The following is a 72,089-nucleotide window of genomic DNA, read 5'->3' as shown; positions in this document are numbered from 1 at the left end:
TTCAGGAGCTTAGCTTTTAGGAACAGCTGGTTGATTTCCCCCCCACAACTACCTCGGCTAAGAGAAATCAAAGAGTCTCACAGGTGGAAAAGATATATATCATTTTTGACTCTCTGTCTATAGAATATTGAGGGATATTGAAATAGGATTGGACAGACTTCTGAACTAATCTGTAAAAGAAACTGTGTGCGGTTCGTTTAATGAAGCAAATCAAGCTTTCTCTCAAACTCTGTGTCTAGAGTGGGGCTGGGGGGTGGAATACAGGCAGCGTGACTTCCAAAAAAGGGGGATTAGCCCCAAACACATGGCAGGCTTTTAGGAGCTCGGGGAAAAAGTCTTCCTGAAATAGCTCTTCCATTTGCTCTCAGATGCCTGAAATTCTTTATCACCAAAAGGAAATCCTTTCATCCAATGTTTGTAGTAAAGGATTAAAATGCACATACATACACTGGGAAAGGTGACTCCTTGCTTAAAGTGATACTACACGAATACTAGATTTCTGTTTTAACCTGGTAGTAGGGTATAACTTTATGCAGAAGAAGGAAAAGGGGTCATAATGCTTTTATTAAGATAATGATCACTAACCTAATCCAGGTTGGCACGTAGATTTTATCTTGCATGCAAACTCTACTTAATTGTCAGTGGCTTCTTACAGGGCTGTCCATGAAGAATTTGGGGGCACATCTGGGTTTTGTAAAATAGTTCTGCTGACAGCTAGCCATGGCTGCCAAAAGTATCGAGGGAGAGCTGACACCCATGCTGGATATTTGGTGTCTCTGACCACATTCTTAGCTGCAAATGGCGTTCTGCAAGTGCGTGCGTGCATTGAGGATATACCAACATCTAGCGTCCAGGAACTGACTGTTAAACATTCATGGGACGTTTTTGCTTGTTCCTTTTCAAGTCCCCTTTTCACAGCACATGCGCATGGTTCTTGCTTCTGAGTTTAATATCCAGGTTCCAGCTGAGCCAGGAGGTCATAGATAACGGTGACTGATAAACTCTGGTGCATCAAATAAGCCAGCAAGCATCTACCAGTGACTGTTTAAGCTGGCTAGCTCTACTGCTGTTAGAAACATTTTGCCACAAGTGAAAGAAACTCAGCTTTAGGCAGCTTAAGCCAAAAGAGGAAATTAATAGCTCTTGTTACCAAACTACAGGACGGGCAGGGTGTGGCCTCAAAAATTGCTAGGACCATGGATTTGAATACCATCAGGATGCATTTGGTTTCCTGCTGCTGCCAGTTTGTGCTTCTCTGCTTAATTTTCATACACAAACATTCTCTATGATGCTGGCACCAAGGAAAGCAGCAGCTTTTGGATTAATTTAACTTTCTGGTTTTATCATCAAACAGAAAGGGGATCTCTTTTCTTAGTCCCAAATAGAGAAGGAAAAAAAAAAAAAAAGGAAGTGACAAAGGACTGAAGACTTTGGACAATGTCATAGTTGCTATGATTGACTTTACTTGGCTCAAGGTTGTCCCCAGATATACCTGTGGCCAAGAAGGTGTGTCTGTAAGATTATGTCAGTTCTCTCTTGAACCACAAAGTTAAAAGAAATTTTTCCCAGAAAGTGGAATTCTACTCTTCCTAATATCTTTTTAATTCCAAGATTTCATAGATATTTTGATCAGAGGTGGAAATCTTATCTGAAAGAATTGGGTTTTATTTCTATGTAACAAGCATTTAATTTCCTTAAAAAATACTTTAATAACAGCGTTCTGCCATCTACAAACTAATATATCCTTTTTTAGCATGGTCAAAGAGTTTTAACCAGTCTTGTCTTCTACCTGTCTTTTTAGTCTAGTTTTCTGACATTCTCTATCACTTCAAATACCTTTCCTTCCATAAGTCTACCTGCTTCCCACTACTCAATCATTCATTAAATGAACTGTGGTCCTCCCTGTGTTCATGCTTTTGCTCCTCTGTCTAACATGATAAATGTTCTCAACATAGAGTTTCTGCTTACTCTTCAAGATCTAACTCAAAAGTTTCTTCAGCTAGGAAATCCGAACGGTCTGTTTCCTCCCTTGCTTTACCACATGAGGAATTGTTCATTCTCTTTCCCATCCTTCTGGAGGACTTTACTTCGTATTTTTATTTTATAACATATCGCCTTGCATTTTAAAAGCTTTATTGATACATGGTCAATATACCATAATACTTACCTATTTAAATGTACAATTGAATCATTTTGTTATATTCACAGAATTGTACAACCATGTCATCTAGTTTTAGGACATTTTTATTTCTTCAAAACCCTTGTGCTCATTATCAGTGACCCTCCATCCTCTCTTCCACCTCCACCTACTTCTTCCTCCTTAGCTCTATACAGCCACTAATCTACTTTTTTTCTCTATCGATTTGCGTATTCTGGCCATTTTATGTAAATAGATAAATATGTGTGGTCTTTTGTTACTGGCTTCTTTCACTTAGAATGTTTTTGAGGTTTATCTATGTTGTAGTATGTCTGAGTAATTCATTCTTTTTTCTTGCTGAGTAATATTCCATTGTAGGAATATAACACATTTAATTAAATCATTTATCTGTGGATGAACATTTGGATTATTCCCATTTTCAGCTATTATGAATAAAGATGCTATGAATATTTGTATGCAAGTTTTTGAGTGGATATATGTTTGTTATTTCTGTTGGTTGATACCTAGGAGTGGAATTGCTGGGTAGTGTGGCAATTCTATGTTTAACATTTTGAGGAACTGCCAAAATCTTTTCTAATCTGGCTGCATCATTTTATATTCCCACCAGCAATGTATGAGGGCTACAATTTCTACACATCATAGCTTGTATCTTAATTTTTAGTCACCTCTCTCTCTCCCAATAGACTGAAAAATGAACTCTATTGTGAGACGGGTTTCATTCATCTTTGTATCATTAGGATTCTCTAAAAATATGTAAAAAATAGAGGAGAGAAGAAAGGTTGAGTTTGGATATAACTTGATAATTAAAAATTAATCCAATATTTTTTGTTGTTTTCCATCAAATAATCCTGACATTCTTATCAGGGTAGGTTTAAAGTGCTGTTTAGGCAGATGGCCACATGTATTATGCCCGGTACTTACTATCTTACAATCATAACTTTGTTAATATTTTCTTAGGATTATGACCAAGCTGCCATGAGAATGTGATGTTGCAATAGCACAGGTATGTTGGAATTTCAGAATCAATTTTTCTTGGAAGTCTGACTTGGAAGATATTACATTATAGAAAGAAAATCAATTATCATTACAGAGAAAAATAGACCCTAGTTTAGCAAATCCACATTTCCCCACACATGTTAACCTTTTATTGTAAAATAAACCCTGGCTCTGAAATTTCCTTATTATATTTTTATCTAGTTTTCAGTTTCTGAGTCCAGGTAGTGAAATGAATCACATAGGTCTTCATCATTGGGGTTTAACGTAAAACAAAAATTTTCTCAGTGGCAAGACCAAGGAAAGGTCAAAGCAAACATAAATTTTGTGTGCTGTTTTTCTATTAATACAATATAGAATGAATTCAGATGGTTTTATTTTATCCAAAACATATAAGAATGCCTGCCTATTGTGAATCTGCTACTGAATTTTTCTAATTTGCACCTGTTACCTAAAGTTCTTTCTTATAGCAGATCTGACACTTAAAAATAGGGAGAAAAATAAAGTGCTGTAGGCAAGTACTTTTGAAACATAGTTTGATCAAAATGCTTTCAGTCATTTTTCTTTAATTATATGATGGTTTTCAGTCATATAATAATTTATCATATTTTTAATAACAAAGAAGATAAGCCATAAAAAGTAATTTGAGTCATGCAACTCAGATTTTGATTTTATGACTAAGAAAATACCATTCGTCTTTTAAGGTAAGAATTCAGAATCAAATTGTGCAATGACAGCATTTAGCACAATTAGAACATAGATGGAAATGAGTAATTCCTGTTGTTTTGTACCAGAGTGCTTAATTGGTTGTTCATAGGCGACCTGTCTAGGAGGGAACTGGGTTATGAATTTTATTGCTACCGTCTACTTTCATTAACTTATAATTGCTATGTTTCATGAGTTTATAACGTAGATAGAGCTGATGTGTCTCAATCTGCAAGTTCGTTTAAAAAAAGATAATGATTCTAATCCAATTACTTAGGAATTCAACTTTGAGCCAGTTGTCACATGGAGGAGACCAGGTTTGTTGATTTTACTTCACTGTAATACTTCCCGTTTGCCATGGTTATTTGTGCATCCTTTTTGCATATTCGCCACACAAATTTAAGATGGCGATTATATGTAAAATTTCAGGAAGATTAGTACACTGAGGTTTAAAAATTCAAGTGTGCAGTAAGTACTGTCTGGCGAACTATGAGTACCTCCATGTGAAATTAGTCTTGGGCTTGGTTTGCAACTGGTCACCCTTTTATTTCTATATAATCATTGCCTTTGCATCAGGAAAACGAGCACTTCATTTGTTCATGCATTCACTGATCAGATATTCTTGAGAGACTTCCATATGCCAGCATGATTCTAGGCACTGGAAATAGTGTGTGAATCAGGGAGGCAAGTTCTCAGCTCTCAGGGAGTTTACAGGCTAATGGGAGACACAGCCAGCAGATTAACAAAAGAACAATAGATAAAGGTCAAAGTGCTGTAAAAACTAGACAAGGAAATGTGGAAAAGGGAGTTTAGGGTGCTTCATGAGATGGGATTGTTAAGAACGGCCATTCTCAGTAGAGGGCATTTGACCAGAACCCTCAATAATGAGAAGCAAGAAACGTGACAAAGATCTTAGAAAATTTCCTTCTAGGCAGAGGGAACAACCAGGCAAAAATTCTGTGCCTGTGATTTAGCATCATTTGCATTTACTTACTAAAGTTCTTTACATAAGCATTTCACTCATGCTGATAGAGCCTAATTGTATCTGTTCTCACTAAATATTAGTCAGAGGATTGTGTAGTTTGGAGGAAAGATTCATTAACGATCTTCATCTGTATTTATCTGCAAGGATAACATCCTGTGTTTTGCTGGTGCAAGTAGCAGTTAGGGTTGAACTTTCCTGAGTTTTCAAACTAGATTCCCCTCTTGGGATCTGTGGTCCTGAGAGCTGTCATACAGAGAGCAGCAGTGGGTGGAGGGGGATGTGGAACAGCTTTCCTGGATGAGAAGAGAAACCCAGAAGAAATGCTAGCCTCTGGTCTAAAACACCACCACCAACAACAAAACCCTGTCATGTTTCAGTTTTTGTTTTGTAAGAAAGATCGATGAGTTTATTTTATTTTCTGATGTTATCACCATTACCATGCTGAATTGTCATGTTCATTTCTGTCCTTAGAGGCACACAGATTCGTGAATGAATACTTAAAAAACAGATTTCTAACTGTTGTTCCAAGGATTCTCAAATTAGCCTTTGTACTTGATCAAAGCACAATAAACAATATACTTATTATAAAACTACCTTTTATAAAGCTACACATACATTATAATATATACACACTCACACATATACACCCATAGTACATATATGGAGATACATATGTATTTATATCAGAATTACTGAAATCATCTAACATCATCATATAAAACAAAACACACAAAATTAAAGCGATACACCCCCCCAAAAGTCAAATCTGTCAGGTATCTGATTAGACACACCCAGATGCTTGCACATGCGTACTCAAGCACAAGCAATCAGCAAAAGCCGTCTTCCCTCTGAAGGAAGAGCAGAAGGCTGGTGAGATCAAAGAGCTTGGCTGAGGTCACACGGCATCATAGTGGTAGGGCTGAGAACAGAACCTAAGACTTCAGGCTGTTAATTCAGTTCACAGCTCCCTCCTAGGGAAAATGACTGGCCAGCCTGGAAGGTACCTGCACAGACAGTGGCCTTATTCTTCCTTTACTTGCCTAATTTGATGGTCTTTTTCTTTTTCTTTTCTTTTCTTTTCTTTTTTTTTTCTTTTTTTTTTGCCATAGTAGTTAAGTAGGATATTTTGTCAGGCACTTAAAAAGAGGGGTGCCAGCTAATAATGAGTGAGCCAGTGGGTGATTCTGCTGCAGGACTGAGGAGGAATTAGGTATTGACCGTGTATAGAGGCAGAAAGGGACATGACATGGCTTCATACGCGTCCAGTGTTGCTGATAACTCTGACCTTCTTGTTTCTCTGCTGGAAAAAAATTATAGGGCCGAATTGCTCTTTAACCGTTTTCTAAAGGGGGAAAAAAGGATAGTGTTTGAAGCATTGTACTTTTTTTTGCTTTTATTTTATTTAAAAAATCCTTCTTATTGTTACAGCTTTTTACATCATGGTTGTGAAAATTGTTCCATAATGTCAGCCTTCTCTGTATGTTTTCTTATCTTGAAAAATAGGAGTGAATAATGACAATTTTTCCCAGTTTCTTATCACTTTACTATAGCCAATTATACCTAATCATAAGCCACTATTTTTACTGCATAATGCTTTTGAATAGTGTTGGTCTTAAACTGGGTATCTTGTTCCATAGCTGGAGCTGTAGGAATTGTTTTTGAATATTCTCTGAAACGTTTCTTATAATTCCAATGAGGCTAGCCAGTGCCATTGCTCCAGCAAATTTTCCTTATATTGAGATCTCTTTGTCAGCTTCCTGAACTTCAATACGGCTAGTAACTGGCTAATTCTAAAAGGTATAAAAGTATATGTGTGCTTTGTATGAAGGACCTGGGAGGACTATGCATGCATTTTCAGATTTTATATCCTGCAGAATATTTTTTTTTGTCATAGAATTCCTTACTCTAGGTGATTACTTATTAACCTGAAGCAGTTTAAACTTAGCCTTGAACTGTAAACCCTTGGAGAAAGGGGCTGTGGATTATTCATCTTTCATTGCCCAGTGGATAGCCCAGATCCTGGCCCAAGGGCAGAATCTTAATAAATGTTTATTTGATTCATAGCCATACATGTTTGATTCTTATGGAACAACTTTCATCAACCAAAGTATATATATCATGGTAGGTAAAGTATCTCATAAAATCAATTAGCTGATGCACAATTTTGTGTGTGTATTCCTTTTTCTATAGCTGAATTAATGCAGCTGATAAACACTAAGGTTACTGAAATGACATTAAGTAATGATTTTCTCAATGTTTCAGTTATATAGTTTCCAATACATGCAGCTTTATTTATGACACCATTCATAGGTCCTTAACAATAATTGGTAAAAGACCACAAATATGGTTCCCATTACCCTGAATATCTTCCAGAACTCACCTTGGGAGTGCTTCTTATACTCAGATCCTCCTTTGCCTTTTCCCCACCAGCCAGAGCCTTCTCAGTTTCACCCAGACTAATTCTACCAAAAAAAAAACAAACAAAAAAAAAACACCAAAAAAAAAACCAGACTCAGTTGGCAAGTGATTACAAGTCACTTAGCTTCTTGTTGGGTTAATTAGAAGTCATTAACTTTAAGAGTTAAGACACACAGAATACCCGTGCCTTGGGTTTCTGAACTCAATTTGAAGCTACACATGAAAGAGAACATTGTAAATATCCTTACAAAAATATATTTAAAAAGTAATAAGAGACAAAACCCCCAGTGGAGTTCCAAAATAAATAAATAAACACAGGAAGCTAAAAAGTTAATTTTGAAAAATGTGACCTCCTATGGAGTTGGATGCTAGCCAAAAAGCCTGTTCCTGTAATCCAAGGTGGTTTTCCCTGGGGCAGCCAGGTACTGAAGTTACAGTCCCCTTGCCCTAGAGATGTCTTGGCTACTGGAGCGCTCGTAATATTGTCCAGCATGACCTGCAGAACGAGCACGCGCACACTCCCTCACACGCATTCACATGCACAAATACGCACTGCACGCCTTCTTTCTTTACTTGATAACGTGAAAATAAAAGGAAGAGTAGAACTAAAAAGGAAAGACAAGCCTTGGAAAGTAGTTGCCTCATTCAAAGTATTTAGGTCTGTACTTCGCATCTGATAACTTATATGCTCATTCCTGGTATAGTTAAGCTAATCTTGTTAGGCATTCATTGGGCATTTAAATTATTATTAATAATCCTGTAATAGTATTCATGTCTGTATGCTAAGAGGTTTATTCATTCAAAGGAATAGTTTATATAAAAATTTGATAAAGAGATTTGAAACTGTAGTGATTTCTAACATTGAAACCATGTTATGAAAATTTACAATTTTGGTTCAAAGCTTACCTACACTTAGAATTTTGAATTTCCCTCTCACTCAAGGTATGTATCTGTCTCAAAAAATTTATGTATTGAACACATGCTATGTTCTCATTAATTTAAAATAAAGATATTATAGATTATTGACGAAAATTATAAACAGGGGAATTGGACAACCCGGGTTTTGAAAAATCTCTCAGTCAAGCATTGGAGTTTCTACATATTCAATCCTGAGATGATTGAAGTTCACTTTCTTTCCAGTCTTCACAACTTTCATTGATTTTTCTTAAGTGAACTGGATGACACATCTGGTACGATGCTGACTGGTAGGGGTGTTAGTGAGCACCTTTGTCTTATTCTCAAACTCATGGAGAAAGCCTTCAGATTTTCTCCGGTAAATATGATGTTAGTTACAGTTTTTTTGTAGATGTCTTTTTCAGGTTGAGGAAGTACAATAAAAAAGGAGCCAGGATGCAGCAAGCTCCGGGGTATGTTGCTGTTGGTGTGTACTGTTTTGTTAAAGTTCTGTTTCTTTTTCTATATATGCCTAAGTAAGTATAAACACACACACACACACACTCTCTCTCTCTCTCACTGTGGGCTTTTGGCTTCAGAAAAGCTATTGCCCTAGAAAAGCCTCAATTCAAAACATTCTCTTTGTGATCTTGCTGTTGTTGGTCTTTCCTGCCAATTCATCGTTGTGCCTCTGCCCCCTGCTCTGCCAAACTGCATGTTTTGTAAGCTGCTTCTTGGGTCAAAGCACAAGATGCGTACAGAGAGGCACACAGACCATAGCGGGGCTCAAAGAATGTTCATATTAAACACTCCTGTAACCTTCATTCGGGTCAGAAATATGAGAACCTTAGACGTGTCCTTTACGCTCCTTCCAGTCTCTGATCCTCTTCCCAAATACCCACCATCCTGACCTCTGACATCATTGATTACTTTTGCCTGTTTTGATCTTCATATAAATTTATATGAACAAATGCTCTAATATTCTGTCATCTTTTGCTTAATATTGTTTATGAGATCTGTTCATCTTAGAGTAGGTAGCCTGACTTTGTTCATCTTCATTGTGAGGTGATATTCTTTTGTATGACTGTATGTAAATCCATTTACTAATGACGTGCATCCGGGTTGATTACATTTGGTTATTACAAATAATATTGCTAGAAATATTCTTGTACATATCTTTTAGTAAATAAGTATACCTTTTTCTTAGGCATATATTAGGAGTGGAATTTTTGATCTTTAGATGTTTCACTAATATTAGCTTTAATAGATCCTGCCAAATGATTCCTCAACGTGGTGTCACCAGTTTTCCCTCCTGTCAAAAAATATGTGAGAGTCCTTGTTGCTACATAACCTTGACAACACTTACTACTGTAATTTTTACCATAAATTTAAATACATTTTATTTATTCTGATAGGTGTTTAGTGCTGTCTTTATCCGTAACTGGCAAAACCAAACCCAAACAAAACAAAACACAAACACAATTTCCACTCTGTAGTTTTCTTAGTGTTGTTTGATTTATTGGTGCTGAACAGAATACTGTAATTTTAATGTAGTTTAATTTTTAAATATTTTTCTTTATCTTTAGTGCTTTTTTGTGTTCTGTTTAAGTAGTCTCTGCCTAGACCAAGATCATTAAAATAGTCTTCTGTGTTTACTTCAAGAAGCTTTATTATTTTATAATTAACATTTAGATCTACAATTCATCTGAAATTGATTCTTGCCTATAATGTAAATTAGGTCTAAAGATTGTTTCTATAAATATGTATATTTCCAGTTTCCCCGGTGTCAGTTTTGAAATGTCTATACCACTTCCTCTGAGATGCAGTGCCGTCCTTGTCATAAATTTAGTTCCATCTGTGTTTGTCTGTTCTGGGCTCTCTTACGTTTTGTTTGCATATTTTTTTTTCTCCTTACGTCAAGCCATATTGTTTTAATTGCTATAACTTCATAATGTTTTGAAATATAGAACTAAGTTCTTTAGCTTTGATTTTATCCTTCAAGATTGCTTGGCTAATTTATTGTTTCAGCCACTATTGAGCAGCTTATAAGACTAACCCTCCTGCTGACAATACGAACCCTTGACAAAACAACAAAAACAACCCAGAAAACTCTGAGGACATTGGAGAGCAGGAACACAGAGAGTACCTGAGAAAAAGAAATCAGAGAATTACCTTGGTTCATTTCCTCAGGGCAATAGCCCAGATAGGCAAGAAGAGCCTCACTGTGCTCTGGAGGCAAAGGCAGGTAGGCAAAATGAGTAAAACCCAAGGGGCAGAGACAGAGAACACCACAAAAATGAGCCCCCAAATCTGAAGACAAACTTCTCTTAAATCTTTTCAGTATTTACCCACTTATTTATCATTTCAAGTATTTGCCATTCTTTCCTTTCAAGTTTTCCTTGGGTGTTAATTCCCTTTATTCTGAAGAACTCCTTTACTATTTCTTACTGTGAAGATTTACTGGCAGTGAGTTCGCTCAGGTTTTGTTTATCTGAATTTCTATTTAGCTGATTTTGAAGAATATTTTTACTAAAAAAAAAAGAATATTACAGTTCTGGCTGGTAGTTTTCTCTTAAAACCCTTTAAAGATGCCATTCCATTGTCTTCCGGACTTCACTGTTTTTGATAAGAATCTCTCAATTCAATCCTTGTTCCTCCGCATGTAAATTGTCTTTTACTCTGTCTGCTTTTAAGACATTTTGTTTATTTTTGATTTTCAGCAGTTTGATGAGATGTGCCTGGATGTGGCTGTATTTGCATGAATCTTGTTCTGGGTTTGCTGTCATTCTGGGATCTGGGTTGATGGTTTTTACCAAATATGAAGAAAATTTGAAGTATCATTTTTTTCAATAATTTCTTTGACTATCCTCTCTGATACAAAACATACATGAACATTACACTGCTTAATGCCATTCCACACGTAACTGCACTTTTTAAAACATTCTATTCTCTGTTCTTCAGATTGGATAATTTCTAATTTTTTTAATCTTCAATTTCATTTTCTTTCTTTTGTGGTCTCCAGGGTGCTGTAAAGTTCACCTGATGAATTTTTATTTCAGATGGTGTACTTTTCAGTTCTAGGCTTTTCCGTTTGCTTCTTTCTAATAGGTTTAATTGCTGTGCTGAGATTCCTCGCATATTTACTTATTATGTCACCTTTCCCTTTACCTTCTTAAAGATATTTATTATAGCTGTTTTAAAATTGTTGTCTGCTCATTTCGGTGTTTGGGTCATAAGCATAACTCGTTTCCTTTTGCTTTGCCCTACTGCCCTTCACAGACATTGCATTTTTAATAAATTGTAGGCTTTTGGCAACTCTCTGTCAAGCAATTGTATTGGCACTGTTTCTCCAACAGTATTTTCTTACTTCGTGTCTCTGTGAAATATTTGGGTAATTTTCACCAGGTTTCAAATTATTATTATATTGGCTACGGTGATCTGTGATCAGTGGTCGTTAATGTTACTATCAGTACGTGCAGATGCAGTGGAAATAGCGAGAGAACTCGAATTAGCAACGAAGCTTGGAGGTGTGATTCGATTGCTGCTATTTCATAATAAAAGGTTAATGGATGAGGAGTTACTTATTACGAATGAGCAAAGAAAGTGGTTTCTTGAAATGGAATCTACTCTTAAAGATGTTGGTAAAGACGTTGTGGGGATTGTTGAAATGACAACAAAAAACTTGGAATATTATAGGAACTTAGTTGATAAAGAGCAGGGTTTGACTCTAATTTTGAAAGAAGTTCTGCTGTGGCTGAGGTATTACCAAACAGCAATGCATGCAACTGAGAAATCTTTCGTGAAAGGCGAGGTCAATCGATGCAGCAAACTTCACTGTTGTTTTATTTTAAGAAAATGCCACCTCAGCCTTTAGCAACCACCACCCTGATCAGTCTGCAGCCATCAATACCAAGGTAAGACCCTTGATACAACTTTCCAAAGGCTTAGATTATGGTTAGCAGTTTTTAGCACTGAAGTATTTTTCATTAAGGTATGTACTTTTTTTAGACACAATGCTACTGCACACTTAATAGATGACAGTGTAGCATAAACATAACTTTTATATGCACTGGGAAACCAAAAAATTGAAATATTTGCTTTATTGTGGTGATTTGGAATCAAACTTGCAATATCTCTGAGGTCTGTTGAAACCTGTTTAAATGAATGATTTCATTGTCCTGATTATGAGTATATATATTTTTGCTTTTACACTTATCTAATAATGTTTTGGTTTTGTATGTTAGAAATTTTGGATGATACGTTATAAGGAGTCTGGCTAATATTGTCTTCTTTAGAGGATATTAAATTTTCTTTCTTGTGAAGTTAATTACTAATAGGCCCTCTTGACATTGTCAGGTTTAGCTTTATTCTTTGTTAGAGCTGATTTCCTTTGCTCTAAGTGGTAGCATGTTCAGTCTTTCTCTGTGATTATAGTTCATCCTCCCGAGCGTGGCCATTCTGAGGTCCCAACTGGATGGCCATGGATCTCAGCAAATCTCTCCACTCTGACTGATCTGGAGCTTTGTCCCACAATAATCCCTCTCTGCTAGGATTCACAGAGTCTTGCCTGTGATGTACAGCCTAGTTCTCAGGCAAGAACCTAGGCAGAACCCCAGTTCAGACTTCTAAGACTCCTCTACATTCAACTGTCTTGTCTTTGGATTTTTTTTCCTGACAAATTCCAGCCATTCCCACATCTGTGAATTCCAATGTGTGCTTCCTCAGCTCAGCAAAGCCTCTGGTTCTGCCTGATTCAGGGAGTATCTAGCCACAGAAAGCCTGGATAAATGTTGGACTAACCTTTACTCAAGGATCCATCCTATGCTGCCTGTTGTCCAGTTAAAAGAGTTATCTTGTGGATTTTTGCCAGCATTCTAATGTTTGCACGAGATGGGCAAGTACAACACTAGTTACTCAGTCATGACCAAAATTGGAAATTCTCTTGTTTTGATAACAACGTTCTACTAGTCTGAACAGAAGTGTAGTCTTTTAAAATTTCTATTATGCTGAGACTTCTCTGTTTCAGAGATTGTTGTTAAGCCCCTTATTTTTTCTAACAAATTTGAGAAAGGATTTAATCTTAGAAAATACAGACACAGAAGTTGTAAAAGGAGGAATCACTCAAAGTAAGACTGGGTTAAGTTGTGAAGTTCTGTCTGGGGCAGCACACAGATGGCAGGGGCAAGGCGGTAGACATTGATCTAGGAAAAATGACAGGTTTCAGTGAATTTAGGGAAGACAGAAACCAAACTGCAGAGAAAAGTGGGTGGTGAGCAGGAGGGAAGCATTTGTTCGAGGAAATGTAAGCACGTATATAGGAGAGAAGTAAGATCGTAGGAAGGAGGGGAGGCAAAGTCAGTCAATCATTATTATTAAACAAGAAAAACTTGACCCTTGAGCAGCGTGAGGGTTTTGTGCACTGACCCCCCCCCCAATGCTGTCCAAAACCCATGTATAACTTTTGGCTCCCCCCAAAACTTAATTACTAATAGCTTATTACTGACCAGAAGCCTTACTCATAACATAAACAATTGATTAACACATATTATGTACATTATGTGTATTAAATACTGTATTCTTACAACAAAGTAAGGCTACAGAAACGAAACTGTTACTAAGAAAATCGTAAGGAAGAGAAAATGCATGTACAGTCCTGTGCTGTATCTGTTGATACTGTAAAGTTTCAGTCTGTTTACAAGATGAATCCTCTGTCCATCAGTACCTTCTGTATTGTCTTATAGGATACAAAACACTGTAGATGTTGTATGTATTCCTAACACTAGACATCAAAAGTGAAGAGACAATATGAAAAAGAAATTTATATTTATTTACAGGTGTAATAATTCTTGCATGATAATGAAGAAGCAGTGATATGATTGCTTTATGGTGACTTTGTGTAGCCAGTGGGATAGCTTCACAGTAGCCTAGCCTTTACGATAATACATAAATTGTTATACAATTTTTCTGCCATACAGTATTACAGTCCTATTTATCACACAGTATTGGAAACATTGTTACAATTAAAAAAAAAAACACTTAACTGTGATGATAGGCTGATACCCTCTTTCTCTACTTAAGAGAGAGGCAGTAATGTAACTCCTTGAAAGCAAAGTTATAAAACAGGAAGAAAACGAACACATTATTAATTTTGTATTAAATATCACTCACTTTATGTCTACAATAGGATAGACTATTATCTACATTTAGTTTATGCATTCATGACATACCTAAATTTTTCTTAATTTTTTTGATATTTCTAGACCACAAGATTCATCTGAGTTTTTCAAATTGTTATAAACTTCAAAAAAATTTTCCAACATATTTATTGAAAAAAATCTCTGTATAAGTGGGCCTGTACAGTTCAAACCTGTGTTGTTCAAGGATCAACTGTATGCTAAAAAACATGTTGATTTTTGCCATACTTAGAATCCTTGCTTCTTGCTGAAAATATTCATGAAGGCACCTGTATCATCAAACGAAAATGGAAAGCAATGTTCTAAAAATCTGTATAAAAATTCTAAGTGTTTTCCTCTTTATAAATAATGATGAGTTAGAGCACAGGCAGACAATAAAATTCCAAAACAAGAACTAACTTGGTGTTATAAAAATAGAATTGAGCTGCAGATCAGAAGTTTTCAGTTCTACTAAAAATGAACTATAACCTTGTAGGATACAGTTTTCTTACTCATAACGTGAATGGATTCGAGTAAACCATTTTGAACCTCTAACTCAGACTCAAAATGCTGTGTTTCTATAATAATAATGTTTTCATTTTTTAAGTTGGGTCCAAAGATAGGTGAAAAATCAAAAAAAAATGAAGGAATCAGCAGAAGCAAGAAGAATGAAGGGCTCACAATGAACTTCGTAAACCAGAAGAGGCCCTGAAACCCTGAGATATTTTTCCTTGCCTGAAGGCGTAAGACGTGTGGATGATCAGAATAGAGTATCTTAATTCTTAGTCCGTATTGATATACAGGATCTGTGAATGGAACCATACATGCTGTTTCTTGTGTAGTTTCTGTGGTTGCCTTATGATTAGTAGCATGTGTGGATTAACATAAAGGGATTTAGTTTTTTGAGAGCTTGGAGACATTATCTGATTATTTAATACATTTTTGATTGCTGCTGACATCAGAAAATAGTAACCTGGTACTTGTCACTGTTCAAATCTTACTTCAAGTGCTCAGTGCAATCCTTGTAATCTTAGCAGAGAGTTACCGTAAAGATCAAGCTAACACCTGACAACTGTTCAACATTTCATTTGTTTTTTAAAATACAAAGCAAACATCCAGATTGAATTATTGCCTTAATCCATGTGGATCCCCTCAGTCACGGGAAAGCTAGATGAAAGTCAGCAAGACTCAGTACTGTGGCCCTAAAAAGACTCTGCCAATCTAATGTTTAATAATACTTCTTTCAATTATAAATCAATAAAAAATGTTAAAAAAATAATACTTCTTTCAGACTGCATTTTTTTTTCCTATGGGCAAGCTTTGAAAAATGCAACGGCTAACCTGTGGATCCTTTAGTCATTCTGCAAAGGTAACTGGGGAGAATGTATCAGACAGAGATTAAGTATTTGTCCTGGAGCGTTTCATTGACTAAAAAGTGAAGTTCCCAAGGAGTTATTTTGACTTCAAGATAGGTTTTTGTTTGTGTGTGTGTGTGTGTGTGTGTTTTAGCAATTATCACAGAGCTAGCTGCACTTAGCCCCAAGTAGGCCAGTTAATTGTCATGACCCAGAAGGGAGCATGGAAAGGGAAATATTAGAAAGCAAACCTTTCAATTTCACATCCTAATCACAGCAGTCTGATCTCTAGAAAGACTTTTATAAAAGCAGTTTTGTATTTCTCCAGATCCTTTCAGGCAAATAACCCCAGGGCTCTGATTTCTGCATCAACATTTCTGTAGCCACTGTGGAATGCAGTCTTTTAACAAGCCCAAGTAGAGTTGCATTGTTTTTCATGAAGTAAACCTTCATTTGTAGAACAAAATGTAAATCTTAGAACTGAGGCGTTTGTAGGACATGCAGATCACAGCCTTCCAACTTTAACCCGCTGAGTGGAGATGTTTCCATGATTATGTTCAAGCCCCCATCTGAAACAAAAAGCAACATTTCATTTTCCTTTGTGACACCATGTCCTGGAGTTACTCTAATGTGCTCTGAGAATTAAAGGAAAGAAATGAGAGCCTCTTTTGTCTTTCTATCGACTCCTGTGGACTGGACTCATGGTACAGTGAACCAGGCCTTGAAATATAGTTCAAATAACTTTAGGAGCGAAAGAATCATGGTGTTATACACATCTGTGAAAACAGCATACGGCAAGATGGCATACGTGTTGGCTAAGGTATCTGTTAAGTGGAGGAAGTATCATGGAAGTTCCAGAGGGAATGGCCTGATTTGGTGGCTTCCCCATTATTCTCTGGGGTTTATCATAACTGTATAAGCTAGTGTTACTGTATGAGATAATTTATTCTTGTACAGACTGACATTAATTGTAGATAAAGAAAAGTCTCTAAAATTATTCCCATCTGGTTAAAACTTTTCAGAGAGATCATTCTTAAGGCTCTATTCCTTTTCTTCTTTCGTTCGCTAGAACATTGCTCGGTTTAGTTTCCTAAAATTCATAATATGGAATTATGATAATCAAATAAAAACATCTAAATGTTTTTATTACATTACTCGTAATGAATTAATGATTAAATTTATGGCAAGGGAAACAGTACATTGATCTTGCATATACTGGCATTTTTAATCAATTAAAGCATGTATATTAGCCTGGGTTGGTCCACTATATAACAGAAATTACTCACAAATTTATGAAGTACAAGGCTGTCAAAGTTTACCCTCCGCCAGTAAATCAAGCCAGCTCTGAGCATATGTTTTCTTTTTAATTACCACTTAATAGTAATTCCGGGCCTTGCTTTTAAATGGCGTTGGCAAGATAACTTGGCACAGAAGTTGACGTATTTTGTTTATTGGCAAGTTCAGTCTAGCTTCTTTCCTATATTGTTGTGTTTCTTTAAACAAAATCTGTCAATATTCACAGAATTAGATAAATTAGAATTGGCAAAACCTTTGCAGATGATGGAGACTTTCCTCTGACTCATGCCAAATTGCTGTCTACAGATTTTTTTCCTGTTGTTTGGCCTGGTTTTGCCACAACATTAAGAGCAATGTATGAGATATCACTTTCCTTTTCCAATCCTCATGTCTACCCAGGATTTCCCAATTAAGTGATGACTATTTTTAATATTTCTGTTTTATTTCCAATTACGTATTTTTCTGAATTAGATTCTGTTAAAATTAAATCTAGGAACTTTGTTTGCCCTTTTGGTTTCTAGGTTTGCACATTCCGCTAAAGAACTTGCATGCAGTAGGGTTGCTGGGGAGCCCATCCAACAGACTTACGGAAAGATCTACAAAATCATTTTATTGCAAACTATTAAGTTGCCAGAATCCCTTTCTAGAACAAAGCAGAGCAGAAACGCATAAATAGATGAAGCATTTTTACTTACAAGGCGAACCAAAATTGTGGGATTGATCTCTGCACTCTGCTGTCCCTTTCTCCCTCCGGGGTCCTCCTCCCACACTTGTACTGATGTCGCATTGAAATGTATGCTAATGGAGGGACCCAGAACTCCTTTCTCAGGCTTCCATGGCTTTGCACATCTTTTGTCTCTCTTCCTGAGATAGTCTTCACTTTATTTTAAAAAATATTTTATTTATTCACCTTGAACAACTTTATTGAGGTATAAATGGCACACAATGAACTGCACATACTTAATGAATGTAACTCAATGTGTTTTTGTTTTCCAACTTTATTGATATATAATTGACATGTAACATTGTATAAATTTAGTATGTACAAACATAATGATTTGATACATGTGTATATTGCAAAATGATTACCACAATAAGGTTAGTTAACACATACATCACCTCACATAACTGCAATTTTTTTTTCTGGTAAGGATTTTTAAGATTTACTCTCTACTCTTACCAACTTTCAACTGTACAATACAGCGTTGTTAACTATTGTTACCATGCTGTACATTACTTCCCTGGAGTTTATTTAATAACTAGAAGTTTGTGCCCTTTGACCATCTTCACCCATTTCTCTCACCTCCCTCCCTGTCTGAGGCAACCACCAATCCATTCACTGTTTTCATGAGCTTGCTTTATTAAGATTCCACATATAAGTGAGGTCATACAATATTTGTCTTTCTGTCTGACTTATTTCACTTAGCATAATGCCCTTTAGTTTCATCTATGTTGTCACAAATGGCAGGATTTCCTTGCATATTGTGAATAACACTGCAATGAGTGTGGAGGTGCAGATGTCTCTTTAAGATGTTGATTTCATTTCCTTCAAATATGTCCCCAGAAGGGAGATTGCTGCATCATATGTAGTTTTATGTTTAATTTTTTGAGGAATCTCCATACTGTTTTCCATAGTGGCTAAACCAATTTACATTCCCACCAACAGTGTATAAGTGTTCCCTTTTCTCCACATCCTCATCAGTGTTTCTTATCTTCTATCTTTTTGATAATAATATCCATTCTAACAGGTATGAAGTGATATCTAATTGTGACTTTGATCTGCATTTCCCTGATGATTAGTGATACTGAGCATCTTTCCATGTAGCTGTTGGTCCTTTGAATATCTTCTCTGGAAAAAATATCTATTAAGGTCTTTTATCCATTTTTTAATCTTATTATCTGTGGGCTGTTTGTTTTATTTTGTATGTTTATTTTTTGCTATTGAGAAGTATAATTTCCTTATCTATTTTGGAATATTAGCCTGTTATTAGATATATGATCTGTGAATATTTTATTCTCTTTTGTAGGCTGCCTTTTTGTTTAGTTGATTGCTTTTTTGGCTGTGTAGAAGCTTTTTAGTTGGATGTAATCCTACTTGTTTATTTTTGCTTTTGGTGTCATACCCATGAAATCTTCGCAAAGAATAATGTCAAGGAGATTTTCCCATGTGTTTTCTTCTAGGACTTTTATGGTATCAGACCTCACATTTAAGTCTTTGATCCATTTTGAGTTAATTTTTGTGAGTGGTATAAGATAGAGGTCCAGTTTTATTCTTTTCTGTGTTAAGATGTAGTTTTCCCAGCATCATTTATTGAAAAGACTATTGTTTTCCTAGAATATTCCTGGCTTCCCTGTCAAATATTGATTGACCACATATGCATTGATTTACCTCTGGGCTGTCAGCTCTGTTCCTTTGGTCTATGTGTCTGTTCTTATGCCAGTATTATACTGTTTTGATTACTATAGCTTTGTAAAATAGTTTGAAATCAGAGAATGTGGTAGCTCCAGCTTTGTTCTTCTTTCTCAAGGTTGCTTTGGCTATTCAAGGTCTTTTGTGGTTCATACAAATTTCAGGATTGCTTTTGCTATTTTTGTAAAAGTACCATCGGAATCTTGATAGAGATTGCATTAAATCTATTGATAGCCTTGGTAGTATGGACATTTTAACAATATTAATTCTTCTGATCCATCTACACAGAGTATCTTTCCATTTATTTATGCCTTAAATTTTTTTATCAATATTTTTGTGTACAGTTCTACCTTTTTGTTTAAACTTACTGTTAATTATTTTACTGTTTTTGATGCTATTGTAAACAAGATTGTTTTCTTTATTTCTTTTTCAAATAGTTTGTTGTTAAGTGTATAGAAACAAAACTTATTTTTGTATGTTGATTTTGTATCCTGTAACTTCACTGAATTCTTGCATTCTAACAATTTTTGGTGGAGTATTTAGGATTTTCTATATATAAGACCATGTCATCTGTCAAGCAGAGACGATTTTAATTTTTTTCTTTACAATTTGGGTGCCTTTTATTTCTTTTTCTTGTCTAATTGTTCTGGCTAGGACTTCCAGTACTATGTTGAATAAGAGTGGTGAGAATGAGCTCCCTTGTCTTGTTCCTGATTTTAGAGAAAATTTGGTATGATCTTAGCTGTGGGCTTGCCTTACACTGCCTTTATTATGTTGAGTACATTTTTTCTATACCTAAATTTTTAAAAATTATCATAAGTGAATATTGAATTTTGTTAAATACTTTTTTTTGCATCTATTGAGGTTATCATATGATTTTTATCTTTTATTCTATTAATGTGTTATATCCACATTGGTTGATTTGCATATATTGAACCATCCTGGCATCCTAGGGCTAAATCATGCTTGGTTGTGGTGTATGATCTTCTAAATATGCTGTTAAATTCAGTACATGCCTCTGTTAAGGCAGCTGAGTCCTCAGAATTTGTTTCCACCTAAGTCACATCCCAAGCACTCTACCTGTGCATGATGGGGAGAAAAATAAATGATAAAGGAAGGTTTCTAAAGCCAGGTGATTCAACAGACCCTTTAAAAGAATTACTAAAATTAATTTTGGTTCACAGCAATAGCTGTATAGAGAAACTGGCTGTCTCAATTTTTCTATATTTGATTCTACATACTCCAGAAAAACTGGGTTTTCTTTTGACTTTCACTTTGATTTTATTCTCTATTCCTTCCGTTCCTGCTGACCTACTCAGACAGCCCTTAGCTACTGGGTCACCTCTGAAAAAGACTGGCCTTTAGAGCAGCATCAAAGTGGCTGGCTTCCCTCCAAGGGGAGGATACAATCTGCATGGGACTGCGATTCCTGGGGGCGAGATTTTTCGACCCTGGGATTCCCATAGTCATAAAATTCTTATTTTTGGAATAGTCCAGGGCTATTTCAAGAGCAGGCTGAGTTCCTTGTAGGAGCTGTAATACACAGCATTACTTTTTCTGTGAGAAAGTAAGCTAATCCCCTTGGGGATGCTGTGGGAATAATAGCCACAGTGTTAGAACTAATCTACTTTGAAAGTCTAATTCTTAAAAGATGCGTTTTACAATTTTTCAGCCATATTATTTTCACAGTTGAAGCTCTCAAGGTAAAGGGGCATCCAGGGTATTTTTAAAAGATTATTTACTGCATTTTGTCAGAACATTTTTTCCCTATGATTTCATAGCCTCTCCCTCACTGAAGGGGGAAAAATGTTTCTTTCTCTCCCCTTTTTCTTGCTCTTGTCACTGTACTCAAAGGTCTTGGGGAGAGGAAAGATGCACCAACAATTTGCTGGTCAATAGTTAGATTTGGTTTTTCCCGTTTAAAGTGTGTAGTACTTTGTAACCGAACTGATATCTGGGCTGGATGCCCAGTGGAAATTTCAGGAACAGAGGACAGTGTGTCTCCATACGTTGTTTCAAATAGCTCTCCTTGGCTTCTTTTGGGATGTATAATAGGCATTCACATTAGGCCAGAAGGTTATTAGATCTCCGTACGGCTCTGCCCGGCTACATGCCATGAATATTACTCTGTCAACACAAACGTCATTAGAATCTGCTAACACTGAATTACTCCCAGCAGCTTTACAGCTGTCTCACAACATTTGACAACTACCAAGAAACGCATCTTGGCATCAATGAGAAGTCTTCACTGGGCCGATTGATATCTAAAAAGTGTGGGAAACGAAGTGGAATAACAGTATCACTGTTTCAATGTATAATGTTTACAAAATCAGTATTGAGTTCTTTCCCTCTAAGGCTGGGATTGATTTTTCTACGCCACCCACACCCCTCTCCCACTGCCTTTATAGCCCTGGCTACCACAAATATGTTGCAGGAAAATTACTTCTCTACTGTCGCACAATGCTTTTCTTATCTGACTGCCGCAGCTGTCACATATCCAAGTGCTCTTACTTAAGATGTCTACGGCTGGAAACATCATTGCTTATGTTCCTCAGTAGCTGAAGAATATTACCGTAGTGTTTTGTGAATTTAATTCATTTCTTCTCTTTTGCTTCACTGTGCTTTCAATGTCTAGTTCTCTCTCAAACATACTGACATAGACTTTTAGCCTCCTCCATATTGTTCTTCTGTCAACTATTAATGTTTACCCAAAAGAAGATTAAATTAAATTTCAGATTTTAAAAGAATCTGTGAATCTGAGCTTTACAATTTACTCATTAGATTTAAGTATTCCTAATCCGAATCCACAAATAATACTGGTCCTTTTCATTGCTAATAAATTAAGTAATAAATCTTCAAGGTCACCATTCGGACTCCCAAAGTATTCAGCAGTAAGTATTTCTGTACTTGCTTCTCCACATTGTTCTGTTTGCTTTCTTCAAAATCAGATGCCCCTAAAATGGGCATAGAAAGTGAAATATTACACAGAATGAAACGCAATGGTATCCGTTTGAAAACTCATAGGATTAAAGACTTTGCATTCATTTAAATTCTGTATACTTAAATTTCCTTTAAGAACTACTACAGTTTAGTTTTCCCTTTAGTTAATATTATTTATTTGGAGAGTTGTTGTTATCTAAAGTGTACATTCTGAGATAAAATTAAAAAATAAAAAAGCAGTCAAAATATCACACAGAAGACACTAAATTAGTATTTTACAGTATGTTGTTCAAGATCTAGAAGAATTTACACTAGTACAAATTTCATTAAATATTCTTGTCTAACATATGTAATTAACTCTGTTCTCATTTAATAAATGTGACTCTTGGATATCAAGCATACTTAAATGACATTCTCAGGTAAGTTAAAATCATTTTTAACATCATTTAATCTTATTGTTGAGTCTTAAAATAAGTAGAAAGTAATTTACTTTGTCACAAGAATCAGGGCAAACTATTAGTGAAGTTTACGGAAGTGGCAGAATCTTACATGGATCACAATGAGGTTTCTGCGTCATAAAACTTCCCCTGCAAGTATTTGTGTGAGAAATATATCATCTATTAAGTAAATGACAAATACTGGGAGAGGGTCACAGTTCTTACAGAAAGAAAACCCCAAAAGCCATGGTGAAAAACACTGCAAATCTTATAACGGGCAAGAATCTATGATGAAATTATTTTCCACAACTCTTCGAAGACTGCAAAAAAGCCCCCGGTGTCAGGTAGAAGGAAACAGAATGCCCAGCAGTTTTTTTGAGGATTTGATCAAACTAGACTCTCAGGATAATTTTAGCCAAATTCCTGCTACTTTCTCCACAGTAATACTATTCTTTAATTAAGTTCCTTTTCCCATCTGAGTTGTCAGAATAATTGTTTCAACTCCAGACTTTCCCTTTTCCACTTCAACAGTGGATTATTTCATTTTTCTTTTTTAACATTTTTTTTTATTGAGTTATAGTCATTTTACAATGCTGTATCAAATTCCAGTGTAGAGCACAATTTTTCAGTTATACATGAACATACATATATTCACTGTCACATTTTTTCCTCTGTGAGCTACTGCAGGATTATTTCTAATACCTAACTCTAACTTCTTCTGAGTATCCGGGTGTCATATTGTGATCGGTTTAAAATGACTTCTTTCTATTCACAGCAGCAAAGTCAAACAGCATAAAAATATGATTAAGTGTCTTTTAAAATTATATAATTGCTGGTATTACTAGAGAAGACCCTGTTAATTTTAGAGGAAGATGTTGGATTAATTCTGAAAGTGAGGAAGGAATCAAGGCAATTGGCATTTGGATTGGAGCGTCAGAGAAGGAAAGTTCCCTTCCTTTGGAGGGAGGGTTCTTGGCTTACAAGTAGTAAGAAATATTATAGAAAAACAGAATAAAAGGTTGGGAGAACCAAAGTCAGATTTCATATGAAAGTTTAACGGGACAGCACTAGAAGGTCTGCACTGAAACAACAGAAAGGGGTGTAAAAAGATGGTTTTTATAAGACAAATTAAAAAAAAAATGTGGGTAGCACTTACAAGCCTTTTGAAATATAAATATTAACATCCGAATGATTTTAGAACAAATTACATGCTCTGTTTATTCTTAGAGATACATCCTAAGGTTAAAAAAATTCAGGGGAACCTTAAAATTATCTCAATATTTTTGTTTTCATAGTAAGAGTTGTATTGTTTAAGGCCCAAGGGTTGCAATAAAATAGAAAAGAGATATAGGTATAATTTTTTTAAGTTAAATAAAACCATGCAATGTTGAAGTTGAAAATACCAAATAAAAATATAATTTTAAAAGATACAGTTTTCTAGTTCTCACCATCAAAAAATATCCATAAGCAATGATGTTGCTCATAGAAATCAGCACTCCTCCCACCCAGATTTTATTTTCTAATTATTATTCACACTGAGGGAATCAGAGACCCTTCGGAAACGACTGATTCTAAAGGGGGGAGCAAAGAGGTGGGAGGGTGTGGTGACAGCCGAGCCTTTCACACCAGGAGTGCCTTCCGTGTTCTGAGAAAGAAAGTGCTCAAGAATGAATGGACTGTGTTAAAAGGACACAGGTGCCAGCTTGAAGTGCTTCCTTCTTGTCCAGACTGAGAGAGTTCAAGTATCAATAATAATAATAGTAGCTATAATCCACTGGACTCCATTACCTAACTACTAACTCCATGAGTTAGTAGTATTACTAGGAAAATATATAAATCAAACAAACTCATTTATCACCGCTAGAGGTGAATAATACATTAATTCCTTTCTTTGAAAACTGGCAGCTAGAAGATGAGAACAAGATATACTATTCTGTTTTTTCTATAAGAGCTGTAGGTTCAAAGATTTTTTAAAAAGTGATGAAGAAAAGCTTTTACTTATTTACAGAAGAATAATATACATGTTAAAAAAGTAAAATTAGAAATCACCTTTTGTTAATCTTAATGTAACAAGGGAAGAAACTTCAATGGATGATAACACTTTTTGGTGAAATGTTGGTAAACAAAGTATTCACATAATGCTGAGTATCTCTTCACAGATTACTTGTTAATTGCAAAGGAGGAAACACACAATTATGATAGAAAGGTCTGACTGTAACGAAATTAATCCAGAATCACCACTTAATCGTGAACGACTGCAGACATTCTATAAATGATATGCAACAAGAAATACTGATTTTCTCCATAAACTATTTTTCACAAGAGTATTTAACTTGTATATAATCATGATGTTCATTTAAAATTTCAGTTTATAGAAAATACAGGTGATAGGGAAACACATGAATTATATGATGAAAACACAATCAGACAAATTGCAAAATTTAAGACATTCTATCTACAGGACATCTGGTCTGATGTCTTTAAAAAAAGTTAATAGCTCAGAGAGAAAAAAAAAAAGGAAATAGAAACTACTTGATTTAGAAAGGCTTAAGAGACATAACCAGCAAATGTATTGAGTCTTTTTGATTGAATCCTGATGCACAGACGTTTGGGGAAATTTGAACGCAGACTGGGTATCTGATGTTATTAGGGAATTACTGCTGGTTTTATTCGGTGTGATAATGCTACTGTGATCATATGGGAGAGCTTTTCTTCTCATACCAGAGAATTTAGGGGAAAGATTCACAATATCTGTAAATTATTTTAAATGATGTAGCTGAAAAGATAAACATAAGTAATGATACAAGTATATGTTTACATATAGAGTACAGATCTGGAGTAACAGAAAAGGTAAAATGTTAACAGTTATTGAATCTGGATGGGAAGTATGTCTTTTTTGTGGTATTCTATTTTTCTGTATGTTTTAAATTGTTATAATACAATACTTTTTTGTTTTTTAAGAATGTGTGTAACCATAAAGCCCCAGAAGTTACAATAAAAGGTGCGAGAGCTCCGTTGTGTCAAAGCCTTTGCATTGGAGATTCAGAGTCTGCTCCTATGACTGAAGTTGAAAGCAGTAAAAAGTTGACTTGGGCAAAGCAGTAGCTCCCCAGAGGGCTCCATTATTGGAAACACTGGGATGCAGACCTGCAAAATGGGCAGTGTGTAATTACTTCAACACTTAGGTTTAGAAGTTTAGAGTATCCTGGTGGATTCTTGACTCTCGAGATTCTCTGGGTGTTGTTTAAAAGTGAGATGGTCCCAAACGGAATACGCACCCGCCTTCTGAGTCTTCCTGGAGCCGAGCTGTCCTGGTGGAAGTGCTCCAGGCCAGCATATGTCTGGGATCCTACCTCCCAACCCGGATATTCCTAAGCCAAAGTAAAAGCACTAACTGTCTTGGAATTTGCTTTTGCTTCCAGGAGAGTGGGAAGAGGTCTCCTCACGGTCTCGTAGCCAGGCTACCCAGTGCCCCGGCCTCAGAATTCCCTGGGATGGCAGGCCAGTCAGACTCTTCAGCTCCGTAACACTGGGCTAGTCTGTAAGTGCCCTGTCACTGGGAAAATACATGACAGAAAGTGTCTCGCCTGTAAACCTCCACCTCGAGTCCAAGCACTATAAATCACTTGTGCTTTCAGCAGCCTCTTTTTAACCATTCCAGTCTCATGACTGACTCTCTGCTTCCTAGTCCTTTGAATACAAATTTCAGTGAGAGTTCATTACTTTATTGGGAAACATGTTTTCCACCAGGCAGGAAATTCTTTTTATCTTACTAAAGTTGGAACATAATAGTTTAGACATTTCCATTCTCTAAAATATAAAACATCTAGTGCATGGTCATTACCCTAACTACTAAATCAAAATGCTTTTTCTAAAGGAGACATTACGAGTACCTAGAAAAGCCATGAGGTCGGAGAGTAGTCCCTGACCTCCTACAGCCTGAAAAGTGCGGCGTCGGTCACTTAAGTTTTGAAACTGTCAATATCAGCTTAACTCCGTGTCCTCCAACGGTTACACATATTTATGGGAGAGACGGTGATCAATCTAATACGTTTTTCTTGAATTTATCCATAAAATACTAATTTTGCTCATATAGATTTTACGTTTGTTTTCCTCAAAAGCTAAATTCTGAAAGTTAAAACAACAAATGCCATTTTTGAGAATGGTATGTATACACTTTCTGGAATCTTTTATTCTTTAATACCATGAATAAAAATCTTACAAGTGTCATATTTAAGACACACACACACACACACACACACACACACACACACACACACACACACAATGAATACACCATCAGAGTTTTTGGCATGTGGATGTATGTTTTAAGAAGTAAAATCTGATTCTTCTAGGCCAAAGCAGTTGAATGTAGTTTGCAGTTTCAGAAAATAGATAGCTCAGTCACTACATGTTGCTTTTCAAATTTTATACATATATATATGTTTACTGGATCCTATTTATCAAAGCTTCTAAGCAATCCCTATTCAGTATCTGGTGTACTGATTTCTGAATGATTTGATGTGCCACTGCCCTGTTAAAAGGCTTTCATTGACTTGTACTGACAATGGGATAAAGACAGAGCTCTCTGACGTAGCCTGTGGATTTACCACTGTCATGGCAGCCCAGCCACGCTTGCCCTCATCCCTCTCCAGCTGCCCAGGCTCTCTTTGACCAGGACTTGCCGCAGGGTCTGCACACAACTGTTTCATCTATTCGGAAGTTACTACCCTCCTTCTCTTGCCTGCTTAGGGCCTGCTCATTCTTTAGCCCTGTGAGTGGGAATCTCATTTTGTGGGGGCTTTGGGGCATAAGGTGTCTGCTTTTTAAAGAAATAGTTCTATTTGGGGAAAATTTTGTCAGGCAGTAGAAAGGATGTTCCATAAGGCACTGCAGAGATAGGGGCTGATAAGAGCTTCTTTGAGACTCTACCGTTAGATGGAAGAACTTGTACCATCCTGCAGCAGAACTGCTGAATTCCGCACTGAGACCGCGTCCCTTGAGTCTTAGAGTGACCATTCATAGTAATCGTGGCTGAGTGAGGGTCACCTCCTTCTTCACGTGGAGGAACTCACGCTAATTTACGGATCAGCTTCTCTTGCTTGTGTTGTTGCTGAAAGGCTTTTTGCCACCTCTCACCTTCCACTATGATAAAACGGGGAATTTTAGGTTCAGTCCATGAATGCAGTTAATGACAGGGGTGACTCCTCTTTGGACTCAGAGTTCCTAAAGTATCTAGTGAGACCTTAGTGAGAAACAGGAATACTCTTGATTAAAAATGCAATTAAAATCAAATTGTGTGTTTCCAAGAGGATACATCTATAGGGGAGTATTTAATAAGATACTCTCAGGATGATAATTGTATCAAGAGAAAGAGAAAGAAGGAAAAGAAAAGAGAGGTTACTTTTGATGTCTGATTATTATGGAACTAATCATAATATTAACATTTAATTTTAAAATCTGCATGTGCTTTTTTATAAGATGAAAGGAAAACTTCAGTGCCCATCAGATAAGTTTCTCAAAGAAGAATTCAATGATAATATATAAGATGACTACTCTGCACTAATTGGGTAAAATTAAAATCTGTGCAGCAGCATGCTCCTGAAGAGTCTAAAAAGGTATTCCATACTAAAAAGCAAATGTTCAGCGCTCTGCATGCATTTACAATGTGAATAATTTCTTCACTGTGGAAGAATGATTTTTATACCGCAAGATTTTATAAGTTAAGTTAACATTTTATACGTTTACAGGATAAAACAACTGAAACACAAAAATTGAATCAATGATTCATAAATAATGGTAGAAACATTTTTTTCCTATTGCGCATTGACATTTAACTTTACTGTGTTCTTGTAATTTGTGAATTTCCTTGTTTGTTCTCTCTCAATTTGTCATTAAATATTGGAATCCTCCTTCAGGCCATATAATCATAAATAAGAGGAAATTCTCCCTAAAATCAAAAGGCCCTCCCCTTGAGTATCTATCTCTATTAATTTATTGTGGTTTCTGACTTATTTACAACTGTAGACTATGTGACAGAATCGTAACTTGTAAATCTTGTTTACGTATAAGGGTTCCCCATGTTAACTGATCTGGTAAGTTCTTTGGATCCAACAGATTCTGCTTTTATACTGATGTACTGATCAAAAATATATTTTAAAAACACCTTGTGGCATTTTTTTCCCCTTATTCATTGTCTTCTCAGTATGATTGATAGTCTAAGAAGTAAAAGGCACTATTTTACAACATCCCTGCTACCGCATATTTTTAAGTCATTCTTTATTGTGTCAGGTCCTATATTGTTTTGCATAAGATATTCAATTAATTCTCAGCAGAATTACGTATGTTAGGCATTAACGGGTCCATTGTATCGATAAAGAAACAAAGTCTCAGAAGGACATTTTAATTACCTTCACCTTCACAAAACCAGAAGTAGGGATAGAACCAGAATTTAAACCTATGTTGGCCTGACTTCAAAAACTATTCTTTCAAATAAAGCAGTTAATAATAAAATGATACAATTAACTGCCAAGTAAAAAAAAAGGTATTAAATAATTATTCTTATGTATTTAAATAAGACAATTTACATAAACTGTGCAGTACAGTCCGGGCATACCTCAAGAGATTGTGGGTTCAGTTCCAGACCACCACAATAAAGTGAATGTCACAACAAAGGGTCACACAAAGTTTTTGGTTTCCCAGTGCATATAAAAATGATGTTTACACAATATTGTAGTCTATTGTGTGCAACAGCATTATGTCTAAAAAACACATAAAACCTTAATTTAAAAATACTTTATTGCTAAAAAATGCTAACCATCATTTGAAGCTTCATCAAGTCATGATCTTTTTGCCACAGTAACATCAAAGTCACCAATCACAGATCATCATAACAAATAGAATAATAATGAATAAGTCTGAAATATTATAAGAATTACCAAAATGTTACAGACAGAGACACAAAATGAAAAAACGCTGCTGGGAAAATGGCAGCATTAGGCTGCTTGCTGCAGGGCTATCATAAATCTTCATTTTGTGAAAAAAAAAAAACAAAAAAACCCCCCCAAAAAAACACAGTATCTTTGATGCACAATGAAGCAAAGTGCAATACAACAAGGTGTGCCTGTTCCTAACATAGTCATATAATTAAAATAAATGGTCACAATTTTTAACTAGTTAAAAAAATAGGGTTTTACAGATTTATGTCAGGAAAGGCTAACTTCCATAAAGATACTGATCCAAAGATCTCAGTTATTTAAAAAAATAAGTTTCATTCTTGGATCTGTCCTAGTCCAATCAGCAGGGTCAAGATGAAGTGTGGTGGCTCTGTTCCATGAAGTTACTTAGTGACCTGGGTTCTGTCTATGCTGTGGATCTGAAGTCTTTGGAATAACTCTGCACTGGAAGACTTACCTTTACCCAGCAGATAAGGAAAGAGAGAAACCATGGGGGGTAACTGTAAGGTGTTACAGGAGTCAAACCTGCAAGGAGTGTAAGTCACTTCTGCACACACGACACTGCCCAGAATTTGGTCATGTGGGCGCACCCAAGCACTAAGCAAGACTGGGAAGGAGTCTCCTTGTGTGCCCAAGAGCTAAATAAGGAAGGTTTGATGAATATATAATTTTGTCTCTGCCTCAGGAAGCAAAATACATCATTGTCAAAATCACGAGTGGAGACTGGAGTTTTGGCAGTGAAGTTGAAAGCAGTGTATAGGGATAATGTGAGAGGTGAGAATAAAATCCGTCCCTTTGAGAAGAAACCCCGTCCTGGTTCCAAAATTACAAAATAGGCGACCAAAGATTATTCATTTATTTTAGCTTTAAAAATATGTCTGCCTGGTTTATTCTCTTTTACAATGCCAAGGAAAATGAAGCCTGAGTGTTTTAATTATAACAGTGATTTTGTTGCGAATTTAAATATTGCAAATTTAAATAAAACCAGAGTGTTTAATAAATGTCTGAATTGTGACATTGTTTAAAGGGACTATTAATTCACACCTTATTAAATGTGAAGATAATGAAGTTAGAGCTTATTTTTAGAAAATTAAAAAAAAAACTAGTTTCCTATTTTAATTGTGTCTTTCTTGAAAGGAAGAAAAAGACTAATGATACAATCTCGTGCCCAAATATAGTAGAAGTGGCAGCTGAAAAATTGTCTTCCTCCAGCTTTGCCAACGTACACGCTTTCTGGGCTATATGACCACACCCTATTTACTCTCCTTGGCTCGGCTTCAACTGGAGACCGCCATTTCCTTTGGAAACAGCCAGAAACTCGTGGCGACCTTATTACAAACGGTCTACTTTTTTTCCCATGGAAGTATTTCACTCCCTGTATTTTCCATACGATGACTTTGAGAAGGACTTTGTTCCACCACGGTGGCTGCAGGACAGTTCCATCACTCCACTTACCGACTAAGCGCTCAGAAGATAATTTCTAGCAGGGAATTTGTAATTTCAGCACTGTTGACATTTTTCACTCAAATTCCAAGTTTCATTCATCTGTTCGTTTACTTATGCACTCCAGAATACTTTTTGGCTAATCTCTGTAGCAGGCCCCGTGTTTAGGAGTAGGAATCTAGCTTGATAGATCCTGGCTCCCAACTCACATTCTTTTGGGGGAAACAAACACATAATCACATGAATAAAATAAAATCCAGACTGTGAAAACTGTCATAAAAAACAGAAATAGGGTTCCTGGGTCCTTATTTAATAATAATTGGGTCTTAGAAACAGAGAGAAACAATCTAGAGAACTTACTTTAAGATGGTTTGGAGTAGGGAGACCTTTATGGAGGTGAGGTTTAAACTGAGACTCAGTGGATGAGGAAGAGCCAGTCATGTGAAAAGACAACACAAGAGAAACTCTGAAGGTCCTGAGATGGGAGGGCTTCTGGTGTATGACTGGACCAGGGAGTTTAGTGACTGAGAAAACAGGGCATCTGGAAAGGAGAGCAGAGGCCAAGCCACGCAGGGCCCTCTCAGTCACAGGAAGCCACTGAAGGATTTTAGTGGGAAGTGTCTTGCTCCTATGATAGGATTTACATTTTTTTAAAAATTATTTTTGTGGCTTCATGGTTGAGAGGGTTGAAAAGAGTAAAAATAGAAACTGGAAGAGCAGTTAATGAATAATCCAGGCAAAACAACACTGTGGTTTGGATCAGGGTGGTGAGGGTGAAGGTGGAGGAAAGCAAGTAAGACAGATGTGGAAGGAAGCGCCAAGACAGGCTGACGGGCGGGTGTGCGGGGCGGGGGGAGCGGTCACAGGCGAATCTCAGGTTCTTGGCCAGAAACTCCATGCACGATGGCACCCTTTACTGAAATGTGATGGTGATGCCAGGGCTATGTCTGGGAAGGTCAACCTATTTGGGACAGTCAAGCTAACTGAGATGCCTAAGAGGCATTCCACGTAGATTTCAAATGATCAGTTGGATTTAAACCTAGATCTAGGAGGGCATTTTGGGTTAAAGGTATAATCAGTATTTCTCAGCCTATAGCTGGCATTTACATTGATGGGAGTGGTTGAGAAACTGGGTCAGAGTGTATACGAGTAAGAAAAGAGTGCTAAGAACCTAGTCATGAGAAATTTCAGTCTTTAAAAGGTAAATAGAGAGGTTCATGCATAGAATCTATATCCAAATGGCAGTGACTGAAAGAAAATTGCATTAAAATCAATCAAATTTTCTCTTTACTCGGAACTGTCCAAATTGTGGATGCTTAAGATAGAAGAGATGTGATCATGTGTACCCACCAGATATCTGGGTCATGTTCTTTATTGCAAAAGTCATACATAAGATGCTGTTTTAATGTTCATAACAGACTTCCTACCTAACGTATCTTATAATGTTTGTGTGTGTTAAGATTTCCACAAAACCATTACCGTTTTTATTTATTTTGTCTAGATGTAAAGCAGACAGTATGTCACGTTACACATATTGTTAAAATTCCTGCAGCCTAATGTGTACAGATTTGTGAATTTTGAATGATTTGAAGTTCATGAATATCTCAAGGTTGGTTTGTTTTGTCTTGTTCAAACCCTGGATATCATGTTTTTGTAGTTTAATATATTTCTTGAGTGGAAAGAAATGTTTAGATTTTCAGCTAGATGTAAGATCATCAGAGAGAATAGAAGTTAAACATATACAGAAAGAAAGGTAACACATCTTGATAGATATTAGGAAAACCTTCAAATAGTCTAGACAAGTACATTCAAAGTGTATTATTGTTATGCAAAACCCTAGAGAATAAAAGCCTAGGGGAAGTGAATGTATATCATGGGCTTGGACATAAAATGATTGTTAAGTTCTCCATTTTTTAGAAAATGCAACAAAATTTTTGATCAGTAATACAATTGTAAGATCACATAGGGATAAAAGTGTATACAGACATTTTAATTTGACAATTTTATCTCTTATGCCATTGCTATAAAAACCTGATTATCCACACCTGTCAGACTGATAGGCGAGAAGGTCAACTTGCCCGTGAATGCTATTTTCAGACCCTTGCGTGGTTCCATTCCACCAATCCATTTTGCATGCTTTTTAGGTGACCAATTTGCTCATCTCCCTTCCTTAAAACCTGTTTACTATAGTCCTCATTTCCCTAGCTCAGCATTCAAGGCCTTCTACAATCTCGCCATGTCTACCTTGAATCTACTTCCCATACTGCCCACCACTCCCATCCCTATGTTATAATATGACTAATCTACGCGTGGCTCTTTCTTTTAAGTAATTCCTATCTTAAAATATTTTCTATGTATTTCTGCCTCTGCATTGTGATCACTCCTTTGTGTGACATGCGCTTCCTTCTTTTATACAAGAAAGCATAAAATTGGGTCTTAACTTTTCTTTGTCTCCCCCACATTACCTAGACTAGTGCCATATTGTAGACAATAGGTTATCTACAAATGTTTCTTGGTTAATTAGATGATTTATATACAGAATACTTTTGGTGAGAGAGATAAATAAACATGAACAGAGAGGTTAATGCAATTAGATTAAATTTGCCTTCAAAATTTACATCTTTTATACTGTTTCACACTAACTCGCACAAAGAAAGAAAGCAGTGTTAGCAGTCACCTTCTAGATTCCTCTTTTATTTCTCAAGTATTTTTATGTGTAGAAATTTCCTGGCCAGCCCCTGGTGCTTTGCAAACAGGAGGATCTCCTAATATGTGCCACATGAATAAAGAAAATCTCATTTGAAGGATTTAAGGGGTCGGCAATCAGAGATAGATAATAGACTTTCAACAGATGTCTTTTTTTTTTTTTTTCTTTCCTTCAGTTGCTCCAGATACTTTATTTTAGACTAAACTTACAGTGGCTAGATAAAAAGGGAGTCCACTTAACTAGGGTATGGGGTTGGTAGCAAAATGCCTTCGTGTGCCACCTAGATCCCCTTTAGGATGGAGAGAACTGCATACCTTAGCTGCCGGGGCTACTGGGTGCTGACATGTCACAGCTGAGTCCTGATGTGAAAATCTCCCTTGGCAGAAGGGAATCACTTGGTCCCATGTTATGTCTCCATCCCAGGGGAAGCCTGCCGCCAATGCTGAGCAATGAGGGCACCTCAGGGACTGACCCCTTTGCCTCAGTAAGGGACAGCCTGTAGGGATCTCAGTTCTAGGATCCCTAAAGAATCATCTGAGGTCCGTGTTGCAGCTGTATCATGGTTCAGTCTTGCCCTGTGGTCAACCCTGCTTCATTCTCTCCCTTGTATGTGTAATTCCCAAGACCAATTCCCAACAAATCTCAAGCGCACAAATCCCCAGTTTTGAGTCCGTTCCCAGGGAACCACGCGAAGGCAGTGTACATCGACAACAAGCACTGATAGCAGCCCGCTCTCACTCCTGCTCCTGCGTACGGGAAGGATTTTATGTGTTTTATTTGAGCCTCTCTGAGTTCAGTTTCTTTTCTGTTTTCTACTATTTCCCTCAAATTTACTGAAATTAATCTCAGTGTTTTAGGGATGTATTCAATGGTTCTCTAAAAAGTTATTTATGTCTCTTGTACTTTCGGAGAAGTAGCTTGGCTTTAAAGAATAAGCATAGTACTTGGACTCAGAAAACTTCTTTTATGTTTTACTTTTAACTTTTCTATGTCTCAGTGTTTACCCTCAGGTCAGTTTAATGGCATCTGCCCTGTGGATCTCTGATGGTATTCCCAGTGAGATTAGACACAAACATAAATTTATGGGTTAGAAATAGGTTATCATTTAGAAACATAATTATATATTAAAAAGAATTCCATTAGTAAAAATTATAGGTGAAGTTTTCACAATCATACACTCTTTAACCTCCTCTGATTTTTTTCAATCTGAATTTGTAAATGATTTAAAACTATATAAGTTGAGTCTCAGCAGACTTTAGACACATGTCTACTCTAATTCTCTTTCTCCCGGAAGAAATGGAGGTAACGTAATGCTGCGGAATTGGTCTATTGTTAAATGATAGGTCAGAAAAAGATTCACCACTAGAACCTAGGGGCTCCCATCTCCCTAGTTCTTTAGAGTAATTTTAAAATTTGTAGTGATAAAAGAAATTTGGTCAAATTATTTTTGACTTGTAATCCTTACCCACCAGTATTTATTTTTTGTAAAAATTATTCCATTCTTTCCATTTTGAATAATTCAGATTTGTTTTCATTTCCGTTTTTCCCTTTTGATTTAAATATAGCCTTTCAAAATGAACTTACATAAGATTGTGCTGAAATTGTCTCCAAAAAGAGCATGTAAGCCCTTTAATATGAAATTAAGGTAGAGCTAAATATAAACTTAATTCAGTAAACTGACATCTTAGCAAATAGTTGTTTTACCTTTGTGGACAAGTTGGTGTGTGTGTGTGTGTGCATTTTAAAGAAAGGCGTTTTCACACTGCCACAAAAGCGCTCTGTATAAGACAGTAAGTCACATTTGCCATGTAGCAGGAGGCGCTGCCGGGCTGGTCATGACTGACTTCCGTCTCTGACTTCTCCATCCCCCTTAGTCTGTTTGACATTTCTGAAGCCAGTTTTACATTTGAGTGGAGTCAGAAATAATGGCAATAACCTGGAAAGGCTGGGCTCTACAAGGATGGAGAAAAGACATAAATAACAAGCATATGTTCTTACATGAAAAGAGCAAGTGGGCATTAAGTGTTGGGTGAACCCAGTTACAAGCAGAATACACTGAGAGACTGGGAAAAACACACACGGCCTTCTCTAGACCCCCTGCTGAAGAGGCGAGTGCGTCCTCCCCAGTCCTGAGGCTGCTTTGAGGGTGTCCTAGCGGGGCTCTTGTACTAAATGACAATTAGCGACATTCAGGCAAGTTTACGGTGAGAAAGTATTGCCTCTCCCTACCTGCCTACCCCTCAGGCAACTTCCCTCCCGGCCCGGCCCCAAAGCGGGGGCCGCCGCACAGAGCAGCTCCAGGGAGACGCCCTCCCCTGGTGGCGCTTGCCCTGCGCCCTCCTCCTCCCTCCTCCGCCCTGAGAGCCGCCCAGCAGTACTGCGGCCCAGCAGGGGGCCTTGTAGAAAAATTATTTCAAACTTTCTTTCATCTTATTCTCTTTTGATTATTCTTTCTTTTTAAATTTTTTTTTAGTAAAGTATAGTCGGTTTACAGTGTGTTAACTTCCAGCGTACTGCTTAGTGATTTGGTTATACACATATATACCTTTTCAGATTCGTTTTCATTATAGGCTGTTACAAGGTACTGAATACAGTTTTCTGTGCTATGCAGCAGGACCTTTTTAAAAAAATCTATTTTAGATATAGATATAGTTAAGATTTAGATATAGTGGTTAGTATCTGCAAATTGAGTATCTTTCTTTGTTTACTTTCGAGGAGCTGACATTTAAAATTTAGATTTTCCTTTTCTAGGACAAGGCAAACATACGCAGTTCATTCACGATTTATAAACCTAGCAAATGTAGGCACTTCTGGGCATTGCTCGGTTTTTTTCCTTTCAGATCTTGTTAAGAAAATGGCTCTGTAGGGCTTCCGTTGGAGCTTAAAGGGTAGCGGGGTCTTGCCTCTGTCCCCAAACAGTGTAACTAAAGACTCTGAGGCTAGTCAATACTCTAGTTGGAGGATTGAGTCATTTCCCTGCAAGTTGCCGTTTCCCCGTGGGAAATGATAGCCAGCAGACATTCAGCCACAGGAAGGCAGGAATGGAGCCTCCAATTTATTTTTTTTGAATCTAAAAATCTCACCTGAAAGCTGTTTACAGAGCGGCTGGCACCCAGGCCAGGGCTGATCAGAGAAGGGCCCACGAAGCAGGGTTGCCCATCGGAAAGCCGGGGAAGGGCGCTGACGGGTGAGGACGGTGACCTTACTGGCAAGCTCTGAAGACCGAGTTTTCAGGGTTGAGAGGAGATGGGAAGTAAATGATGATAAAGACTACAGAAAACACAGTGGCAATGCATTAAAAAAGGAAACGGAACACCACTCTCCCGTCTGGGGAATGATGAGAACGTTAAATCAGGAGGCTCGACTGACATTCCTGCCCTGTGGCCCGGGAAGGGGACAGAGTTTGAGTTAGTACTGAGCCCTCCAGGCCATCTCCACGCCATCGGACCCAAAGCTGGATAATTATGTTCCTTCTCTTCTCTCCAATTCATCTTTCATCACAAAGCTGGATGACCCGTCATCTCAATAAAACCAACAAAGAAGGTGGAAGTCAGTGTCCGGACACTGCGAGCCTTCCCAAACCAAGGAAATCATATATTTCAACCAGTCATACTGATTTTTTTTAAAAAAAACACCAAGCTATGCGGCTTGGCTGTCAGAGCAGTGAAGTGAAAATAAAATGAGCGGCCAAATGCCTAACCCCCAAGAAATGTCATGGAGAAGAAGCAAAAACACGTAAAAGGGTTTCCTTATTACTACTTTCTTAATGTTTAAATATATGGATTTTCTTATCAGAGCTCTGGAAATGGAATCAGTGACCCATTGGACCAAATGCTTATGTTGAAGAAATGCCTTGAACTTTAAATAAACACCATTTTCTTTCCTCTCGGATTAATTTACTTGCAGATGTGTGACATGGTTCGGGAAAATATACCCAGCTGAAAAATACAGACGAGGGCAGGGCAGAACCTAATTTTCTTACCATTCAGACTTTACTGAACAGACAACATCGCTCTCAAAAGAAACATGAACTTCTCTTTCTTATTTACTTCAGGGACAGAGAGATGGAATTGAAGGCAGAATTCAGTTTCCTCCAGTGACCACAAAATAGCATTTTAAAACCTTGTAGTGCTTTGTATTTGCTGCTGTTTTGTTTTGTTTTTTCTTTGCCTTGGCCAGCTTGTGCCTCTCAAAGCCCCCAGTCCTGCCGCCTCCATCATCCTGCACTGACCTGCGGGGAGGAGGCATCAACCAGCCGCGCAGCGGTAGGGAGTTCACATCACCTCTCCGGGCCCTGGCTTTTCTCTGTAAACAGAGTCTGACTAAATCATATCCTGTGCCAGGGTTTTGGTCTATTATCTAGGTCTGTGTGGGCTTGCTGTTTGCATGTCCCCCTGTGGGAAGACGGAATCTCTGACTATAGCCCCAAATACTAGAGAATCAGCTCGTTAAGGGGCCGCAGCCAAAGAGAACATGCCCGTCCATTTGTGAAAGAGACTGTGGGTGGTGATGCTAGAGTCCCCAGAGCCTCATCCTGCCTGTCCCCCTTCGCCATGGGATGGTTTTCTCCTGTTTTCAGATTAGCAATTCTATAGGTTTGCACTTCACTTTGACTGGTATCTAAAGAAAAAGGCATTGTCATTCCTAGGATGCTTAGAACACAAAACTCTGGAAAATTAAATTCATGCAAAGATCTTCACATCTTAGAACATCAGGGAGAATATTCATCCTGGATGTAGTGCTGATGTCAAATGGCCAGTGATGACAGGTAGCTTGTCGTCTTAGTTGTCACCTCCTTAAGATCCAACAGTTTGTTAAATATTTTTAACATTATTTAAAATACCATTTTGTTGTCCTACAACAACAATAATTTTAAACTGTGTTTGTGAAGTAGTTGTTATTTACAAATAACCTTAGTGAAATGACTTTTCCTTATTTGTAAAACTAAATATTGCTCCTGTTAAACAGAATGAATTGTGAGAATTACCGGGTGTGTTGGTTTCCTGGGGCCGCTGTAACAAACTCCCACAAACCACAGGCCACAGACCCGAAGCAAGAGAAATTTATTCTCTCATAGTTCCGGAGGCCAGAAGTCCAAACTCAAGTGTCAGCAGAGCCTGAAGACTCTAGGGGAGAACCGTAGCCTTCGCTTCTGGGGGCTGCCCAGCAACCTCTGTGATCCGCTGACTGGTCCAAGCGTCCCCAAGCTCGGCCTCCGTCTTTACAGCATTGCTTTCCATCTCCTCCTCCCGTGTCTCTGTCTGTCTTCTTTTCAGTGTCTCAAAAGGGCATCCGTCATGGGAACTTAAGGCCCACCCTAATCCAGGAGGACCTCATCTCAAGATCTTTACCTTACCTGGGTCTACAAAGACCCTATTCCAAATAAGGTCACATTGAGGTTTCAGGTTGATGTATCTTTTTGTCGGGGGGGGGGTCACCCTCTGTCTTAGTTTGGGTCCTGTAACAACTTACCATAGACCAGGTGGCCTAAACAGTAGACATTTGTTTCTCCCAGTTCTAGAGGCTGGGAAGTCCAAGGTCAAGGGGGCAGCAGACCCAGTGTCTGGTGGGGGCCTGCTTGCTGGTTTGCTGAAGGCCTCTTATTGCTGTTCCTGTACATGGCGGGGCGTGGAGACAGGAAGCAAGCCCTGTGATGTCTCTTATCAGAGCCCTAATTCCACTCATGAGGCTCCAGCCTTGTGACTGAATTACCTTCCAGCAATGGCCCCCCGCCCCACCACCAGTACCGTCACGTTGGAGATTAGACTTTCAACATACACATTTGGGGGATGGACATGAACATTCGGACCATAGCACCATTCAACCCCCTATGTAGGGGAAGGCCATGGAATTCAAGTGAAGGAGTATCAGCTGGGCCTCAGAAGCCATGGGAATAGCAACCGGGAATTCCCCTGGCAATCCAGCTCATCCTCTCAGTCATCCCCTCTCCTTCTAGGGCCGCCTGGATCCTTATTCTCTTTCCCTCTGGATGTCAGCTTCCATCACTTTTCTCTGTAGCTTGGCTCCCTTTATGGCATAGAGGACCCTGCCCATCACAGATTTACATGCTTTTAGTGTAGAAGGCCCACAGAGAGTGACTGATCTCCCTCAGTCCTCCTTTCCTAAAGCCGAACAATCTCAGGGCCAAGATCAAGCCTCTCCTAGGGGTCCCTTCAGCTAGAGCCTGGTGAACTGGTCAGATAAGTGAGGTTCTGGAAGGGAGAGACATTAAATAAAATCACAATAACCTGGAGGTTAATAAGAAATCAGAAATTCCTATACTCCTTCCAATGTTGCTTGAGAAATCATTTCAGTTTTTAAAACTTTCCCCCAAATAACTCAAGGCCATCTAAAAGGGTTTCTAGATTTAGACTTCCCAGACTCATAATCTACGTCATAATATAACTATCGAGTTTAGCATTCTGTTATTATAGTCAGGGCCTGCAAAGGCTGTCAAGGTAGTGTGCAGTGACTGTCCCTGAAAATCTTTAAAAAGAGCCCAAGCTGCATGGCCTGCAATTAGGAAACACATCCAGCTTTGGTCAAAGGCTCCTTTGAGTTCTATGAAATTTTCTGAGCACGTACTGGGGAAGTGGTCCAAGGGGCCTATGACATGTGATCTCTTTCTTCTGAAAACAGTTCATCATTACCTGGCAGTAGTGGAAGAACCTGTCCTGGGAAGGCGGACGCAGATGTGCTTGGCGGAGTGGTGGCCGGGGTGTATGTGCGTGAACGGGTGTGGCGGGAAGGGCAGCGCTCAGAGAACTTAATGGTAAGAGAGGGAAGTCAGAAGTGATGTCCTGGTTGGAAACTCAAAAAAAATTTCAGGGAGACAGAGTCAAATGTGATGAGCACAACTGAACAGAATAAGTTCGCCTTGACAAGTCAGTGCGCTTCCAGAAATGTGTGACGCTTGGCTTTCAGACATAAAATGCAAACACATGTGCGTGTGAGGGGGCCAGCACTTACGGTGCAGCTTCCAGAACGCAGAAGGGTGGGCGGATAAACAACCTGGGGATCTCAGCGTGAAGTTCAGGTATCAGAGACGTCTGAAGAGCAAAAGCAGCACAAGTTCTCATAAAATAGACCTGGCACGTACCAGGCAGGAAGCTGGCCGGCACGGGAGGAGCGGGGCTGCTGAGCTCACATGCCAACTGCCGAAGTAATGCCATGTGTGTGAGCTACACTCATCAGGAGAGAAATGTGGTAAGAAAAGCTGTCCTGTTACTGAGACCAGAACGGAAATGAAAGACAGAGCGTTTGGTAAGGGCTACAGAGTAAGTCGGATGACCTGTCAATTAATTATAGCAGATTATGTTACTGTCCTGAGTCAATCTGTTAAAGAGTGGTGTTACTGTGGTTGTTGTACAGCGTGGCCTGAATTGTACACCCTCCCCTGCAATTTCTATGTTGAAGCCCCAACCTGCAACGTGACGTACTTGGAGATACAGGTTTTAGGAAGTAATTAAGTTTCAACAAGTTCATAGTGTGGAGCCCTGATCTGACAGGAATGGTGGCTTTGTAAGAATTTGTCTCTCTCTTTCTCTCCACTCACCAAGGAAAGGCTGTGTTAGGACACAGTGAGAAGGCAGCTGTTCTCAGGCCCAGAAACTGATCCCAGAGACATTGACCTGGGATTTCTAGCCTCTGGAACTATGAGAACATAAATTTCTGTTGTTGAACCCACCCAGACCATGGTGTTTTGTTACAGCAGCTCAGGAAGACTGATACCTGTAGCCATAAACATATTTATAATTGTATACATGTGTAACATATGTTTACCTCTTTTTTCTTTATGCTATGAAATTACTCTGACATAATGCTCATATTTGGAGTAAAGAGATCTCCTGCTGTTATTTTCTTCTTTTGGATGGATGTACCATTTTGTGGGTAATTGGATTTTGAGCAACAAAATTCAGAATCAGACTGCCAGTATAATGGCAGAGTAAGAGAGAAAGAAAAGGCTAGAGAGTGGAAGACAGACGGCTGTGAAGTTAGAGGTACAGATCAGAGCATCATGCTAACAGCTCTCTGTTCTTCTCCTAGATGAAGGCGTAGACTGGTTGATCACTGGTTTCCATCAAGAATCCAGACGGGCCCTGGTGGCTGTCCATACATTTGTAAACTTTTAACGTGTTTGTCCTGAATGGGTATGAAAAAGCTGTGAAACACTGAGGAACCGAGATGCTTTGTTCTAGCAAGACCCCACCTGGCAAGAACCACGTCTACATCTTTAGCTAAATTTCAGGAACTTCATCTAACTGTATCGTGGTTGTCTATGTGTGGTTTCTTCCAGCTGAGTTCTAAGCCCACCTTAAACAGTAATCTTTCCAATCCTTTTGTCCATTCTAGGTCCTGTGCTGGGGCCAAGCGAGTGCCAAATTTTTGTTTTGTTTTTTTTTTTAAATGGAGGCACTGGGGATTGAACCCAGGACCTCATGCACGCTAAGCATGTGCTCTACCACTGAGCTATACTCACCCTCCTCAGGTGTCATTTTAATACAGATAATGTAGGCATTTTTCTGAGGAGAGTGAAACACTTGTTCTGAATTTTTTGGAGGTGTTAGATTCCAGACCCCTGTCTTTAGCAGGAACGGAGGAAGAAAGTGCGCACAGCGCTGGCAGATTAGGGAGGGGTGGGCAGGCGTTACAGACTTGGCGTACGCGGGAAGTTTGAGAATAAAAGGTTCAAGAGCAAGGTTGTAAAACCAGCTCCAGAGGTTCAACAAGGAAGGTGCTTGAAAGGGAGCGTTCACGGCATTCAGATACTAGAAGCTGGGTAGGACACGACTTACTGCGTACATTTATTTGGAGTTTATTTAATTCACACTTTCTATCCGTGATTTGTATATTGAACACATTTGCCAGATTCTTTTCTTTTGTGAAGGTGGAGTGAATATGCTTCTCTTCCAGCGTGTGTTTTCACTTGCCTTTAATTGAGTCAAAGTTGTTTTGCAAACAGTGATCCATTCAAACGCTATTGCCTGATCCAGTAACAGTAACAGGGAGGACTTCTTGTGCTGTGTAATCATGTAGTCCTCACAACCACCATAGGAGGGAGTCCACATGCCCACTTCACCGCTGGGGACACTGAGGCCTAGGGAAGTTCAGGAACTTGTCCGACATCACACACACACACACACACACACACAAAGCATTAGAACCAGGATACGAGCCTGGTTAGTCCTGCTCCTGGTCTCCTGTCAAACCAACTAGCACAGCCCCTTGTTTCAATGAAACTAGACATGGTATTCTAGAGCTTGCAACCTAGATTCAAGATACCACGTGTGTTTTTCATATATTCTGAGGTTTTAGTCATCTCTGTTTCTACAGACCAGCGTATTTCCATCACAACATCAGTGCAGCATCTAGGCGTGAAAACTGAACACGTTGCCTTGAACCGCCCAAATCTGGCCGGTGGGTTAAAGAGCAGTGTGATCACTTTTCCTCTTGACGCTGGCACAGTGCTTTTAAGGTGTCAGAGGATATCGATGTTGACGTATTTCCAGCTCACAGAGTTCTTACCTTTTCTTCAACGCTCTCCAATGCCTCAGCCTTGGTGAGGATGCACAGAAGCAAAGCTAGGCTGAAGCCAAGCCACAAGCGGAGCACTGGAGGCGGGAGAGGGCGGCGCGCCCAGGAGACGCACACCCCGGGCAGGAAGGCTGGAGTCACAGCAGACAGCCGGGGGGGGGGGGGGCTCGCTGCGGCTCCTGGAGACACGCGGGGGCACCACACGTTAGAACTGAATTCTGCCCAGCCTGTTGCGTGAACTGCAAACAGCCTGGCGTCAGAAGGGCCAGTATGAAGGCCAGCTTTTGGGAGGGGGCCGTCTTACCAAATCATTGCTTACAGCAGTCAGGGCAACCCTTCGGAGTTCATCCAAATCTCACAGCCAGCCATCTGGCGTGGCTTCCGGAGAGTCTGTACAACACCCTGAGTTAGACTCCGAGTTCCCAGTACTAAAAACAGGATGAGATGATTGAAGGACTTGACTTTTTGCTAGGAAGCAGCCTCCTCGGTATCCACCAGCTCATTCTCCTCCTCCGAGATGTCTAAGGGTATCCCAGACAGCAGGCTGTGACCTCCAGAGGACACACTATAGGTTTCCTTTTGAAGAACAAATGCTGTCTGACATCCTAAGTAGCATGGACACAACAGTAAAGACGTTCAGAGGAAGTTTTGATCTGAAGCCTTGTAATGTGGCTTCACAGTTTTGTTTCCTGGTTTTGAGTATTTTCAAGGTTGCCACCAGAATCCCTGTGCAGGGAACCAAAAAAAAAAAAAAAAAAAAGGGTGTGGAGGAAGAAATGACAGGGGGCAAATCCTGATAAAAGTTCAATTCACTGACAATCAACAGGAGAAAAGACATCACGGGCTGCATATATTAGCACATTATTAACACACCCACTCAGGTCTCGAAATATCCATTTAAAATAACTTAATTAGAACCCAATTATAGAAACTTTCCACACTAACAATGAAACATCTATTTTACGATCATTCTGCCCGTCAGTGGACTTTAATTTTTAAAGATGAACTGCAGTGCCTTTTAACACAAGCACTGAATGGGAAGCCCTACATAACAATCACTTCCACTGCAAACATAGCTCTGCCTTGATTTGAAAACATGAATTCAAGCTTCTCCCTGTAACGTGGAAGAAACAGAAAGCATTCTAGAGTAGAGGATGGTTGTTAGTATTTGTCCTGTTTAAAGAAATTTTAATCTTAGGCACATTAAGCAACTGAACTACGAAATTTGAATTTTGACAACTGTGTGAAAATTAATTAAAAATATATACATATTATGCACGATATTTTTATCATATGCTATCCAATTGTAACTTTTTAAAAGTATATTTTTATTAAAAGTTAACTTGTTAAACATTCTAGGGACCCTGGGGAATGCAGTAATACGAATACAAAGCAAGCAGAAAGTGGCTTCTCGTTTTGTATTTTTGGCCAGAGTCCTCTTTCAGCAAAACACAGGGGAGAGCCAGACCTCACAGTGATGACGGCGCCTTTCCTTATCCCCGACTCACAGAGAATGCGGAGCCTCATGTGCCTCTGCTGGTCACAGTCCTGACCTGGGTTCCACATCCACACGTGTGCTCTGCCCAGCGTCCCCTCTGCCCAGCCTGTCGCAGCTGACATGGAGAACAAGCTCCCCTAAACGGTCTGCAGGATCCCATTAGCTTGCAGTCGCCTTCAGATTCCCTGTGACTGTGTGTTCTAGGACTTCAGAAGTGAGACTATAATTTCAAAACCAAAATCAAGCGGTACCAGTGTCTACTTTACCTAAATGTCCCAGAGACAGGAGCTCCTGCGCACTCCACCTTTGTCATCTTCGTGCTGCAGATGGAGCTGTCGTGGCCACTGCCGGAACCAGCACGTGACTGGAAGGGTAACAAGCAAACTTTGAAAAGCAGAGTCTGTGCTTTTAATATTAATGCAAATGGAGAGATTTGACTTTCTCACTTAAGAATGCCAGCGACACATTTGTTTATTTCCTCCCTCCCTCCAACAAACTTTCCTTGCACAATATATTTGTAGACAATGAGTGTGCAAACCCATCAATGTTTACATGTTGGAAAACTGAGCTTTTAGTGTTACTGTTGCCATTTGGCTTTTCATCAGACTTTTCCTACTCAAAAACATTTTGAGTTTTCCCAGTTTTATACGTTCTCAATCCCAGACTCCTCTGTCTGGTTGTCAGTCCCTTCTCCCATCAGCCACCACACAACATGCTCTTTGAGTTCCCTCTAGTTAAGCCCCGCTCCCCTTCACCTGCGCTCACTTTCACCAGCCTCCAGGGAACTCTCTGAACTCAAAGATCGAACATTGTCTCAAATACCTCGGTCCTTACACACTCAACTTCCTGACTGAGCGCTTAACTGGGCATTCAGCTGCACATTCCATCCAGTGTAATGTGATGCTACTCTCGCACTATTTTCTTCGTGTCACTGTTTCCCTCACCTGCTCTGGAAGCACGAGACAACCAAATCATGAAGGGGTGAGGATGAAGTTCAGAAACACTCAAGTGTTACCAATGCTGTCTCCCGGGTTGGGTGCTGGGTGGATTGGGACGATGGAAAACGGTGACTCCAGAACCTGACGACTTCCAGCAAGGGTAGCCAGAGTGACGTCTCCACTTAGCAGCAGTCCCGTCCTGTAGAGATTCCGGCCCTCCCCCCACCAAGAGGGCGCTTCTGCTGCTCTGATCTTGCTCGGGGCTGAGGAAGCAGAGAGCGGAGCAACTGTCTCTGATCAACTTGGGGCCTTCCATTGTTCCAATGTCATTGCTCCAAGAGTTATTTTTATAGTATACTTGAATAGAATGAAGTCTGCCTTTATTTTCAACCTAGATGGAAAAAAAATAAAAGTGAAACCTTCAAGAAATAGAAATCTAAGATGACGTTTTGGAAACTGTATTTTCTTCCTGGAAATAGCACAGCAAACACTATAATAAAATGTTTATAGGATTTTAATACATTAAGTTGTAAGTAAAATGCATGCATTTGAAATGCATTATCATAATTTTATACAGTTTTGTAGAGTTAAGCATATATATATTTATACACCTCTATATTTATACAGATTTCTTTGCATAGATCTATCCAGACACCACCCTTTAAACATATATATATATCTCAGTCTCCAGTGAGAAATACCGAAGTGAAATAGGTCATTTCTTTCCATGGTGGAGCTGATGGCTGACTCCAAGCTGTGACCAAATGATCTCTCTTTGAGGCCAGATGAGAACTATGAACATGGGCTTATTTTTCCTTTTGTGTATCCTCGAGTCCATTAATAATTCTACTTTCATAATGATGAGAGTTAACTTTAGAACAATTTATTTTATGCAAAAAAAGAAAGAAAAGAAAGACTATGAGAAGAGGTCTTTATCTCTTCAAGATGACATAACTTTGGCTGTGGAATTTTTAAAATCTTTGAGGACAATTATGTATTTGGAAGGAAAAATGGGGACTGACTTGGAATCCTTTAGTTAAAACATCACCAGTTACCTTTATAAAGTCTGTACTCTGAAGACATGAAATACGTTCCAACTGCTGGAAACTTTTAGTTAAAACCAATTTGAGTTTTTCTGCTCAGTTATTAGTTCAGTTTGTGAGACCCAGATTCTCTCTTTCTTAACAAAATGGGACATAAACAATGCAGACTTCCCTAAGAAAATTAAAGAGTGGTGGATGAGATCCTTATACACAATTTCTAATATTTATTTATGCTTACTCCGTATCTTGCATTGTGCCAAATTCTTTGCATGCATCACCTCACTTAATCTTCACAGCAATCTTATGAGGTAAATACAATTAACATTACCATCTTCTGAGGAGAGGACTAAAGTTTAGAGCATTTAAGTTGCTTAATGTCATAGAATTTTGGCAGATCCAAAATTCACACCTGGACATTCTGACTCTGAAGCTAAAGCCTTTAATCGCTATTCTGTTTTGCCTCCTAGACAAAAATTAGCCTCATTTTTCAGCTTATTTTCAGCTGAAGATGAGCCTCTCCTTGAGAGCACAGTTCTGTAATGTTAGCCCAGAAAGAAGCCGAAGAGTTTGCACCCAATTCCGAAATACGGGTTTTTGCCCCATAACAAGCAGTCCCCTAACACCAGCTGGGTGTCCTACAATTCCACTCAGTTCTGTCACCATCTACCTGGAGATAGTGTCAGGTCCCCAGGTTAAGGGCTCGGTCCTATGAGGCTGCCCTCCATTTCGGATGCCAATCGCAAATCCAAGTTGTCACCTGTGCTTCTGGCCGAAGGGCTATAGATGGGAAGTTCCAATAACTCCCTCCTTGGGTTCAATTAATTTGCTAGAGGGGTTCACGGAACTCAGAGAAACAGTTTACCTACTAGATTTCTGATTTATTATAAAATGGTACAACTCAGAAACAGCTGAACTGAAGAGATGCAGAGAGTATGTATGGAAAAGGGGCACAGAGCTTCTGTCCTCTCTCCGAGAGAGCCACTGTCCCCAAGTCAGCATGTGTTCACCAGCCCAAAACTTACATCCTTTTCTTTTTTTTCTTTAAGGCGGCTTCACATATAGACATAATTGATTACGTCATTGCCCTCTGGAGATTCGTCCAACCTCCATCCCCTCTTCCCTCCCTGGAGGTCAGGGGGTGAGATGGAAAGTTCCAATCCTCTAGCTGCACGGCTGGTTGTCCTGGCAAAAAGCCCCTACCATTAGGTGTGTCCAAAAGTCACCTCATCCACATAACAAAAGACACCTTTACTGCTCTCATCACTTAGGAAATTTCAAAGGTTTTCGGAGCTTTGTGCCAGAAACTGGGTCCAAGACCAAATACATATTTTTTTACTATAAATCACATATTACAAAGCCCAATGTTATGTGTTTTTGAGCACAAGGAAAGAACTTTTCCCCTTAAAGATTAGGGGCAGCTGGTGAATAGACATCGCATCACCCCCTCCTCCAGCACATAGTCCTAGCGGTCTGCGTGCTGGGGACCGCAGCCTCGCGGGGAACGGCGACGCCTCACCGAGCTAGCTGATCTCAGGGATGTACGTGGTGCACCAGCTTGTGCAGTTCTTTTCATCTTTAACCCCCCGGGGGGTAACCTGGACTATTTTACAAACATCTCAAATCTTCACTGTCCTCAAGCAGTAATCTCTGGGCGCTTCCCAGGGTTGATGTAATGTGCGTTCAAGGACACTTTACACAAAACAAATAAACAAAATCAAAATGCTATCCAAACATTGGTTTTCTTTTCTATTCTGTTAAATTTGGGGCTTAAGGATAAGCAGGTTGTACTGAATTGACCAAATATGGGCTATGAGAAGTGCTTTTCAAAATGAGACTTCGCAGATATGTGCTTTACTCTTTAAATGACTTAAATATGGATCACGGCAACATCCCGTGTGATCACTTGCTTCTGTGTAATCGCACCTGGGATGCTCTATGTGGAAATATTTTAGATAAAGAATTATGTATCTTCCTTGACTTCCGATGGGATTACATTCCAATAAACCCATCATAAACTGAAAATATCATTAAGTTGAAAATGCATTTAATTCACTGAACCTACTGACCATCAAAGATTAGCCTCGCCTACAGAACACTCACATTAGCCTATAGTTGGGCAAAGTCATCTAACACAAGGCCTGTTTTATAAGAAAGTGTTGACTATCTCATGCAATGTATTGAATACTGCAGTGAAAGTGAAAAACAGTGGTTTTAAGTGTTGTTCGCCCTCTCGATCCTGGGTGACTGGGAGCTGGGGCTGCATCACAGGAAAGGGTTGTACTGCATATCGCTAACCCAAGATCCAAATTCAAACTTCAAAGTATTGTTTTCACAACATCATACAATGGAAAAATCAGAAGTCAAACCATTGTAAGTTGGGGGTCCCATCAGTAACTTGTTGTGTCAATTAAAGTAATAGGAAGCTTGCAGTGTGCGAATGTTGTCTGGAGGTTCAAGTGTGTGCAGGAGGGAGGACTTTGGAAGAGTAGACAGGAGAAAGGAAAGAGGGACTCGGTGAGGTGGCAGGATTCCTGGACCACCGGAGGGACATGGCCAATGAAATTTCCTTTAGCAGAGAATGGTTAATGAATTTCTAGGGAAAGTAACCTGCTATTTTTTCTAAACACTGTAAGTAAAACACATGAAGAAACACACTTGCCTTGTGTTGCTGGAACTCCAGGGGGTGCAGACAGGAGGCAGGACTCCTTGCCTGCGGACTGTGAGCAACAGCAAACCCAAGGTGAGGTAGAAAGGCGGTCACGGTGCAGGAAGGTGGACAGGCGGGCTGCAGGTGGACTGACTCTCTGGCGGATGAGAGAAAACCAGTCTTACTTGTAAGTCCTGGGGGAAGATGATCCACCAAGGAGGAGTGAAAAAAGGAAGATTCTGTTACTGTGGGGGGTGGAGTTTTGAGACACTTTACTCAGGCATTAAAGGAAAGGCCATCCATACAGATGACCTTCTATCACACTTCTTTCAAAGCCTTTACCCTGCCTGCGTGGCGCCTCCAGCCTCCCTGGCAGGAGTACTCAAAGTGAAGCACCGATGCTTCAACCACGTCTCTGCCGCTTCCTAGTAACCACTGCGGGTCCGCCCCATAAAGGTGCCTGAAAGAAGCCTTTTTCCAATGTGCACCTGCGAACGAGGACCACAGATGCTGGTTACCCTGGAAGCGATGTCTTTCTTGTACCTGCGAAGAGTCTGCTGCACTTGGTCCTCTGCTCTGAGCATCTTCACACTTCAGTGTCACCAGGAGTGACTTTATAGACAGCGTTAGCTGTTTGGGGCAGCAAGAGGCAACTTTCAGGCCGAGCGCAACCTGGAAAACGTTTCTGACTTTGTTGCCTGCTGGGGCCACACTGGCAAACTCCTCCAGCTTCATCGTTACAACCTACTGCTGCTCACAGTCAGGGGCCTTGCTCCTCCTTTTTACCACCATATCCCCAGACATTCAGCAGCGCTTGGCACGTGGTAAATGCTCAATAAATACTTACGTCTCTGAGTGAGTAAACACACTCCCTGCCGTTCATTTCCTCAGCTTTTCCCACTCCGGAATTGCATTCCTAAAATATCCTCATTTTGAGAACCTGCTCAAAACGACACAAATTATTAAAATGAATATTATTCACAAAAGGACGAAACTTACAAAACAGAGCAAGATAGGTCGTGCAATGGATAGACAAGGTTTTTGAAAACATGTATTACCTGTAGCTCTGTTTTTTTCTTTCTTGGAGAAAAGTTTGTAAACCAAAAACAAAAACTTATTCCTGGAGCAGGTAAAGCTGGACTAGCAGATGCATTTTTCACAGGCTTACCATGAGGCTTCAGGATGGGAGTTACCAATAATTCATCAAAGGCCTGACATTATTTAGCAGGAGACAGAGAGAGGTCATTGTCTTTTTCCTGGTCCAAAAAGTTCTCCCACGTACTTCTATCCTATTTTTCAAAAATTTGTTTTGACTCCTAGTGATCGATAAAAACTCAGCTTGAATCTCTATAGTAACAAGGATGCCACAGAGCCTCTTCCTTTCTGTTTTGGCCTTTTGTTTGACCAAATACCTTGGCCTCTCTTTGGACCAAGTTACTCAGTAAGTTAAAGTCAAACAGTTACACTTAAAAACAATTTTTTTTTTTAAAAAGGCTCCTGAATCATAACAAGTACAAACAAAAACATGAGAATAAATGTGGAAGCCTCGATGGGTTTTCTTTCAGATTCAGTGTATCAGTTTGCCGTTCTAGTTTGGGACACTGGTTCACGTCACAACTGGATAATCACGATTATTAACGATAAAGTATGAAGAGAACACATTTTTCTAAAAACACATCTTTAAGCCGTCGTGACTCATTCACCACTGTAAGAAGCTCCTACAGGCATGTGTTTTCTGTAGCTGATGGCTGATGGTTGGAGCACTCCATAACAGCGTGTGTGATGGAGACAGGAAACGAGGGCAGAGCTCCGCTGCAGGACACAGTCTTGTCAGCAGAGGGTGTGGGGAAGCACCTGTCTTCACTCCGCAGCGCGTAATGACTGCTATTTGCATAACAGCTCTTTCCCGCCTCTTCTTTAAACTTCAGGCACTGTTTATAGTTATCAGACGTCTTAAAACTGACTCAACAAAGTTTATACGTAAGAATATTTAACTCACTAAATGACCTACTAAATTTAATAAATTTGTAAAATTATGATATGGGTATGTAGAAAAACAGTAGTTTTAAAAATATATATAGAAAGCAATTTGCAGCCCATTTATGGACAATAAAATTAAGCTGAATGTGAACTCTTTGGTAAAAGACACACTGAGGTTTATTTGAAAGATGTTACTTTTCTCCTGAAAAAAAAAAACCCACCTTTTTTGATATGTAAATCAAATAAAATACATCTTTTAACTACGTGGCTGGACATAAATTTTAACTACATTTGTTAATGATTGAAGTCATAAGTGAGCAAAAGTAAATGATCTCAGAATGCATTTTATTCCGTGTTAATAGTATGAATGAGTATTTTTGATAAATCACAATACTATATAAACTTTTATCTATTTGAACTAAAAGGCAATACTTTGAATAATGGGAAAAAAGTAAATTTCCTTAGATTATAAGGGTGGCTGGGGCCCTTTCAACTAATTTTGTGAGTTAATGAGCCATGATATTTTTCCTTAAAGAATGATTTTTCAAAGCATCAGGTGAATTTAGGTGATGAATTATTTTCAAGCAGTACAGAGAGTTCCAAGAGCTAAGTGACTTTTTTCTGATGGTCCTAATAAGAGAGTAGAAATAAATCTGCTATCCAGAGAGAATCTCCTAGTCCTGCTTTGTATACACGCTTCATAGGCTTCATACAATTACTTTGTACTGATTGAGTGTCACAACGCCAACTAGGATTCAGTGGTTTCCAATTGGTTTAGGGTTTGGATGAGTAACTGTCCTGGTTTTAGCACTAACATCTCACATCCAAGGACACTCTTCAGTGCCAGACAGACGTAGATGGTTGGTCAGCTCATCCTGGCCTCGGAGGCATTCAACTCCATGCCTCGTCTGCTCTGGTCTTGGACCCTGCTCTCTGTGAGGGAATGCAGATTGACAAATTGAACCGTGCCAGTTAAAGATAACGCGTGGTGATCATTTGTATTTCTGGAGAAATGAGCTTAGCACAAAGAAATGCTTACTCCGCAGTAGACATATTAAAAAAGAGTTTGTATAAATGAATGTTGGAAGAAATGGAAGATTAAATTGCGTGAGTGCTAGGATTTTGAAGCACAACATAAGAGGCGCAACAGGCATGAATGTGATAGCACCCTTCTTAGAACTTGAAGATATTTGCCAAGTGAGACGTCACCTGCATGACTGCAGAAAAATAAAAGATTGCTTTGCATTGTGTTCATTACTTGTCTTAATCTGCTGGGTCTGGCATTTGGCATTATGGATGACATGTGACCCTGGAGCAGATGACGTTGTCCAGGTTGTAAAATTGCATGGATGTAGCCATATTTCCCTTTCTCATTATCCTATTTAGAAAAATACATAAAACATATGTAGTGGGGGAGAGTGTTTCAAGTTTTGAGCTAAGCTTTGTTCCCCAGAAAACTCAGATGTGTTGGGTCATGTACAAGAGACAAAAATAAATAAGTAAATAAATAAATAGGAAAATAAAAAATCCCATGGTAGCTGGGCAAGTTTTTAGGAGCACAAGTCAGGTCCCAGGACAGCCAGTCAGGGTAAGACGTCTTGCTTCGGTGGGTTACTTTCTCTAATTTCTCCCCGCCTTACCCACCTCAGAGACTTATGCCAGGGCTCTGAAGAGGAGGCATGGCCACAAAATGTACGGGAGAATGGCTCAGTGTGGCCTTCTCAGCTGTGGGCAGCCTGTGCAGGAAGTGCAACGGGATGCTGTAAAACCAAGTGCGGTCCAGGGGCTGGAGCTCGTGAAGCTATCACCTGAGGGATAAGCACCACCACCTGATTTTATAACTAGTTATAGGGATATAGTTTTAGTCTCTTTAGGTGCATAGATTCACACGTATGAAAACAGAGGTGCTGACGACGTAATGTACTATGTATACAGTATATGTGCGTGTCCAATCTTCCCAGTTTTCTGATTACATGTATGTGCATTTGTTCTAAGTACACGTATCTGTGTTTATTCTGCCTGGTCTTCTGATTAGGGAAGCTTAACTCATAAAAACTGTTGTTGGCATCACAGTACTGTTCAGAGGGTGACAGAGGGTGACAGAAGGTGAAAAATAATCCTGTACTTAGAATCCAGGAAAATGCTTCATGTGTTAAAAATAAGCAAACGAAAATCGTCAAGTGTCAAAAACCTCCAAAATACTATCCCTTCGCACACATTGTTAATTTCTGTGACATTACACTTTCGTTGTTCAGTTTAATTGGGTATTGAATCACTTTTAAGTTCTAAAATTAGTTATATATTAAACTCCTTTGGCGGGGTGGGGGGGGGAATTGAATGACTAGCACAGAATTAAAATATAATCTTCAGAGGAATCAGCCCTCTAATCCAGTTTAGATTTTAGAAGACTTTGAGAAGATACTCCTTTTCAAAGCATGCCAGATGGAACTTAGTAACGCAGATATTCCACATGATTATGAAAATGAGCACTCATGTTGTACCTCTGACAGTCTTAAAAAAAGAACAAAACCCGGCAACTATGCAGATATATGGGAGGGACCTGGGGGTAATAACACACTAATGCTATCATATATGAAGTCTTTACCAGATTCAAAATCACACTCAACTTTCTTTTTATCTATTCCTTTGAGCAAGGATTTTGCTGAAATAGGATGAGACAAGATTCCAGCAGCCTTTTAGCAGCCAACTCTGCTCCACCTTCGTAACGCATTCTGCTTATCCCCGGGAACTTGTTCTCTTTGAAGTGTTTCACACACTGATTTTGTGTTGATATCCCCCCCTTGCCACCCCCACAGGAGCTTTCTCAGGTAGAGATGCTGTTTACAAATCAGAAATTTCAGGGGTCATTCCTTCAGGCGATCAACCAACAAGCACAAACTAGAGAACGCAGGGAAGCCACTGTTTCATTGTGAGGACCATATTGTGGGTCCCACCCAACCACAAAGTAATGGCCCTTGAACTTTATCACATTACCCCATTCTGTTCCTTGTCTCCATCCACATAGCCATCTTACTTCATCCAGCAGCTCTCACTCCCCTCCTCTCACCAAGCAATACTCGATGAAGGAGAGATCCTCAGGGACAGGACACCGATAAACGCAGGGATGCACACTCAGCCCAGGGTCGGATCGCTCGAGCTACTCAACACACCACCCTCCTGCAGACATTATGGTGGGACCAAAAATCTTGCCATTTTGTTGCATTTCTGGCAAATGGTCCATTCATCCAGTTGCTACTGTTTTAAAATGCACTCCTCCAAATTAATGCTTTCCACGGTCACAAGCAGGTTGAGCGAGAGAATACGAAACCAGGGGATTAATTTCTCACCACATATACCAATCTGTGCGACTTTTCTTCCGGGCAATGTTGCTGAGGATTCTCTACAATTGGTCTGTAATTATAAATGTAGTAAAAGACTATCTCCCTGTTCATCTTTGAAGGGAATTATGCAAGAGAGGTCATCTCATTAAATCTGATCTCGCCGGAGGGCAGCTCAGCTTAAAAAGTGTAGAAGTGATTTTTGCAAATCAGGAAAAAGAGTGATGATGTATGGTTCACAGATGCTTCATTATTTGAAAAACAAACATGACAAAAGAGGTCGAATGTTAACTGCTGAGTTTATATATAGAACAACTGTGTTACATGTTATGCGTGAATAAGGAAATAACAAGTCAGAACTCCTAAGCTGAGGAAAAAACACAGCATGAGAAAAACCTGGGGTTGCTGTCGAATTTCAACACAACCCGACTCTAATTCAAGTGTTATATTCAGAAATGTAAATTTATTTTGACAAACTTAGAGCAGACCCCTTGAAAGCTCCTTGGGTAGTAGTGGGACTTCTGGTGCAGAAAAGTTACCCTTAAGAAGGCTGTGCTGTCCCAGGGGCTTTGGAGCAAGCTCTTTGTTCAACCAGAGACATCTCAGAAATGTGTGGAACAGGGGAAACCTTTCGCTTCCTCAGTCAACAGCCTTCCGTTACAGAGAAGAGGGACCAGGAAGGCGAGGAAGAGGCACCCCACGTCAGGGGCTCATCTGTCCCAGAAGCCGTCCCCGCATCCACGACGGACTTCTCAGTCAGCAGTGGCTACAATGTAAAGATCCTAACCACAACTTTAGACAGAAACATAGACATTGAAGTAGTTCCTTCCAGGCAAAGCCAGTATAAATTTGTGTTGGCATTGTGGTAGCTTTAAAACACCTGACTGCGGCTAGAGAACCTTGGGGCCAATTGCTTCTGAAACAGTTCCTTGAGACCCTTCACTCCTGGGAGTGTCAGTGTGCTAAGCTGCTCAGAGGAGGCTTCGTTATGATGGTGATGGTCTGCATTTTCCAAAGAGAACTGTTTCAGGTTCTGACTTCTAGAGAGTTTAGTGACAATTTCCTTGTGGCTTCGTCATTCATCACGTGGTCTGTAGAGGTCCACTGCAGCCAGGTTTCCTCAGGAAAGGGGACGGGAGGAGAAGCCATCTGATAGGACAATGAGACATGTAACAACTTCCTAAAGCAGAGGCCGAAGCCATCCTGGGCCGGATGCAGTGACTCAACACCGTCTTGCTGTGTGCTTGAATACATGCTGACCATCAGAAAACTTAGATGGTGATTGTTTTTCTTTTTCCTTCATATTTGTGAAAAGAGCAGCCAGTTTTTGTTAAATGACTAATAGATAAGGATGAATATTTTGAAACCAGAAAAACGGGGTTCAGTATCATGGGCAGGGCTAATAGGCAATACTAAGATACTGAACAAAAGCTTGCGTGTTCCAAACTGCCTAAGCCAGTTTAGGTTTTCTCATCCGTACTACAAAGATGAATATTTTCACATTTTCCAAAGTCAGATCAATATTGTAACAAGAACGTATTTGGTAATGCTTAACCGCCCTCCAAAGGTTACTGAAAAGAATGACTAAAATGATGGTTGTGAACCAATTTTATACAAATATGTGCCGTATACAAATGTTGGTTTTACGGTAATGGTTTGGATTTCATCCCTATCTTAAGTGGAAAATGTTAGAATATGAATTGCATTTATTTTCAGTAGCCTAATAACAGCATGTGTGTTGGAGGAATCCCTTCTCAGTCTCACTCTACTCAGTCTTGCTATTAAATACTTGGTAAATTGAGTTGAAAGTGTGCTAATTGGATTTGCAGACAATCCAAAGCCAAGAATCGATGCTTTAGGTGAGGATTAGAGTGTAATAGGATTCTGATAAACTTGAGGAAATAGGCCACTGTCCACCAAATGAGATTGCCTAAATGTGTCCACAAAGCCCAAAGCATAAAACAAAACGAAATGCCTAAAATAACCAAATGCATTCATCTCTGAGCAATGCTGCATTTATGCACACTTACTGAACTTTCATTTTTCTGTCTTTTATTCGAAGTTCAGGTTTTTTCATTCTTCCGTTTCTAAACTGAATTTTCTCCATTGTTATTGCCGTATTGAGTTAAAAAGTGATTTTGCACTGACTGTATTAGCTATAGTGAAAGACTGCATTGGCGATTTTGAGGAAAGCTGCCATTTGATTCCGAACTTAAGGATGCAAAAGGAACTCATGGAAAATTTCATGAAGGCTTTCCACGCATCCCATGATCAGGAGACTAAGACTCACTCAGCACAGAGCGGGGGGAAGCCATCTGGCCATTTTCTCCGTCTGCGTCTCTAACGTTGGGATCTGGATGTCATTATTAGTGTCACTGCTTGAATCACCTCCCACGCTTTTCCACAATCCAAGATCATCATTTTTTTAAAAAGGTGCTTGAGATACTCTGGTCACAATCTTTGACTTTTCAGTGCTTAGAAATTAGAATTACTTTAGTTTTCTATATTTGTGTTGGTGTGGGTTTCCATCTCGCAGTGTCATCATTCTCCGTATTGCTTTTAATGGTGATCGTTAGATGGCCTTTGATAATGCAGCTAACACCCATGCTAGTAAGGCCATATCCTCCAAAATAATCACCAAGTTTGTGTTCGGTCTCTCCCTCCTTTCACACTGTCTGACAGGTGCCTCCTATAATTATCTACAAGTGGTTCTGATTGGGGTTGCATTAGGCTTGTGTATTTTTCCTGAAGAGAACTTTATTGTTGGAAGGAAATGACTGAGAGAGGGCATCGTGGATGTGGCAATTGACACCCAGGTCCCTCTTCAAGAACGCCTTGATGCCTCCCCTGCTGGGATGCTGATATCAAAGTCTTCAGCTCTTTTCTGTCTTCAGGGATAGACAGTTTTCTGTGTTGAATTTTTGGACATGAGTCCGTTTTCAAACTTAGAGCCACCTGATTGAAAAGAAACTGGAATTCCAGGGGTCAGGACCCAGAAATCAAACAGCAACTGTTTACAGTAATGATTTCCTGGTCCTCCCCCAAAGTAATTAGTAATGCAATGCCTGGTAAGCCTCTTTGGGTTTTGGAGGTTGCATATTCCACACCTGGAAATACCAGTCTGGTCTATGTACTTAGTGAGTGACAGAAAGGACTGCCATCTTAGAGTAGCCACAGTGGGAGAAATGACGGCGAGGTATTGGCTCCTACTTACCAAGGCTGATTAAGTGCTTTCTGCCATCAGATATCCAACTTGCCAGAAACAGAGACCAACGCTGAGCCTCAGTTATGGCACCATTTCTCCAGAAAGTGAATTGGCCGCTTCGTGGCAAGTTGAGTACACTGGACCCTTCCACCTGGAAGAGCAAAATTTCCTTACCACAGAAGTATACACATTCCAGACTTAGGTTTGCCTTTTCTACTCCAAGGGTTTACAGAGTGTTTGATCTACTGGCATGGGATTCAGCATGAAATGGACTCACTTTACTGCAAAGGCGATTTGAAGTAGGATATCCTGGGGGCCACTAGTCTTATTACATAACGCTGCAGGTGGGACAGAGTGTCAGCGAGGCCTGCTGAAGGCACAGCCTGAGCGCCAGCTTGTTAGCCTTACTCCGTGAGGATGGGTCACTCTCCTGCATGATGAAGTATCCACCTTGAATCCAAGACTTGAAAAAGGACTGTGTCCCAGTAAGGAGAATAAACTGTCTGGGGAACCAAAGGATAGAAGCCAGGTGACCTTACTTATCGTCATTCTCCATAACCCACCAGGAGACTTTGGGTTTTCCACCTCGGCAACTCTGGGCTCTGTATGGTAGGAGATTCTAGTCCCCAAGTCAGGATGATGGAACTGTCTCCATCTGGAAATTTTATGGCCTTGGCAGAGAGGAAAAATGGCCACTCACTCACTGGACCTTAAGGCTTTCTCTAAGAAGAGACATACATCACTTCTGCTCATTCTCCATTGGCCAAAATAAGTCACAGGGCCGAGCCTAATCCTTACCCAGGGAGAGGCAGCAAGTATTTTAAAACAAGACTACCTTTAATCACAAGAATTTATATTATTATACATAATTATAAAGCTTACCAGGAAAGAAAAACAGTGAGGAAAATGAATAGATTATTCCTGTTATTACACTATGTTAATTATTAAAACTATTTGCAGACATGAAAAGTCAAGGCATTTAATGTAATCACGCCGTAAAGAGTGTTTATTTTTTTGTATCATAAAACGGTAGCATAATTAATGCTGGAAAGACATTATCTAGTTTCTGGGACTGCTTTAATTTTCATAATTTTAAATAAATCGATGTGTAAATTTTAAGTCTGGACTTGACTTAAAATTCTAAAGTCAAGTTAAATAAATAGCTGCGGAGTAAGGGGGAAGAATGAAGCGGGGGAGGGGGGAAATGTAGTTCTCTGGCTGAGGATCCCAATTTGCCTAAAAAACTAGTAAATATTGATCTCTAATAGAGGTCAGGTCCTGCAACAGGTGCTTTTAACTACATTTTTGTTATTACCTTTTCTTTAAAAATTCTTTGATTGGTTAGTTTTTTTTCTTTCTTTCTTTTTTATTTGTCAATGAGAAAATATATTGAATTCATCGGCTTCTACATGGCAGAACTAAGATTTAAATCCAGAATATCTGACTTCAATTTCATTGCCTTTTTTTTTTTTTTTTCTATCAATCCACACATTTAGGATCTGAAAGACTGCAAATGAAATTTATAAGGGAGTACCTAGGTTTGGGATCAAACACAGAAATTCTCTACCATCTGGACTACCGCATCCAGGGGGCGATGTTGGCAGTGGATAATTTGGAAGCTGCCAAAGGGCTGCCATCATTAGCTCAAGAAACTCACAGCTTCTCGCTCAGTGCTGCCTGGCTTGTCCGGCCTTGGAGGTGACATGCTTTTCTACAGTAGATAAACAAGCTACCCTGAAGCTCCAGAAAGGAGGGACTCACAGTTTGGTTGAAAGAAAGAGCTCAGGCAGGGTTTCAAATCCATCCACAGAATCCAGGCTCAGGGCTCTGGAATTTCTCCGTAATGTTGCCATCCTCCCACATTAGGGAGGAGCCTTGCTATCAGGTGTGTGACAGTAGGTGGATGGTCAGCGGTTGATTCAATAGCCTTAGGATTCGCAGGGCACGCAATCTGGGGGTTTTGTGGGAATGTTGTGCTTTCAGGTTCAGTGAGAGATGAGCATGTCCATTCTTGTCTAGTCCCACTGAAGACTATCAGAACCCATTTATGGGACGACTGGCTGGAGGTAGAGCCATTCCAGCCACCAAACAAAACGGAGCCAGTGGGTGCCTGAGATGTGATTTCACTACATGAGCTAAGCATATACGTATACATTGCACAAGCATAATTCCTTAGAAGACCACTGGTGATATTTATTTCTCCCATTTTCCTTAGAATAAAAGGAACCACCTTTATTTGGGACCTCACTAGGTCTCATGCTGTAAGTCCTACATTGCAGGTTAGATTTCCCAGGAAACAGGATGCAGGTTGTTTATTTGTGTCTTTGGCATCAACACCAGTGGGAAGAAAGTAGGCTGGGGCCAGTGGCAGGGAGAATGGAGCTCTGGAGGGAAAATGGCCTGCCCGAATCCTCCCACGTTGGGGCAAAACGCCAGGCACTTGTACGATCACCTTCATTACTCCTAAGACGTGGGCTCTCCTGGGAGGGATGTGGTCGTGGGTGAGGCAGCTCTCTGAAGCTGGAGCAATGCCTGAGAGAGGTTACAGATAGAGGCCGTCTCTGGCAGGACTTAAAGTCTGAGGCAACAAGGCGTCCTCTTGGGTATCTACGCAGTGCATCTCCTTGTCCATCACAGTCCACCCCCGCGCCACTCCAACCCCTCTCTTCATATACATCTGGGAAGCAGCAACTAAGGTTGCTGGTGGCCTCTCTGCCTAAAGGAAACTTGGCAGAAGATGATGAGTGACCCGGCCTCCACACCTGCCCCTCATCATCACCTCCCTCCTGTCCTGCCCATGCTCGATTCCCCGCAGCTCTGTGGCACTTCTGCTTGGGAAGTGGCTCACCTGGGACTATGACTACACTCAGCCCCAAAGGACAAAGAGAGAACCCAAGTGTGTCACCAGGTGCATCACCGCACATACTCCTCCACGCCCCACGGTGACCCGCAGTCCTACTCCCACTAGATGGTCAAGCCAATTACCTTGCCAGCTTGGATTTTCCTTTCCTTAACTGCTGGTCTCTGGACACAAGGCGCCCAGGATGGCCAGGCATCATCGCGTGTAGCTGAACAGGGCTCTCATTATATCCACTGATGAAAGTGTTCTTTTTCCATTTTCCTGTGGATATATTAAAATATTTCAAATAAAACTGGTATTATATAATAAATACAGTTCTACTTTTCCCCTTTATTTATCAATACATCTTGTTGAAAAAGACATTCACAAAGCACCCATTTTTACTAGTCAGAGTTCTTGAATAATTTTTTTTAAAAAGGTAAGCAAATAGAAACTGGTTAATTTGCAGAGGCAAGGAGACTGTTGGAAGGATATTGGGTAGTTCATAGAATTAGTCAAATTTGAAAACCCGTCCAGGCAGGAACCAAGGAAGAGGACCAGACAAACAGGCCCAATGAATCGGATCTCTGGCCGCCCCCCGCCCCGCTCACCGGCACGGTGTTCGCTGCCCTTGACCCCGACAGCTTTGTCAGGACTCCTGACTGCACTTGGGGGTGTGAGTCTAACAAGTGGACAAGTGGTGTGTACTGTACCCTCTCACATAGTAAAAGGAATTATGTCCTTCCTAGATGTTAGAGGGGAAATGTCTTTTCAATAGTCTCTGAAGACATTTTAAGGACCTCTGGGCCTTGAGTGCTTCTCAATTTGTGGCAGTCCGTGGGCAGCGTGACTTTCTTGCAAAATGGCCTTACGGATGGATGACCCTTCAAGAGTCACTGTTAGTTTTCTAGGTTTTAAAGTGAAGCAGACCATGTAATCTGTGTTTTATTTTTCGTCACTCCTGGATCTGACCTTGGGGAGGTTCAAGGGAGGTGGAAGTGGCTCTTTACCTGCGGATGTTTCACAGCGATGAACCCGAGAAGATGCTGTTCAGCAACTCGGAAGAAAGTGCTCGGCTCCGAGAGGGAGGAATTTTTCTCTCAGGACCAATTTGATCCTGTGCCGTAAAATCTTATATTCATTATCAAGTAGCGCTGATTAAATGTTCAGATGTGCAGAGTGCTGTCCTAGGAACCATACAAAGAGAATTATCCTGCCCTGTAGGACCTTAAAATCAAAAGCAGAAATTTATTACCTAAGAGGTGTCATTGAGCACCCTGGGTCGGATGGGACATGAGATCTCCAGTCACTCTAGAATGCTCCGGCCTCCTGAGCATGCTGTTTTTGGTTGTGGAAAGCTTTTGAATTTTTCCCCTCCATGCCATTTAAACCCCACAGTCTAGGGATTAATACTGAGTGTATAGAGAAAATGCAAATTAAATGCACCCTTTGATTGTATTTATTTATTTTATTTACATGGATTCTATATAAAGCTAAAGAACGTTTGCTTCGTTGGTTTTGAACCACCGATTTCTTGAGCAAGTCACACTAGGCAGTTTGAAGTGGCCACAGTGAGTATAAGAGAATCTCTCTGAGCCTTGTCCATTGTAACAATCACAGCAGAGTCTTACCTAGTCTGACCGACTCCCTGTAAGCTGTGAAGAATAAATCCCACGTCACGTCTTTGGTAAGCTGTTGCACTATTTACTATATCCATAGCAACCATATGCTATTTCTGAAGCTTTTTCTTATATTATTGGTCCCATAAACCTTAATATCCTGGAAATCCCAATTTTTTGACACTCAAGCCTCATCTGCCAAAACTTATTTTTGTCCTTAGAAACGGCATAATAATTCTTCATGAAACGACCCGTCCTGATTTCGGTTTAGCAACGTGCACAACACTGTGCCTTCTTATGACTAGTATTCCATCAGTAACCTCCCTCTGTCCCCACCGCCACTGTAATGGAAGCCCAACCTTCAGAAAAAGCAGTGCCACCAAGTTAGCATAGAAGAATAGGGCTGACAGATCTGTGGCTGCCCTGAGAGATGTCAGGATGAGCCGGGTAAAATAACATCATAAAGTCTCAATAATTTTATGCGAAATCTAAATGTTTTGCTGTGTTGGTGACCGTCCCTCATGGGGAGATATTTTTGTCATTGTGGAAGTTGTTTTCATCATTCCTGTGGCTGCAGTATCTCTGTCTCTGCTCAGTCTAGTAGAAGCAGGGACAGATAGCCTGAAGGTTGCGATGAAGGCCAAATCATACTTGGCTCTTCTGTCTCCCTCAGAAATGTGCCCCGTCCTCTTATCCTGTCAGGGAGGGATGCTGGGAAGATTTTTGTGCTGAGTCAGGCAACTCAGTGCTGAGGAGGTAGACCAGTGATACCTTGTAAACTAGTAGCAGAAACCATCCAGCACTGGGCAGGGCAACTGCTGCCTGGTATTTGAGAAGTCTGGCCATAACTGAGTTTTCAGGGAAAGCTTCTGTTTTATTCTTGGGCACAGTTTGAGACTCAGAATTACAGCCCTCAAAAGAAGGACTCTGGCTCATTACAGCAGCTCTAATATCTGGTATCTGGGCTCTGATCCTGCCCTCTGAGTAACCCAATTCTTTACGAATGGGATGAAAACCTTCATGTTGTGAAATCCTCGGAGAGCATCACTCCCTAAACTGTCCTATAGAACAATGGTAAAATCATTCAGAGTCTTCAAGGAGACGGTAAACGTTTTTATTCCAGCCTTCGGTTAAACAGAAATGGAGCATAAGGACTTTAGGGTGTGCGAACAGATACAAAGATGACATAAATTGCAGGCAGAAGACTTAAAGCATTTATACATAAGATTTATAAACAAACTTATTAATCTATAATAAGTAAATACAACATAAAATAAAAGGAAAACATCCACTAGAGAACGCTAGGTAAATTTTTATTAAAATTGTCCATTCTAGTTTCATTTTAGTTTCTGAAATGTGGTTTCCTATATATTATCATAAATAGTTAAGGAGATTAACTCACTCTTCTTGTTTTGTTAAATTCCTTCCTAATCCTTGGACAGAGTTTTGAAAGCGCCTACAATGTCAGCTGTTCTCCCCAGCACTTTGAAATCTGTGTAACCTGGCTATTCGCTTAACCAAGCTAGGTTATTTTTCTACTAAAATCTACTTCAGATTTAAAGTTATTCAAATTATCGTTCTACTTTTACTATAGAACTATTTCTAATTATTTTCTTATCCTAAAACTCAACACAGAAGTTAACTATCATTTTCAAGAAATGTTTAAGGAGGCTGACAATGTAAAACAATATATTCTAAGCCACCTAAACAGTCATATCTAGTAATTGATTTGCCAGTTTTGAGCACCTAATATGTGCCGTGCATTCGGCTACATGCTAAGCATAAAGATTTAACTGGTAGCATAATGGCAGAGTAGCCACTATCAGATTGACCTCACATATTTTGTGTACTCCTGTATGAGTACCAGTCAAAACAAAACAAAAATAATTTGCAGAAAGCAGGAGATATAATTTTTCCCTTTGGTTTGAAAGAGTGAGGCTGATTAACAGAAATACCATCTATCAATCGATCTATCATCATCTTTTTGCACACAAGTAGTTTCAAATACAATTATATCAGTTTTTGTAAAGTCATTCCTACTTAGGTAATAAAATGAATTGTTACTTAGCTATTTACAATACTCCTTATAAGAAAATTTTGTTGCATTAAAGTACATTTAAAATTCTCATCTTTATAAACACTTTTTAAAAATGTTATGAGCTGTCTGGATACAGGCACTTGATTCTTCTGTTCAATTTAATTGCATCTTACTGTCTTATTACAATGTAAATTGCATGATATTATAATACACCTAAATATCTGGGCATTAAATATTTATTTGTATCTGAAAATCTGTATAAACCTATATGTGAACATTTGAAACTTGAAAATATGCCTCAAAGTAATACTAAATATGGCAATACAGCTAAAGGAACAATAGAGGAAAAATTAGGAGATAAATATAATTAAAAGTATGTATCATATTTATATCATTGAGTACTCAAAACATTTTATTATGAACATTCTAGAGTCAAGTTTTAAGATGTTCATTAGCACTAAAGGTGTTGATTGCAGAATTAAACTACATAATTAATAAAGGATGATAACTTAACAAAATTATATAAAGTCTCAATCTTTTCTAAGAATTTAAAATATTAATAGTGTAATGTGTCTCACAAAATTTTATTTAACTAATGAACTAAAGGAATTTTTAAATGTAATTTTGTATTTCATTTTCTTCCGCACCTTCTACTTTTTTAATCACTAATCTTTATTTAGTTATCACTGAGGTATAGAAACAATTCACAATTAAAATAAATATAAGTTTTGCATGGTAGCCATCTGATGGCTACTTAATTCCAGTCTTATTTCACAAGACTCTCACAAGAACAACTTGTGAGAAGAAGTAAATTAATCAAATTAAATTATTAAAGGAAGAAGTAAATTAATTCAGAATCTCAACAAACCTCCCTGTCTCTAAATCCTGGACAACAGTATACACATACTTTCTTACAGCACTAGGATACAATTTGGGACTTGTAAGAAAGGGGTACTTGTGCCTAATTTATTTTCCTGAAGCAGTTTAGGTCCTGGACTTTTTTTTTTTTTTTAGTACAAAAACGTTTTCAGGGGTCAATAAACATTGAATGGTTGGAAGAAGATTCTGAAATTGTATATTAAAGGAAGAAAAACATTATTTTCCTAAATCATTTACTTTTATTTTTAATTTTAAAAAATCTAATAAAGTAAGAAGTAGATACACATTTTTAATATAAATAATATTGTAGAAATAGCCATTAAATATGATTATGCAGGGTACAAACGGAAAGACATTTTGAAAAAAATATGAATCCTGTAGGAGAGCTGAGGTTTTTTTTATTTTGGATCATTTATTTTTCCTTACCTAGTTCAACTTGATGCACACATATTGACGATTTATTTTGTACTTAGCATTGTGTTAGTGTTGAAGAGATAAAGACAATGTGGTCTCTGCCCTCAAGAAGAACTTAAAGGTATTTTTCTTTATTTCAGCAGGTTTCCCTATTGAATTATGAAATTAATCTCATGGAGATCATTGTGACAAAAAAAACAAGGGACTGTGAATGTTTGGAACTGGCTATCCATGACCATAATTATGGATGTCACTTGAGTGTGAGAATATGTATTCTTTGACCATAAATTTAAAATTTAAGCTCTGAGGCATATTTATTCTAATTGTAAGGAATATCTTGACCTTCCTGAAAAATCAAGGAGAAATCTGGGGTGAGGAATATTTTGCCCAAAATAAGACATGTGAAAAACATACTCATGTAGAAGTTCTCAATGATCAGATAAATTTAGCTGAAAAGGGTTTCCAAATTTTTTTCTGATAGAGATGGAGGAAATGGGAAAGCCAGTAGAAAGCAATTACTAAGTATGATTAAATCATTTATACGCTAAGAACTATTTTTCAAACCCTCACTAACAATGGTAAAGTAGCTTGATTACATTGTTTATTAATAATCTTCCTCTACTTTGTAAAATCATAAAAATATGAAATTAAAATAAGAAAACAATACAGAAGCTGATCTTGCTATGTTATGGTGGGAAATTCAAAATTTCTTAACAAAACAAACAGTAAAGAGCAAAGAACACAATGTATAACGAACACACACACTGAGAGAAAAAAAGCTGGGAAAGTCCATTCTATATTCATTCGCCCAAATCTGAGCTGTGGGTTTGAGTCTGTAACTTGCTTGTCATTCTTAGTGATAACTCCTTTGTGGACACCCAGCTCATGACTGGATTACTAATTAAATCTCCTAAGTTTAAAATGTTTCTTCTTTTGTTCTTTAGTCTTTAATAATTTCTGAATAGCATTCTTAGCTGCACCCCACCACGCACGCACACACACCCCCCAAAGCTTACATATGGTTAAATATGCCAACCGAAAAGTCAGTGACGTGAACTAAAATCCTGGCTAGGCCCTTAGCCAGTTGTATGAAGATAAACAAAACCAACCATTCTGGACATTACTTCCTCATCTGTAAACTAAGTGTGTTGGACAGAATGAGTCTTAACCCTGGGCTGGTTCCCACACGGCTCTATGAATTTCATCATGTGGGCAGTGACTCACTGTTTTGTACAGCGCCTCTGGTGATGCTGTTGAGAAAACTGACGACCAGTGACATACCCTACGTCTGACTTTTGAAATGAATAAAAACCTAAACACAAATGAATGTGAAAAATTTTGGTTATCCTGTATATAATTTTTTCCAATATACTAAAAGTAATTTTGGTTACTTATAAGATTATAGTTATGGATATATATATATATATATATATATATATATATATATATACACATATATATTTACTATAAGTAATTATATAAATAAGTTGTTAATATAATATATAAATATAATTATTATCTATACATCAATATACATATAGTCACTAAAAATAGGCAAATGGACAAAATGCTCAATATATAATATTCTTAAAAATTTAACAGCTCTGTAGAAATAGAAATTATTTTTCAGATTTTTTTTTTTAGAAAATTCTTTCTTTTGCTTTCAACTAGCTTAATTTTTTGTTCCTGAACAAAAAATTTACCATATGGGTGCTGCCACTCTCCAGCAGTGATTCTATATGAGTGGACAAAAATAGCTAACCCTTCAGATACAGAAACATATTCTATGGTTTTTCATGTGGAAATTTGCTTAATAAGAATTTAATGAGGATCAACCACATGCCAGATTCTGCATGATGTCTAATGACACAAAGATGAATAAGCCAACATCCCTGCATTTGAGCTGCTCTTCTGAACCTACAGACTGTGTTATACTAGAATAAACTCTCTAAGTATTTATAAACTTGAAATCCATATTTGCTTCTTGTAATCTGGTTGTAATTCAAATTGTGACAATGTAGGAAATTCTATCATTGTTTCTATAATTATCTTTGTTTTATTTATGCCCAAATGATTTTCAGCTAATTGAAATCACGTTAACAACTCGAGCGATTCAACTGAATATGTAGGGACTCTGTCAGACTATGGGGCCAAACCCAGCTATGCTCAAAAACCACCTTTTTGAGGAAAAAAAAAAAAAGACTCCTTATGTGTAGTGTTTGTCAACTGCGGGGTATAAACTCTTCTATCATGGTCGATTTTAAGCTACTAGCAATTAACAACCAGTTTGCAAAATTCTTTAATATTTAATGATTTACCAGATAAATTACCAGCCAATTACCAGATAAAACTTTAATAAGTTATAGTCTTCTCACCTTAGAAGGGAGAAACAGGAAGACATCTTATAGGACCATTGCTCCAGCGTAAGTTCTCTGGAGGAACCCACGAGTAAGTAATGAGTGGCTCGGGGAGCTTTGGAGAGAAGGCTGCTATTTGAGCTGTTATCCTGAGGGATGAGTAGGTGTTCCCCAGGTCTGCAAAGGTTCCCCAGGTTGAGGTAAAGTGAACACTTAGGAGATGGAGTATCTTGGGGGAAAAAGCAGTACATGTTGAAGACAAGGAGGTCTACAAAGTATAACACGGTTACATTTAGAATAATATAATTCGACCAGCGAAGGGAGGGTCCGTGAGACAAGGGGTACACATGGTTGGCACTAGGAGGGTGTGAGGGCTTCTGATTATGAAGACACATGTGCCATGTTAAGGAATTAAGCCGGATTTAACTTCTGCCTTGAATAGTGGCGTGACAGGCCTGGCTGTCTGTTTTAGGAAGAAAACTCTAGAAGCAGTATAGAGGGAACACTGGAGGTGAAGAGAGAACAGTGGAAGCAAGACCACTTAGAAGGTTACTGCGTGCGGTATTCCATGAGAAAAATCACGAAAGCTTGAATGGAATTGTTCAGTTTGAGGTGTGCTTGTGAAGATTATCTGTTTGTTTTTTTGTTTACTGAGATATAATTAACATATAACATTGTGTAAGTTTAAAGTGTATGATGTGATGATTTGATGCACGTATATACTGTGAAATGTTTACCACAGTAGATCAGTTATCACACCCTTTACCTCACGTAATTACCATTTTGTTGTTGTTACTGTTGTTATAGTGAGAACGTTAAAGCGCTACTCTCAGAACAATTCTTCAGTGTACAATACAGGGCTGTTAACTATAGTCACCAGGCTGTGCCTTCGATCCTTGGAACTTACCCATCTTATAACTGGAAGTTTAACCAGCATCTCTGTATTCTACCCATCACTCAGCCCCTGGCAACCACCATTCTACTCTGTTTCTGAGTTTGATGTTTTTAGATTCTACACATAAGTGACATCATACAATATCTGTCTTTTTCTAACTTATTTCACTTAGCATAATGTCCTCAAGGTCCACTCATGCCACAAATGACAAAATTTCCTTCTTTTCTATGGTTGAATAATTATTCTATTGTTTACATACATATATACCTCATTTTCTTTATCCATTCATTCGTCAATGAATACTTAGGCTGTTTCTGTGTCTTGATTATCGTGACTAACGCTGCAATGAGCACGGAGCTAGCTGGTGTGGGTATCTCTTCAAAATAGTGATTTCATTTCCTTTGGACTTATACCCAGCAGTGGAATTGCTGGGTCATATGGTAGTCCTATTTTTAATTTCCCGAGGAACCTCCATACTGTCTTCCAGAGTGGCTGCACCAAATCACATTCCCACTGGCGGTGCACCGGGCTTCCCTTTTCTCCACGTTCTTGCCAACACTTCTTATCTCTTGCCTTTTTGATAATGGCCATTCTGACAGGTGTGATGTGACACTGCATAGTTTGGGTTTGTATTTCCCTGATGATTAGTGAGGTCGAGCACCTTTTTCGTGTACTTGTTGGCCATTTGTGTGCCTTCTTTAAAGGAATGTCTATTCAAGTCCTCTGCCCATTTTTAAAATCAGATTGTCTTTTTTGCTACTGAGTGTATGAGTTCCTTATATATTTTTTGCTAATTAAATCCTTATAAGACATTTTATTATTTTTTTTAAAAACCTCCTAAAAAAGCCAAAGACGAAATGTTGTTTTAGTGATCACAATAATGAAGAGTACACATATTTTTTCTCAGTATGCTTTCCCTTTTCATTCTGAGACTATTGTTGGCAGACAAATCGTATTATCTTCTTCGCTGTGTTATTAAAATAGTAAATTTGGTGGAATCTTCTTTTCTTGCCATATTTCCATATAACTTTGCTTTAGTCAGCTGAATTATATTTGATTCTAGATGTAGGAACAAATCAAATGTGGGTAGAAGATGTAACATCTGATTCTAGTGGACGATTCTGCCTAGTCCAGTGTTCATCAAATCAGACATTTTATGGAAATTCAACCATCTTGCCAAACATGTGTAAATAAAGTCTTAATCTTACTTTAAGAGGCATGTTTTATATAAAGAAAAACTGTTCTTCAAGAGCTGATCCAGTGTGCAAAGAATCTGTGTACTTTTTCTTATGACACGTCTTCTCATCCACGTCTCTTTCCCCCCTGCCTTTGAACTAACATTTGTGTATTTCTGATGCAGTGGTAATTCTTTATTCTGTATCTGAAGCCCACAGAGTGCCCCAGGTCAATGATAATGCCAGCACACATGTACAGTTTCATACTGAGACATCTGGGACCGTCTGTCCGGAGGATAGTCCCGTGTGGTGGTTATAGTGGAAGCTCCGTGTGGAAATTTTAAACTTCAGCCATTTGGTATTGTATTTCCTCATGGCATTCAGCCAAACAAATGCAGCCACTGTTTCTTATGACATACTAGCAAGGATGTCAGTGGGGAAAGTAATCTGAAAACCAATGGTACGTTTGCTTATTTGCAAAGCTACTTTTCTGCTAAGCATAAAAGCATTTATTCTTTATTATAGAGAAGAGATAAGCACAGACTTTTATTTGAGAAACAGATTTTAAACCCAAGGGAGAATTGCTTCAAGAACATGACTATATTAGAGTAAGTAAATTAATGAACTAGTATATTATGATGCAGTCACAACCTGGTGATCTTCAGGGCAAAACTGTCCCTTTCTATCTTTTTGGGGGGAACACTTAAAATTTAAAAAAAAAATTTGTACTTTATTTGGTAAGTAAAACACTGTTCAGCTCTACTCTCTCCCAAATGGAGGATGCTCAGCTCTGAACTTCCTCTCACACATTCTGAGTCCATTCTCCTGTGCTATGGTCTGAATGTTTCTGACCCTCCAAAGTTCTTATGCTGAAAATCTGATGCCCAAGGTGATGGCATTAGGAGGCAGGACATCGGGGATGTAACTGACGCCCTTGCAGAAGAGACCCTAGGGGGCTAGCTCACTCCTTTCCTCACGTGCGGACACAAGGGGAAGTTTGTCACCTGCAAGAGTGCTCAGACTCAACCATGCTGGCACCTTGATCTCAGACGTTCAGCCTCCAGAATCATGAGGAGTAAATTTCGGTTGTATGTAAGCTACCAGGTCTGTGGCATCTTGTTACAGCAGCCCCCAAAGACTGAAGAGCTCCTGTGTTCCATGCTTGCAGCAGGTCTGTCTCCAAACTTCATAAGCAACATTTCAAACACGCAGTGTGATGCTGCATATGTGCTCCCATGGGGTAAAATAATCTCTGAGTTTCTCAAAGAACAATGGAGAAGAGAAAACAAAGTCAGCAAGTGGTAAACATTACGAAGATGAACTCATTTTAAATTGAGAAAATCTGCCTATAAGGACAGATCTGGAAACTGAAGGTCATTTTCTGTGTGTCTTGAAGAGTACCACAAACTAGGAAAACATTCTTTCTTGCTCACAGGCGGAAACGCTGCCTCCTGTCCCCTGGTTTCCAACTTCCTCTTTTTTCCTCCCCACACCAGTGTATTCTGCTCTCTTTTTCTCTGGGGTATATGTGCCTTTCAAAACTTAGTTCTCTCACTTTTCCCTTTAAATTGTTTTCTTGTCTGGACTTCTTTCTCCTCTTGCCTCAGGGAATCCTTTCAACACAACTTGTAAGGGCCACGTAGTACAGGAACAATATTCACTTTTGTTTTCCATGAACTTCATCCTCCGTCCAAGTGGTTATGCGCTTTGCCAGAGGGACGGGAGAGCGGGAAGATTTGCCGGGGAGGTTTCCAAGGAGCAGAGAGCCTGAAGGCAGGGAGAGGAGGTCAGGGCCCCGTATCCCACAGTGTCCATTAATC

General features: G+C 39.0%; 1 protein-coding gene across 1 annotated transcript; it reads right to left on the bottom strand.

Annotated features, from left to right (window-relative positions):
- Nucleotides 1-42,661: 42,661 nt before the first annotated feature.
- LOC116659982 lies at nt 42,662-50,265 on the bottom strand. Its single transcript, XM_032468399.1, has 4 exons — nt 49,878-50,265; nt 49,543-49,805; nt 45,918-46,231; nt 42,662-45,266 (listed from the first exon to the last, which is right to left on the bottom strand). The coding sequence occupies exons 1-4, from the start codon at nt 50,263-50,265 to the stop codon at nt 45,212-45,214; spliced, it is 1,020 nt and encodes a 339-aa protein (XP_032324290.1). The 3' UTR covers nt 42,662-45,211.
- Between the last annotated feature and the right edge of the window lie 21,824 nt (nt 50,266-72,089).

This window comes from Camelus ferus, chromosome 26 (assembly GCF_009834535.1).
Source record: "Camelus ferus isolate YT-003-E chromosome 26, BCGSAC_Cfer_1.0, whole genome shotgun sequence".
Lineage (NCBI taxonomy): Eukaryota > Metazoa > Chordata > Mammalia > Artiodactyla > Camelidae > Camelus > Camelus ferus.
This window is presented reverse-complemented; position numbering and strand designations above follow the sequence as displayed.

Bases quoted from the DNA above. Each gene is read 5' to 3' on its own strand.
- LOC116659982 (XM_032468399.1), bottom strand. From the start codon at position 50,265: ATGAAGCTGGAGGAGTTTGCCAGTGTGGCCCCAGCAGGCAACAAAGTC. The intron at 49,806-49,877 runs GCAGGGTAAAGG...TTAATGCCTGAG, and splicing joins AGGCTGGAGGCGCCACGCAG to TAAAGTGTCTCAAAACTCCA. The intron at 45,267-45,917 runs GTAACACTTGAG...TTACCCTTCCAG, and splicing joins CAACCCGGGAGACAGCATTG to TCACGTGCTGGTTCCGGCAG.